Source organism: Myodes glareolus, chromosome 21, assembly GCF_982192425.1.
Source record: "Myodes glareolus chromosome 21, mMyoGla1.1, whole genome shotgun sequence".
In the NCBI taxonomy this organism is placed as follows: Eukaryota; Metazoa; Chordata; class Mammalia; order Rodentia; family Cricetidae; genus Myodes; species Myodes glareolus.
Genome location: NC_142046.1, coordinates 13,935,150 through 14,006,366, shown reverse-complemented (window position 1 = coordinate 14,006,366; position 71,217 = coordinate 13,935,150). Strand labels below are relative to the sequence as shown.

Genomic DNA, 71,217 nt, shown 5'->3' with positions numbered 1-71,217 from the left:
AACCCAAAGGGGACTCAAAGGAATGAAATCTGACAGATGTTATGTGTTCCATTTTGTAGAATTTGGAAAACTAAGATGTGTACACCACACCATTGATACCTATTCAAGTTTTCAATGGGCAACTGCTTTGAGTTTGGACAAGGCTGATTTGGTAATCACACATTTGCTAGAAGTAATGGCCATCACAGTTACACCTATACAAATAAAGACAGACAGTGCTCCAGCGTGTTTCTAAGAAAATAGAACAGTTTTTTTTTTTTACTTATTGTAGCATAGAGCATATTATAGGTATACCACACAATCCTACAGGGCTGGATTTTATAAAAAGATCACATTGAACTCTAAAGGATATGGTAAATAAACAGAAGGGGATGGTAAGTATCCCCAGAAATAGATGGCATAATGCTTTATTAACTTTGAATTTTCTAAATGCTAATGAGAAAGGAACAATGTCTGTGAAGAGATATTGGATAGTAGAAAAAGAAATCTACAGAATTAAATCAATCAATATACTTTAAAGATGCACTGACCTCAGAATGGAAACCAAGACATGTATTACATTGGGGAAGGGGTTTTGCTTTTGTTTTCACAGGAGAAGAAAATCTATGGATACCATAAAAAAATTGATAAGGATCTATTTGAACAAGACACATTTCTTAATTAGAAGAGATGATAATTCATCAAATAGCATGGCCATTTAATCTTAACTAACATACAAAACTAACAGATGTTTTTCATTTGATCAGATATAACTTGCCAAAAGAGAATCTCCCCAAAATTAATGTTGAGGAAGGGTTTTGCTTCTGTCTTTTCAGGAGAATAAAGGTGTCCAGCTAAGGAATCTGAAGACCACTGGACGAGTGAGACATCTGAAGGAAAAGGACACATCATCCAGAAAAAAGTCTCAAGAAAAAGAGTAAATTGGGGCAGTGGTGATGCATGCCTTTAATCCCAGCATCCGGGAGGCAGAAGCAGGTGGATTCGAGGGGTGAGTTCGAGGCCAGCCTGGTCTACAAGAGCTAGTTCCAGGACAGGGGGAAGAAGTTCATCATTCAAGACATTGATGGCACACATGTCTTTGTCATTGCGGAGCTGGTGAATGTCCTCCAGGAACAAGTAGGAGAGCTGATGGACCAGAATGCCTTTTCTCTTCCCCAGAAGTGAAAATGCTAGATGTTGAGAGCTCGGAAATTACAAACCACAGACATGGAAGAGAGGCCTATTCAGTGTCTCATACAACACTTAGACTTTTAATAAGCGTTTGTGGGAAAGGCTGCAGGATCATTTATTCAGACAAAAGCCCCTAACTGAATTTGTTGGACCTTAAAAAAAATCTTAAAGAAGAACTAACAATTGGCTGCAATTTGACTTTTACTATTCTTTATTAAAATAATCATAATCGTGCTGGTTGGTAAAGGCCCTTGCCACCAAGCCTGACAGCCTGAATTTGATCCCAGGGAAGGGAAGACCTCTATGGTTGTCACCTGACCTCCGCATGTGCCTCCTTCCCACACAGACAAGCAAACGTAATCACATATAATCATAAATTATTTCCCTACCTTTTTTAAAAAATTATTTATTTATTTATTTGTTATGTATACAATATTCTGTCTGTGTGTATGCCTGCAGGCCAGAAGAGGGCACCAGACCCCATTACAGATGGTTGTGAGCCACCATGTGGTTGCTGGGAATTGAACTCAGGACCTTTGGAAGAGCAGGCTATGCTCTTAACCTCTGAGCCATCTCTCCAGCCCCCTCCCTACCTTTTTTTTTTAAATACACCAATAAAAAAACAAATTTCTAGTCCTTGAAAATTATTATTACCAACTGCTTAGGATAATAAAGAAATGCGGGTTAGTAGTTAATCACCCATTATAATAAAACTTCTAGTCACATTAAGTATGTTTTCAAGGCTAAACAAAGATATATTTTAGATAGCCAGGTCATCTTCAAACACTTCAGGGATCAAAAGAATATAGTTCTTTCGATATTTAAAATGTTAAATGTTTCGATATTTAAGATGTTTTAATAACATGGGTTCAAGCCGGGCAGTGATGGCACACATCTTTAATCCCAGCACTCGGGAGGCAGAGGCAGGCGGACCTCTGTGAGTTCGAGGCCAGTCTGGTCTACAAGAGCTAGTTCCAGGACAGGCTCCAAAGGTACAGAGAAACCCTGTCTTGAAAAACCAAAAAAAAAAAAAATGAGAGATATAAAAAAATAGTTTTGGATGATAATGCAAGTTGTGACAGAAAGAAAATTAGATACAAAACTTTGGACTCACCAAGAGAGGAGAGATATGGAGTATTTTCTCTGAATCTGTCAAATGCAAACGGACTAGACATTGTTGATGTATTTATTGCCTCTATATATTGTATATAGTTATCATATCTATTGTATATAGTTTTTCTTATATTAGTTATATTAGCCTTCTTTTTTATTTTAGACAAAAAAAGGGGAAATGTAGTGGTATTTCATTTGTATTTTAATAAATAAAGCTTGCCTGAAGACCAGAATGCAAAACAGCCACACTAGTCAGTCACAGAGGCCAGGTGGTGGTGGTGGCGCACCCCTTTAATATCAGCAGCCACACTAGTTAGACACAGAGGCCAGGTGGTGATGGTGCACCCCTTCAATCCCAGCACTAGAGAGGATAAAGCAGGATGGGACAGGAACTCACTCTCTTTCAGTCTGAAGATTTCGTAGAGGGAAGAGCTCTTTAGTGGTTTGGCTGCTTTGCTTGTCTGATCTTCAGGTTGAACCTCAATCTCTCTCTCTCTGGTTTTCTATTATTCATGCTATAATCTTGCCCAACGTCTGCTTCAGTTCCTGCCCTGACATCCCTCGTTGACGGATTGTGACCCAGAAGTGTGCTGTCAGAGTACCAGGAAAGCCAACTAGAATGTCCCCGCAGCACTAGATGGCCAGGGTCCTTCTCCTTAGGAGGTCAGGTAACAGGGTCACATCCTTTTCTCAATTTGATATCTTCAGTACACTCTTGGGCCTGTTTTCTTTATTTTATTTTATTTCAGTTTTATTACTGGGGGAGGGGGATTTCGTGCTTGTACCAAGGCACACAAGTGGAGGTCAGAGGACAGCTTTTGGGAGTCTGTTCTTTTTACCTTTAGAGGCAGTCTCTCCCACATGTTTCTGCCAGCCTGCACACCCTAAGCTAGCTGGCATTGGTAGCGAGTCCCACCAGCCATCTCCCAAATATGACATGGAGACTTTTTATTAATTATGAAAGCTCGACTGATACCTTAGGCTTGTTTCTAACTAGCGCTTATGACTTTAACCCATTTCTGTTAATTTACCTGCTGCCATGTGGTTCATGGCTTGTCACCTCATCTCCTACATGTCAAGTTCCCTCCGTGTCTAGCTGGCAACTCTACCTTCTTTTTCCCAGCATTCTCACTGCTCTGCAAGTCCCGCCTAGCTATTGGCCATTCAGCTTTTTAGTAAACCAATCACAGTAACACATTTTCACACAGTGTAAAGGAATATTCCACAACAGCGCCTGTGTCCACCTCCCATCTCACTGAAGTGCTAGGATTGCAGGACACCACCACATCCAACTTTTAAAATTACCTCTCTCTCTCTCTCTCTCTCTCTCTCTCTCTGTGTGTGTGTGTGTGTGTGTGTGTGTGTGTGTGTGTAGGGGCACACATGTATCTCACCTTGTATAGGGAGATTTGAAGACAACTTGCTGGGTTCTGTTCTTCCTTCCATGGTGTGAGCTCCAGGGCAAGCTCAGGCTGTCAGGCTTGGGGGCAAGTGCCTTTTCCCACTGAATCATCTTGCCAGCTCTCCTGCTCTCATTTTGCTGAACTGGTTGTGGGGTTTCCTACTCATTTTAACCCCAGACCTCAGGAGGCAAAGGCGTGAGGGTCAACACAAGCTCCGGACCAGCCTGGTCTATGCAGCAGGTAGACAAGCCAGGGCTTATAGCAAGTTCCTTTCTCAACAAAACAAAAGCCAACAGGGTTTTTCTGTGTATCCCTGACTGTCCTGGAACTTGTTCTACAGACCAGGCTGGCCTCAAACTGAGAGATCCACCTGCCTCTGCCTTCCAAGTGCTGAGATTAAAGGCGTGTGCCAGCCACTATTTCTGGCTTTAGAAAAAATATTTTGTTTGATACCTGTCAGAGTCAAAAGAAGGAGTGGGGCAGTCCTCTGGACCAAGTGATTGGCAAATACATGCCAAGACAAAACATCCCTTGTGCCTAGCACACATTATACACCTGTAATGGGAACACTTGATAAATTGAGGCAGGAGGCTGAGGAGCTTGAGGTCATCCTTGGCTACATCCGGAGTTCAAGGCAAAGCTAGGCTACATGAGACCTGGACTAGAAAAGAAAAGGTGGGGTTGTGGGGGGGGGCTGGAGAGATAGCTCATTGGCTAAGAGCACCTGCTGCCCTTGCAGAGACCTGCAGCCCCCAGTTCCCAGCACCCACACATGTCCTCTTCTGACCTGCCTGAACACCAGGCATGCACATGGTCCACATACATGCATGCAGACCCTCATGCACATAAAGTAAAAGCAAATCTTTTTGTTTTTAAGAGATTGAGTACTTGCAGCTAACTAACTTCTTGTTGGTCTGCTGGGACTCTTGACATCTGGAGGTTCGTCCTTTCTCTCCTAGTCCTTATTTACTGCCTTTGCAAACAAGCCGTAGTCCCTGGGTCTGAACACCCACAAGCCTCTGGGTCTGAAAGAGGAAGCTGTGCTTCTTTTCCACCTATCCAGCCTGGCTTGGGGAGGAGCCTCGCTAACAGGTCACCTATTTTTCCTTTAGACTTTGGAAGATGGCTCAGGAAACCTTCTGAGCCCAGGCCTTGAGCCCTGAGTCCTTTGTAAAAAGTGATGAACAAGAAAAACCAGAAAGGCTCGTGTTACAACAACCCAGGCATGACAAAGGTCACCTATGATTATATCCTGCAGCCAGGCTATATTTTAGGAGCCACCAGGTCAGCATAAACCTAGACCTCAGGGATCTACTCCTTGGGGCACCTAAGCCACTGATTTGTGCAGAAGATGAATAAATGGCAGTCAGGGGTACCGTGGCACATTATCTACAGTGTTCATACTTTGAGGGTACTGTGACACACATCTACATTGTTCATACTTGGGGGGTACTGTGACACACATCTACATTGTTCATACTTGGGGGGTACTGTGACACACATCTACATTGTTCATACTTGGGGGTTACTGTGACACACATCTACAGTGTTCATACTTGGGGGTTACTGTGACACACATCTACAATGTTCATACTTGGGGGTTACTGTGACACACATCTACAGTGTTCATACTTGGGGGTTACTGTGACACACATCTACAGTGTTCACACTTGGGGGGTACTGTGACACACATCTACAGTGTTCACACTAGGGGGGTACTGTGACACACATCTACAGTGTTCACACTTGGGGGTACTGTGGCACACATCTACAGTGTTCACACTTGGGGGGGTACCGTGACACACATCTACAGTGTTCACACTTGGGGGGTACTGTGACACACATCTACAGTGTTCACACTTGGGGGGTACCGTGACACCATCTACAGTGTTCACACTTGGGGGGTACTGTGACACACATCTACAGTGTTCACACTTGGGGGGTACCGTGGCACACATCTACAATGTTCACACTTGGGGGGTACCGTGGCACACATCTACAGTGTTCACACTTGGGGGGTACCGTGGCACACATCTACAGTGTTCACACTTGGGGGTACTGTGGCACACATCTACAGTGTTCACACTTGGGGGGTACCGTGGCACACATCTACAATGTTCACACTTGGGGGGTACCGTGGCACACATCTACAATGTTCACACTTAGGGGGTACTGTGATACACATCTACAGTGTTCACATTTGGAGGGTACTGTGGCACACATCTACAGTGTTCACACTTGGGGGGTACCGTGGCACACATCTACAGTGTTCACACTTGGGGGGTACCGTGGCACACATCTACAATGTTCACACTTGGGGGGTACCGTGGCACACATCTACAATGTTCACACTTAGGGGGTACTGTGATACACATCTACAGTGTTCACATTTGGAGGGTACTGTGGCACACATCTACAGTGTTCACACTTGGGGGGTACCGTGGCACACATCTACAGTGTTCACACTTGGGGGGCGGGCCTGGGGCCAAAGGTTGAGCTACACGGTGAGTTCCAGGCCAGCAGAGATATGAAGTGACACACGGCTCAAAGCCCAAGAAGGCCTGGTGTAGTGGCACACACGAGTGTGAACACAGGCACACTCGTGTCACAGTGTGTGCGGAGGTCAGAGGACAGTATCTGGCAGTTGGTTCTCTCCTTCCACTGTGGGTGTTAGGGATTGAAGCTGGGGCATCAGCTTCACATGGTAAGTGCTTTTCCTCACTGAGTCATCTCCCCGGCCCACTGTGTGTGCAATACTGTGAGTCTGTCTGTAGTGAGCAAGGCCGGTCACAGGGGTTCTGGGCCTGCCTGGTCAGGGCCTCCTGGGAACACCGTTTTCTGTCCTCTAGCTGACTGTTGTGCTTGGCTTGCTCCCGGCCCTGCTATCAAGGAGAACAATGAATGCTTTACCAGAACAAGGGTGCCATGAAACAGGAAAAGCGCAAAGCTTCCAAAGAAAATCCTAACTCTGCGACCGCAGGAAGGAGGAGGAAAGGACCAGAGCCGCTCCTGGCTGAATTAAGGCCTTGCTCCCCACCCCTCTGTCTTCTTCTGTTTTCTTTCCTTTGGTGGTTTTTCTGGGGGGGGGGTGTTGTTTGTTTTGAGACAGAGTTTCACTGTGTTGCCCTGGGTGTCCTGGAACTCTCTCTGTAGACCAGGTGGGCCCCGAACTCACAGAGACCCACCTGCCTCTCCACCTGCTGAGTGCTGGGATTAAAGGTGTGTGCCACCACTGCCTGGCCCACCTTGTCTTTTGATGTAAGGCTATTTGCTGCATTTGGCATTCTCCCGTCTCCACCTCCTCAGCACTGGGGTGGCAGGCATGCCCTTTCATCATCATGCCTGGCTCTAATGTGTGTGCTGGGTGCCCTCCTGCTACCCACTGAGCATCACATTTTTCTCTCTCAAACAAAACAAAACAAATCATGTTGTGGGATATTTGTTTACACAAAGATGTTTAAAAAAAAAGTCTCAGTATCGTCATTTGGGGACAGGCAGTCCCGAGAAAGTCCAACAAGAAAGTCCAACTACAAAAGAAAAAGAGGAATAAAAACAAGACAAAAAAAAAACCCAAACCATAACAATGACAACCAAAATCATAAAACAAAACAAACAAAAAAAACATTGAATCTACAGGGTGGTGGTGACTCATGCCTTTAATCCCAGCACTCGGGAGGCAGAGGCAGATAGATCTCTGTGAGTTCGAAGTCAGCCTGGTCTACAGAGTGAGTTCCAGGACAACCAGGGCCACACACACACACACACACACACACACACACACACACACACTGAGCCTGTTTTGTGTTGGCCAGTTACTCCTAGGTGTGGAGCCTGCCCTGGGGTGTGGCTGATACACCCACTGACACTCTGGGAGAAAACTGATTTTCACTTTCCTGGCAGTTATTAATTGCAGAACTTCTTCATTAAATGTGGGACTTTGTGTCCGCTTCCCTCTCCCAGTTCTGGGCTTCTGCCTGGTTTAAGCCTTGTGCATGTTCCAACAGTCTCTGTGAGTCACGTGTGCATCGGTCCTGCTGTGTCTAGATGACTCTGTTTCCTTGCAGTCATCCTCCACCTTCAGCTCTTGTCTTTCTGTCCTCTCCCACATAGGTCCCCAAGTCTTGGGGGGAGCGGTTTGACGAAGACTCTCTATTTAGTGCTGAGTGCACATTTTCCAGTCCTTGGTCTCTGTGTTAGTTTCCATCTATTGCAAGAAGCCTCTCTGATGTTTGCTGAGCAAAGTAGTGATGTAGTTTCTGTTCTGGTGGAAGCTCCACCCCAGCCCCTGGCATCCATATACCCAGAGTCTGGAGTGTTCAGATGGAAGCTCCATCCCCAGCCCCCAGCATCCATATACCCAGAGTCTGGAGTGTTCAGGTAGAAGCTCCACCCCAGCCCCTGGCATCCATATACCCAGAGTCTGGAATGTTCTGGTGGAAACTCTACCCTAAGCTCCACTTCCCCATTTCTCTCCAAACCCTGCTGCATGTAAAGCATACCAAATGATGACACCCCCTCCAGAGATGCTCAAGATCACTCCCACAGGGTACTTAAATTGCCCCCCAGAAAACAGATGTGTAGTTTTCTGGTCTTCCTTTCCCATCTCCTCTCTGGGGGACTGGCATATCATCTGGGGGCATTGTATCTATTAAACCTGGACTTTTTCAAATTCAGTTTGATTTGATCTGATTTGGATTGTTGCATCTGCAGAGAGACTTAATGGTGTGCGGGAACTTTTCAGTTCCCAGCTAAGTGTAGCCTCTGTGGGGTCCCATTTAGGGAATGGGTCAGTAAGTCAGTGTGGAGTCAGAAAAGAATGTACATGCACCAGGAGCCCTGCTGGGGGTGAAAAGAAAGAACTAGTGCTTAGGGGCATTTCTTGAGACAGGGTCTTGTTAGGAAAGTCTGAGACCTAAGTTTGGAAAAGCCTTTATGCCCAGTATCCAGGTAAAGACCTGGCAGGCTTGGCGGCCCACTTGTCTCTGTATTCAGAAGGCACACAGGGGGGGTTCTTGGGGAAACCAGTAGCTAGACTAGCAGGAATCGCCGAGTTCTGGGTTCAGTGAGTGACTCTGCCTCAGTTAAGAAAATGGAGAAGGGGTGCTGCTGTTGCTACTGCTGGTGCATGCCTTTAATGCCAGCACCGGAGAGGCAGGCAGATCTCTGTGAGTTCGAGGCCAGCCTGGTCTACAGAGCGAGTTCCAGGACAGCCAGAGCTACACAAAGAAACCCTGTCCCAAAAAAACCCGCTCTCAAAACCATAAAATGACACTTGAAGTCTGCTTAGAATCTCCATATGCCCAGGCATGCATCTGCTCCCACACACCTACAAATGTGTACACACACAAGCACCACACACATACACATATTTACAAAAGGAAATAAATAAATTTGCTGGTCATATCTGCATGTATCTGTAATTCCAGCACTCAGTGGGGTCATGGAGATAGTGAGTTCAGGTCAGTCTGAGCTACATAGTCATACCAGGTCTTGAAAAACCAAGGACTAGCTTGATGGCAGTCTCCTTTTACCTTAAATTTTTTTTTAAAAGACATTATTTTGTATATGGATTGCTTTGCCTGCATCTATGTATGTGTACCATGTGTGTGCTTGATGCCTTTGGAGGTCAGAAGAGGGCGCAAAACACCTCAGAACTACAGTTTTTCAAATTGGTCCTGGGAATCTAACCTGGATCCTCTGCAAGAGCAACAAATGCTTTAACCACTGAGCCATCTCTACAGTCTCAGGAGTCACCTTTAACCCTAGCAATTGAGAGGCAGAAGCAGGCAGAGTTTTAAGTTTTAGGTCAGGCAGGGTTACATAACAAGACTCTGTCTCAAAAACAAACAACAAAACAAAACAAGGACGAGGGATGTAGCTCACTGGTTAGTTGAGTTGTCGCCTGGCATGTGCAAGGTACTGGTTTCAATCCACAACACCACACACACACAACACACACACATACACACACACACACACGCCAGAAAGATGGCTCGGTAGGTAACACAGGCACTTGTCCCCAAGGCTAATGATCTTGGATCCATGTGGTAGAAGGAGAGAAATCCCTTAAGTTTTCCTCTAACCTTCACACACAAGTACATACACACAGAAATAATAAAAAGGAATGGAATTCCAGCCTATACCACACACTGTTGTTATATGAGCAAGCCTTGAAAGCAATATGCTACATGAAGTAAGCTGGGTTCTAGCAACTGTGACCTTGACTTTGTCAAGGGGTGAAATTCAATTCATAAGGTAAGCAGGAGAGTGGTGACTCTGGGTGAAGAGTAGGCAGCTAGTCATTGCTAGGTACAGTGTCTGTTTTCTGAGATGCAGAATTCTAGAGGTAGGTAGAGGTGGTGGCTGACAACACCTTTAATGTTCTTTTTGGGGGTGGGGAGTTTTAAGACAGGATTTCTTCATGTAGCCCTGGATGTCCTGGAACTAGCTCTTATAGACCAGGCTGGCCTGGAACTCACAGAGATCCACCTGCCTCTGCTTCCTGAGTGCTGAGATTAAAGGCGTGTGTCACCACCACCCAGCACCATGAATGTTCTTAATGTCCCTAAACTGTGACTGAAAAAAAATATTTAAAAAGCAATTTATAATTGCATATAATTATATAAGCATTACTATACATAACATAAAACTCAATTTTAAGCATATTTTCATTAAATTAAAAACATTAAATTCTGATAATAACAAGTATCGGAGCTGGGGACATAGCTCAGCCAGTTAAGTTCATGTCTAGCACACACAATGCCCAGATTAGATGCCCAGAACTGTGACTACCACCTGTGATCTTAACCCTGGGGAGGCAAAGGCAGGAGGGCCAGATGTTCATAGTTAACCATGGCTACACAGAGAGTTTAAGGCTAGCCTTGGCTACAGGAGACTCTGTCTGTTTTCCTTTTAGCAGGCTGGAGATGAAAGTTATTAGTGAATCATTATAATAGGTAAAGTACAGACTCAGTACAGGACTGCCGGGCTTGCTATTGTGGAGGAGACCTCAGCCAGAGGTAGATTTGCCTCCATGGCCATCAGGGATGAGCTGCTTCCCAGGCACCATGTTCTCAAGACCATCTGCATTAAATTAGGTGAATCCCCTCTGTTTTCTGGTGACCATGGAATTTGAACCTGGCAATACACAGGGCCTTAATCACGTGTTCCACATTCTGCAGCACGGTCAGATGACCTGACCAATGTGAACCCTGGTCACCGTCCTGGAGCTTCCCAAAAGCACCCTACATACCTGCCGGGAGCCTTGGTTGGGGACACAGTTGAGATCAGAGACATGAGTATCCACTAGAAACTGTCTCCAACATGAGAGGCTCGTCTCTTAAAGACAGAGCTGGGAAGGGGCTGGAGAGTTGGCTCATCTATTAGGAACCCTCACTACTTTTGCAGAGGATCTGGGTTCAGTTCTCAGCAACTACATGGTGGTTCACAATCATCCTCAACTTCAATTCCAGAGAATCTAATACTTGCCTCTGACCTCCCCAGGCATGCACATGGTGCACACACAAACATGTGAGCAAAACATTCATACATACAGAATAAAATAATATAAAAAAACATTAAAAAGAAGTTTTAAAAAAGAGTATAATACCAAATGTCACAAAGATAAAGCGTTAGAAGCCCTATTTTTAAACTGTGTGTCGTATGTATGTAAGAGCAGGGAAAAGCACAGGCCATTGTGTGGATGAGGAGGTCTCAGGGCAACTTTTGGGAGTCAGTTCTCCCTTACTACCATGGCTTTCTGGGACTGGCCTCAGGTCTTCAAGCTTGCTCAGCATGCTTGTTTACCACCCCAGCCCCGCCCAGCAGGCCTGTTTACCACCCCCCAGTCCCGCCCAAACATCTCTTTGGCCTGCAGTGAGAACTCTTGCCCAAAGCTAGTAGGATGTATGTCACACTTGGGAGAAACTATCCAATCTGAAGAGCAATTTGCCTCTGTCAAGCAAAGCCAAGGCAGTACATTAATAACAAGTTTAGCTATCCAGATATTCTGTTTCCCATGGGATCACAAGTGAGCTGCCATGCCTAGCTGGCATTTATGTGGGCATTAGGGTTTTGAACTCTGGTCCTAACGCTTACACAACAGCACTCTGAGCCATCTCCCCAATGCTCTCTCTCTCCTCTCCTCTCTCTCTCTCTCTCTCTCTCTCTCTCTCTCTCCCCCCCCCCCTCTCATGAGTGTGTGGTGTGTGTGTGTGTGTGTGTGTGTGTATGTGTGTGTGCTCACATTTCACATGCATGGGTGTTGGTGCTCACTTTTTCAGTTCCACCATGTGGGTTCCAGGAATTAAACATAGTGAGTGTATGAGCTTCTGGGCTGGATTTATTTACACATTATTATTATTTGTGGGTGAGGGGAACACACACATATCACAGTGCATGCATGGGTAGAGGTCAGAGGGCAGCTTTCAGGGGTCAGTTCTCATTCTACTGTGTGGATACTGAAAATCAGATGCAGGTCATCAAACCTGCAGCAAGAGTCTCTACCCACTGAGCCGTCTTGCAGGATCTCACTCTAGCACTGGCTAGCCTAGAACACACTGTGTAGAGCAGGCTGGCCTGAACTTTCAGATATCTGCCTGCCTCTGCCTTCAGAGTGCAGGGATTAGAGGTGTGCACCATCACACCTAGAAGGACGAATTACTTTAGTGTCATCAGTAAGACAGAGAAAAATAGCTCATTTACTTAAAATATGGATGTACGTGCTGTTTGTCTGATGCATGAAACACATGTGAAACCCAGAGGCTAATATTGGATGTCTTCATTTGCTGTACACCTTTTTTTTTTCTCAAGACAGGGTTTCTCTGTGTAACTGCCGTGGCTGTCCTGGAACTCACTCTGTAGACCAGGCTGGCCTTGAACTCGTGGAGATCTGTCTCTCCTTCCTGAGTGCTGGGATTAAAGGCGTGCACCACCACGCCTTTAATCTTTTTGAGATAGGAAATCTCACTGGAACTGCTGCTCCCCACTTTGTCTAGGAAGATCCTCTTGTCTCCAGGTCTTGGTCACTGTTCTGTTGCTGTGAAGAGACTTCATGACCAAAGCAACTCTTATAAAAGAAAATATTTAATTGGGGGCTTGCTTATAGTTTCAGAAAGTTAGCCCATTATCACCATGGTGCAGAGCATGGTAGCATGCAGGCAGGCATGATGCTGGAACAGTAGCTTAGAGTTCTACATCCAGATCTGCAGGCAGAATGGGCCAGTAATGAGCTTTTGAAACCTCAGAGCTCACCCCAGTGATGCACTTCTTCCAACAAAACCATACCCCTAATCCTTCCTGAACAGTCCACCAACTGGGAACCAAATATTCAAAGATGTGAGCCTATGGGGGCATTCCTCATTCAGACTCCACATTCTAGCCCTCCTTCCTCCCAGCGCTCGAATTACAGGCGTGCACTGTCACACCCAGCTTTTTACTTTAAAAAAACAATTTTTTATTTGTACGTATGTGTATGTGTCACATTTGTGTGGTGCTCATGTAGGACAGAAGAGAGTGTCATATCATTTGGAGCTGGACTTTCAGGAAGTTAAGAGCCACCCAATGTAGGTGATGGGAATCAAACTTGGGTCCTTAGCAAGAGCAAGAGCTCTTAATGGATGAGCCATCTCTCTAGCTCCATGTCCAGAACCATGTAGTTTCTAGAGGCCTGCTTGGGACCGCATATTTGTGCAGCAAACATTTACTTTCCTGGCTGAGTTGACTCTCCAGCCAAAGGAATAGTTAATGACAGTCTTAGAGACAAATTCATCTACAACCACAGTGTGTATGGGTTCTGTTTGTTCTTTTGAGACAGGATCTAGCACAAGCTGGACCTCATTGTATAGCGGAGAGTGACCTGAACTCATCCTCCTGCCTCTGCCTCTAAAGTGCTAGGATTCTACCACAACAGCCTCTCAGCTTCTGCAGTTAATGTCCTCTTTGGACAAAATTCTTTTCATGTGCTCATTGAACAAATAATAAGAGCCAAGCAAGTGCAACGGGGGTTTTATAGTAAGTGTTAGATAGTGAAGTTCAGGATAGTAGAACATTCCACAATGGCCTGACCAGGTTAGAGTCGTTTTCCCCTTCTGTCCCCCGGAGATAATTGACCAGACTAGAGAGTTACTCAACCAGAGTGAACCAGAGGGTGAACCAGAACCTGGTCATCCTAGTTAAGTGTTCTGTGACCTTTGCAATGCAATCCTTCTGGCAGTTAGTCTCTTTACCCCAATTTCTGCTTACACAGAGAGCCAGCAGGAGTGTGGAAGAGTGGACATTCTTTTCTCAAAGGTATAAGCAGTAAACATGAGCCTCACTGATAGGACGTCAAGCAGGACCATGCCTGCCTGTGAGACTGAAACTCTGTGGTTAATTTTCACAACAGAAACGGTGAAAAGCCTCAACCATCCTGAGTGCTGGCTCCTGCTTCCAGGTGGTGAGGACTCTGCAATGCCCACACTGCTCATGCGTGCTTCCCTCCACGTTTTGAAACGATCTGTCTAAAAGTGCTCAATTTCAATTTTGCAATTTGGTTATTCTTTTATTTTGTCATAATTTAGGAATTATTCATCTTCAACATTATTCAATTCAAAATGAGTTTCCTAAAGCACCTCCTATGTGCCAAACTCTAGGAATACAGGTCAACACAAGAGTCTCCAGGGTGGTGAGATGGTTCAGTGAGTATGAGGGCTTGCAGCCAAGCCTAATGGCTTGAGTTTGATTCCTGGGCCCACATGGTAGAAGGAGACATCTAACTCAACAACTTGTCCCCTGACTCCACATGCATGTGGCAACACATCCATACATGCAAACACAGAAATGAAGGAAAGAAGGGAGGGAGGGAAACAGAGTCTCAAGTATCTAGCCCAGGGTGGCCTAAACCTCACTAAGTAACTCATCTAACTCAAGATGACCCTGAACTCCTGATCCTCCGGTGCTAATCCGCCTCCCAAATGTGTTGGCAAGTGAGTTGATTTTTTTTTTTCCAACAGGATTGAAGGCAGAAGAACAGTATTCCAAAGTAAGACTCCTTGCCCTGAGAAATCACTGTTACTTTTTTCCCCCAAGCCTTCAGACATTCCGTGAAGGCCTCTTGCCTCAGCAGGCCCGGAGGCAATGATGGTCCTATGGTAGGTATTTCCTGTTCCCCTAGAGAAAGAATGTGAAAGAGGACACCGAGCTGGCATTACAGCCAAGGTGGCCTCATTGAGTAGTGTCATCAAACCCATTCCTGGCAAACTGATGGCCAGTCCTGGGGCAAAGGCAGAACACTGCCATTCTGGACTACTGAGCTTTCTAGTGCCACGTAAAGGTCCTAGTCAACGCAGCACACCACGGCTACTGGGCGCGAAGGGGGGGTGCTGCCAGTGCACCTCGACAGTTGGGTGAGGTGTTGGAAGAGCCAAGTCTCTCTTCCATCAGGTGCCAAAACCTGACAGCAGGAACTTGGAGGACGCAACTGCGTCCCAGCAGCCGTCACACAGTCACCCAAAGCCGGGTGCCCAGGACCCCTTTGGAGGGCGGGGTCGCGACCCGGCCTTCTTGACGGACAGCCGCCTCGTGCGCTGGGCAGGCCCCCTCGCGCAACGACCACGCCCCCACTTCCGGCCGGACAGCGGTCACGTGCCTTGAGACCCCGCCTCACAGACGCGACTTTTCCCCAATCTATCTCTCACTGAGCGGGCAGTGCCTTCCCTTCGCTTCCCTTCCGCCGGAAGTGGGGCGACTTTCCCTTTCCGGCTACGGGTCCCGGAGCGGAGCGGGAGGCCGGACCGGGGAAGCGGAGCGACGGCGGCGGCGGTGGGGTCGGCCATGGCGGAGCTGGTGCAGGGGCAGAGCGCTCCGGTGGGCATGAAGGCTGAGGGCTTCGTGGATGCCCTGCACCGGGTCCGGCAGGTACGGGCGAGGGAGGCCCGGGCTGGGGGCGGGAGACCGCCTCGCCGACGCCTAGGGTGGGCGCCTGGGACGCGGGAGGCCCGGGCGGTTCCCTCAGGCGCCCCAGGTCCGGAGAAAACCTTAGTCGAGAGCTTCTGGCGCTTGCTCGCCCGGTTGCATCCACAGGTCTGCCAGCCGGGGTTCAAATCCCAGCAGCTCCTGGTGGGCACTCGGCTTTAGACCCTGAGCATTCATCTCACGCCCTAGACGTGGCTCCTGCAGCCGTGGAAAACTTCATCTTTCACTTGCTGCTACATTTCAAGCGGATTGGAGGAAATTCGAGAAAATTTTATGCTTAAGAGGGTTATATTTTTTTTTTTTTGCAGAAAGGAGAGAGGAGGTGTTAAGTGGGTGGTCCCCAAGAGTTCCTTCTGCCGATAGCCCTCCTCTGCTGGGAAAAGTGTGGGATTGACTCGCTCCGACCGTGAAACTTTACCATCTGGCAATATCGGGCGTTTTGTCAGTGAAACTGGTCATTTAGAGGACTTGAGTTTCCCTGGAGAATGAGTGTGGGACCTCTCTAGCTCCTGGCATAGTGCCTAGAACAGAATTGTCCTTGTATCTTGCCTGAAACTTAGTGACAAGTTACCCTGACGCTCAAACTTCCCTCTGTTCAGTGATGTTTATCTTCTCTGACTTTGTAAGCTCTCTGGTTCTTTGAAAGCTGGACTGTAACTAATGACGGGTTGATTCCTAGCAGAATGCCACAGGGCTCGTTCTTAGGAAGTCCTCACCTGTGCACGTAAAAATGGGGCCTTTTTATCACCTCCTAGTAGTCCTGCGAGGGAACTCCACCAGTCTCCCATAGAGTTTGCATTTAGTAGTAATGGTTCAGTAGACATTATCTTGGAGCCTAACACTTCCCAAATGTTGGGCTCACCCAAAATTTTCTCTAGGCCATCCGGTACAATAGCGAGCATCCATCTGTCTTCTTTAGAGTTACTCACCAGTTATAATGGATAAACATTCCACCCAGTTCTCCGGCCACCACTCTGCTCACTGGCACTTTCTAGTGTTTTCTTCTGCCAGACAGAGTCCTGAACCCTATTTTGCACTGGATTTCCGTCTATGCCAGAGTGTTGGTTTTCTGTGACCCCTAACAATTGCAGTCACTGCTTTAGAAAGTTCAGGTCTTTTGCTTTTGCTGTGGCCCTATAGTTGAACATAAAATTTATTTATTTATTTATTTAATTTATTTATTTTGGAGACGGTTTCTCTGTTTAGCACTGGCTGTCCTTGAACTTGCTCTGTAGACAGGCTGGCCTCGGACTCAGATCTGCCTGTCTCTGCCTCCAGAATGATAAAATGAATTTTTAAGCATTGCTAAGACTCTGCATCCCTTAACTTGCTCAAAGGGGTGCCTTCTGGTAAATGCTGCCTTAGTGTGGAGCGCGGATGAGGGAAAACGATCAGCACTGTTGTTACTTCTGAAGCACACCAATGTCTGGAGCAGCAGTCGCGTGAGCTGCCTCTGAGTGACAACAGCTGGAAGGCCATGCAACCTTTGAAGATTTGAAAGGGGTTTTTAAAAAGAGAGCCTGGCATAGTAGTGCACGCCTTTAATGCCAGCACTCAGAGGCAGAGGCAGGTGGATCTCTGTGAGTTTGAGGCCAACTTGGTATACAGAGCTACTTTAGGACTGCCAGAGCTATATGAGACCCTGTCTCCCCGCACACCCCAAAATATAGGGGTTGGTGGTAATTTGGGGGTTATTTTAGTAGATTACATTGGATAAAACTGGAACATTAGAAATCAGTATTGTGGAACTCTACTCTTGGAGAGGACCTGGATTGTATTCCCAGCACCCACACAGTGGCTAACAAAGCTACGAAGCTCCAGTTCCAGGGGATCGGACGCCCTTTCTGGTACTGCACATAGGTTGTGAACAGACATGCATGCATGCAGGCAAAACTACACACATAAAGTAAAATTATCTTTTAAAAAAATCTGCATTGTATGTATATGGTAAAGCTTAGCAAGGGAGATTCTGTTTGAGTATCTGAATGGTCAGGGTTCTGTGTCTCCATTACATGCAGAGAGGGCTGCCAAGATGAGATGCCTCCCTCAGCCCAGGAAGTGGGAATAAGATTTTGTTTTGTCCTGTTTGTACTGGGAATTGAACCAGGGACCTTGTACATGATAAGCAAGCCTTTCAACATACAATGAAAAAGTGTTGAGGTCTCATTAAGATGCCCAGGTTTGCTTTGTACTCAGGCTTTTGCCTCATCCCACATAGGTGGGATCACAGGTGTGCCTCCTAAGCTATATTTCTTCATTTTTTCTTTGTTTTGTTTAGCTTATTTATTTTTATTTTATGTTCATTGGTGTTTTGTCATGGATGTTGGGCTCCCTGTAACTGGAGTTACAGATAGTTGTGAGCTGCCATGTGGGTGCTGGAATTTGAACCCAGGTCCTCTGGGAGAGCAGTCAGTTCTCTTAACTGTTGAGCCATCTCTCCAACCCATATTTCTTCATTTTTAATAAGCATAGAACTTTCTCCCTTTTTGACTGATCTCATAAATACCAGTAACAGGAAGGCCTTTAGTTTTTCAGAGTAATGAGTTGTCTTGTGTTCAGTTAACATAGCAAGCTCTAGTAATACGAAGTGACCCTTCTGGAATTCAGTCTGTTAAGCCTGTTGCATAGCTTTGTCATTTAAGCCACTGAGCTTCTTTCCTGGTGTCTTGAAGTATCTTTATATGGGTGTCTCCATGCTCATAACATCAGTTGATGTTGCTGGTAGTGTGCTTGAATTCAAAGGGATTCTCTAAAGATACATAGGAAATTTACAAATATTTTCAGAGTGGGCGTCCAGTGGATTATTGTGTGTTCTGAAGGGCAGTGGGAAAGGATCTAATTTGAACTACTGGTAAAGTCTAAGACAGCTAGATATTCGTAGAGTGTCATGACTAGTTTTTCAAGTCATTGACTGCTTAGCAAATTCAAACGTTTCTTCAGCTAGTTTAGAGATGCTAAGGGTGTGGACTTGGAGCCAAAGCCCATCTTCCAGAGTCACAGTCTGCCCTGTGCCCTGGCATTGGTTACAAGAGGGACCAGTGGATATGGGTCTGCTTTGCTTTTAAAAGTTTTTCTGGGGATGATTCAAAAATGCTTCCTGACTGAAGATATAGCTTAGTTGGTAGAATGGTTGCCTAGTGGGCGTGTTATATATATATTGGGTTCAGTCCCCAGTGCTATATAAACAAAGCATGGTGGCACACATTGTTATTCCAGCACTTGACAGATGGAGGCAGGATGATTAGGAAGCTCAAGGTTGTCATCAGCTATATAGGGAGTACAGCAAGTTTGAGTCCAGCCTGGACTACATGAGAATCTGTCTAAAAAGAAAAAGTTTTCAGAAGGTCTATTAGCATCAGTCATCCAGTGAAGATGGTAGCCTGTTCACAGGGTCGTATGCCATCACGGTGTGTGAACTACCAACAGCCTCCCACTAGCTTTCCTAAAGATAGGTTCATTTGCCAAAGTCAGTGTGTTTTAGGACTTTTTTAAGTTCCTGTTTGTTGTAGAGGTGATTTTGTTGAGGCAGGATTTTACTGTGGTGTTCAGAATAGCCTCATGCTTAGTTTCCTAAAGAGCTGGAATTATGGACTTAAACACCATCAAGGGCCTATGCATTACCCAGCTCCATAGTTAGTGTATGTATTCAAAGTGCAGTATAAATAGTCTTCAGGAAGATGGGCACCATGCCTTGTACCCAAGTAAAAGTGACCAAACCATTATAAAATTGAGAAGGCTAACAGAATAGCTTAATAGCTTAATGCCACCAAACCTGAGGACTTGAGTTCAATTTCAGGACCCATGTGGCACAAAGAGAGAAGTAACTTCCATAAAACCTATGACCTTCACATGGGCACCATGGCACATGTGCAACCACACAAATAAATGTAATTTTAGGTCAATAGAAGATAACCTTTTAGGAAGTTTGTAGACCTGGAAATCCAATCATTACTGGCATCTTTGTGGAGGAAATAATTGATTAGTGTGTGACCTCAGAAGTTCAGCTTCCTTGTGGTGCTGCATTTCCTACTTTTGAGACTGAGAGTGAACTGCTTGGGCTAAATGTACTTTTCCCTGGGCTAATGTGGCGCTTCAGTAAAACAATATTGGCAGAAGCAGCAGATTTCATTTAAAAGAACAGAATGTGTCTGCTATTAGCAAAAGCTCCATTCCCTGGCTATTGGATGCACCTTGACAGCTCATGCCTTTGCCCGTTTAATATGTGGGTCTGGTTCATTACTCACTTGAGCTGCTGAGTGCTGAACAGAATGAAATTGTGTTTTGTTGAAATCAGTGCCTTGTGTCTGTATACTCCTTTCATCTTTCCCAAATGCTTGGGGGAATCCCTGACCTGCTCCTGAGACTTTGCTCTGGTGGGGCAGTGCTGAACCTTTGCTGAGCCAATAAGAGTTTCAGCTGGTGGCTGCCCTGTGTTAGTGCAGCAGTTCTAATCTATGAATCTTGACCCCTTTGAGAGTTCCTTATCAGGTAGTATCTACACTACAGTTCATAATAGTAGCAAGGTTACAGTTAAGTAGCAACAAAATAATTTTATGATTGAGGGTTGTGTCGCAAACTCATGAGGAAGGTTGAGAACCATTGTGCTTGTAGAAGTTGGAAACTTACTTGGTATTGAAAAGAAGATAGTAAGTTAACTGCGTTCCATGGTACACTTTATAGATTTTTCTCACTTCCAGTGGAATTTACACAAATAACAAGGAGTGTTTGAAATTTGTCATTATCTTTAGGTTTCACAGCCCACTTATGTTACCAAATTTTGCTGTTTTTTGAAGTCCCAGCTATGTAGTAAATACCATGACCACAGCTCTCCAGCTAGTGCCTCGTGGGCTGGAGAAGATCCCTAGAAACCCGCAGCTGTGTCTTGTCTCACCCATGCTGTAACACTTAGAAGCTAGTGCGGTTTTACATACAGATCTAGGCATCTGGCTTGTCCAGGAAAGCTGACTGCTTTCAGTGTCTGGCACAGCAGTCTTGCCGCCTTGCTGCTGTGTTATACTGCCTGTCGAGGTTCCTGACTGACAGTTTTTCTCCCATCCTTTTCCAAACTGGGAACCCATTAAGAAACCCAGGTATCTTATAAGTAGCTGCCAGACCTTGACTGTCATGTTTGAGCTACACACTGTTACTGGGACTTTGATGGAAAAGAACTTGTAGGACAGGTACATTTATTACATGGCACCTCCTTGCTGCAGGACCTCCTCTGCATCTGCAGTAATTCCTACCAACCAGGGTAGAGAGGGTTATGTTACTTTTTGGAAACAAATCAATTCTGTGGATCAAACTCTAGAAAATGTTGCTCTAGGTAAATCTCAGCAGCCCTTTCACATCCATGAACACTCAACTCCATCCAGCTGCAGCTAGAAAAATGGCCATGTTTATTGTGGTCTCTTGATTTTCTACCATATTATAATGTGTTTGTTCGCACTCTTCTGCCCTGTCTTTTTTTTTTTGAGACAGGGTCTCTGTATGTAGCTCTGACTGTCGTGAAATCTGTGTAGACCAGGCTCGCCTTGTAATCAGAGCTCCGCCTGCCTCTACCTCCCAAGTGCTAGGATTAAAGGTGTATACCATACCCCACTGCCTTCTTATTCTGTTTCACCTGTGGATCATCTCAATTGAAAAGAATAATTTTGCTCTTTTTAAATAGAGTCTCATGTGGCCCAGGCCAGTTCACAGTCACTAAATGTAGCCCTCAGACTCTTCATATAGTATAGCCTTTTTGGAGAAAGACTACTTTTTTTGAAACAGGGTTTCTCTGTAGCTTTGGACCTGTCCTAGAACTAGCTCTTGTAGACCAGGCTGGCCTCGAACTCACAGAGATCCACCTGCCTCTGCCTCCCAAGTGCTGGGATTAAAGGCGTGCGCCACCACCGCCCTCCTCAAACTCTTGATCCTTGGCCCACCTCACAAATGATGGAGCTAAGGTGTGCATACTACCACAGTTAGATGCATTTGGAGTTTTACAAGATACTGGGAAGAACAGCCAGTCTGTTCTGCAGGCACAAACTGCAGTGGTACTGGGAGAGTAGGCAGTAGCAAGTCACTTGCCATTATAATGAAGAGCTGAGGAGTTGCCATGTCCAAGGCCTCTTTCCGGGACTGGGCCAGTAGGAAGATGAATCACACACGCTTATGGCTACTTTCATTTTCCTGTGGTGTTAGATACAGGGCAGGCGCTAGAATTCTCATCTCATGTTTGAAAATAAACCAAAGGAGATAGAGCAGTTTTTTCTCAAAGTATTGGGGTCTTGGAAGATAGCCCAGATGGTAACATACCTTGCTACAGATTCATGAGGACCTGAGTTCAGATCCCTAGGTGCATGGTTTGTTACTAATCCCTAATCTACCTGGGGCAGTAGAGGCAGGAGAAACTCATTGGTCTTGTACACATCTTAGCTCCATCACTTGTGAGGTAGACAAAGAATCAAGAATTTGAGGGCAACATTTAGTGATTGTTAACTGGCCTGGGCTGCATGAGACTCTGCTCTAAAAGAGCCAGCCTAGCTGAATTGATGAATTCCAGGTTCAGTGAGAGACCCTGTCTTAAAAAAATGGGGCGGATGACTGAGGGAGACATCCAGTGCCAGTCTCTGGCCTCACACAGGTATACACACACGCACACACAGGCACATGCACACAAGTAGTGAATATGTTATATGGTGTGGCTCTTGGGGCTGGCTCTTGAATTTTAAGCAGGATTTGATTTTTCTGTCTAGTTCCTTGAATCATTTTTCCCCTCAGTGAGGTGACTGCAGCTCTCTGACCTGGAGCAGATGCAGAGGAAGAGCGCCAAGGGGCATGCCATCCTCAGCTCCACCTGTCAGCCCAGTGTCTCAACGTAATCCTCTCAAGTGGACTTCTCCATTCCTGCTTTGCCTTCCACAGGTGTTTATTAAACACGTGCCCAGCACAGTGAAAGTCTCCTTTAACTCTGGCAGAACATGGACCCTTTTGAGACTCCTAACAGCAGAACTCTGCAGAAATATTTTATAGAGCACCCAGTTAACAGATGCTCCAGGGGACCACAGTGGCTGGGACAGGCCTGTTCTTCCAGAGCACCCCTAGAAGGCAGTTTAACCACCTCACTAAGCTTGTGCTGCTGTGAGTTTCTGAAGTGCTGCAGATGTAGGAGAGTTTTAGTCTGCCCTTGTGGATGCAGTGAATGGTTAGGAAGAGCTGGGAACTGACATCTCATGTCAGAATTCCTTTTACTTAATGTTTAGGGGCCAGGCGAGAGTTCTTACATGGCAACTCATTTGCTGGTCAGTGGATGGTAGTGATATGATAAGACTCTGATCTTGCTGTGGAAGTGGACCATCCCACTAAGCAGCTAGGAGACTTTGACAAGGTCTTTTTGTTTCCTCTTGGGTGATATCTCACTGGCCAGCCAGTGTCTCAACTTTCACAGAACAAGCATGTGCTACCATGCTTGGCTTATTTAACTCTTATTTAAGCATCAGGTTTTCATCTGTGAAGTGGAAATTCTTGATGGCATTAATTTTCTTAAAAATAGTTGATACTGGGCTGGAGAGATGGCTCAGAGGTTAAGAGCATTGACTGTACTTCCAGAGGACCTGAGGTAAATTCCCAACAACCACATGGTGGCTCACAACCATCCATAATGAGATCTGGTGCCCTCTTTTGCCCTGCTGGTGTACATGCAGACAGAACACTGTGTACATAATAAATAAATAAATCTTTAAAAAAATTAGTTGATACTGAAGAGATGGGAAATGTTCCTGAATAAGGGTTTCTAGGCATAAAAAACATTGTTTCTTTTAGGTCTGGCTTGAACTCCATCTAGGCTTGGTAAATGCTATGTACAGGCTCTGCTTCCAAGCCACACCCCTAGCCCAGTGTTGATTTAGGATTGTGTGCTGTAGGCTCTGACTTTTCTTTGTTGCTGTTAACACTTCCACAAAAGGTTCAAGTGGCCATTTCTGGTTCTTAGTACTTTGTATTTGTTACATTGTTATCCCCAGGTAACCCCCTCACAGTAAGTTCTTTAGCAGGTCCCTGAAGAGCTTACAAAGGAATGAAGTACTGCAGACATCGTCCCTGTGTAGGGAATCTGAATATGATGTGTCACGTTTCTCTGTGATGTACTTGGGCATGGAGACCCTGTCGTTTGTGACTCTAGATCCTGGCACTGGGTCTGTGGTCCTGGCCACAGTCTCCTGCTGGTAGAGGGAGCAGAATATGCCAGTCCAGGCTCGTATTTCCCCAGGCATGGTTACTAAGACTGTTGAAGACCACACAGATCATGGGAAACACATATTGCTTAGCATTTAGCTGTTCTGCCTGTCTGTAAGGGTGAATTGGTGGACTCTAGCTTCCTGTTTGAGTTTGCAAGATGAACCTTCATGGTGTTGAGCCTGTCATCTCAATCTTGAGTGTACTGTGAATAGCAAGTGCCAGTGTCCTAGTGACAGTAATTTACTATGACTCCTTCATGACTTCTGCAGTGTTTGTGAAGTCTCAGTACATTGCTTACTATTTTTATTTTGTTTTATATTGGGGTTTAGGGTCTCACTGTGTGTTGCTGGAATTCTTTTTTTTTAAGATTTATTTTATTTATTATGTATACAACATTCTGCCTCCATATATGCCTGCACGCCAGAAGAGGGTGACAGATCTCATTACAGATGGTTGTGAGCCACCATGTGGTTGCTGGGAATTGAACTCAGGACCTCCAGAAGAGCAGCCAGTGTTCTCATCCTCTGAGCCATCTCTCCAGCCTCCTGGAATTCTTTCCAGGGAAGCAATGTCTGCCCCTTTTCCTAAGGTCCCAACAACAAACTACATAATTTCACCATGGAACCAATGAATTTATAGGACTTCCAGAGCATAAGTGAGGGTTCTTTCCCTAAGCAGGTCACACCTGGAAAGCAACTATCCAGCAGTAGTGAACCCCCCCCCCAAATTTGTATAGTCTAGCCTTTCCCCAAGACTTCCTGCAGTTCCGGCAGTGTTACATACAGAGGGAGGTGTTGAAAAGTGGATGGATACTAAGGAGAGTCTCATGGCTCTCCAGCCCTCCATAATGAAGTGTAAACAGTCAAGGAGCCCAGGTGGGATAATCCTTTTGCATTGAACAGAACAGTAACTCAAGCTGGCCTCTAATTTGAAGTCCTCCTGCCTCAGTATCCCAGGTGCTGAGATTATAGGTTCATGACAACCACATTAGATTTAAAATATTTTTGTTTGTTTTGAGACAATGTCTCATGCTGCATTCCAGGCTGACCTGGAACTTGTGGCAGTCCTTCTGCTTCAGTGCTAGCATTATAGTCATGAGCTACCTTGTGTGATTCCAGTTTAAAATATTTTCTTTTTCTTCTTTTGCTCATGTGTGTTGTATGCATGCATACATGTATGCATATTCTAATTTTATTTCTTCAGACAGGGTTTCTCTGTAGAGTTCTAACTGTCCTGGAACTCACTCTATAGACCAGGCTGACCTTGAACTCAGAGGTCCACCTGCCTTTGCTTCCCAGGTGCTGAGATTAAAGGTGTGCGCCACTACCACCCAGCAGCATTCATATTCTTGTTGCATGTGTGAATGCACTCTGCAAGTATGCTTTGAGGCCAGAGGTTGACATCTGTGTCTTCCTCTTCCTCAGTTGCTTCCCATTTAATTTACTGAGAAAGTCTCTCACTGAAACCAAGCTCACTGAGCTAGTGTAGGCAGCTGTCCTAGGGACTCTCTTGCCTCTGCCACCTAAGTGGACGAGATTGCAGGCGGGCCACCATGCTTGTCTGGCTTTTTTATGTGGATATGGGGGGATCCAAACTCAACTCAGGCTTCTGTGGCAAGCACTGTACCCATTGAGCGTGGCCTTGAAATAATAAAAGGGAAGACTTTGCTGTGCATATGAGAGAACTAAGAACAGTGTGTGTGTGTTCTTGAAAGCATGGATCCTGCATCTCCCAGAACATCCCAAGAAAAAGAATCTTGCCACCTTACTCACAGTCATGCATACTGGATGGACTCTGAGATTGTGTGTTCTTGCAGAAGCTAGATGGGAGAGGGCTGTTGGGCGTTCTGCTCTGTCACTGCAAATCCTGTCTCTCATTGAACCTTTAGCTAGTAAACCCCAGCAATCCTTTTGTCTCTTCTCCCTACAACATTAGAGTTGCAGGTATTCGTGACTATACCCAACTTTTTACATAACGGCTGGGGATTTAAAGCTGGTCCTCATGCTTGCGAAGCTGAGCACCTTACCTACTGAACCATCTTGAGGCGCAAAACCAGGATTCCTGGTCCCATGCCCCTTTTCTCCATATTTCTGCTAATTTGACAGTGCAGGCTAAACATCTTAAGATGCTGCTTTTTTACTTGTTCATCACTGTTTAAAATATAGTCCTTGTCCCTCCAAAAGAGAAAAATCACTTAATGCAATAGAATTTCACCAGCAGAGTCCCCTTTAGGTCAGGCCGGAGGTAAGGACTAGAGGACTGCGTTTTGTGGAGTATCCTGTCTCCTGTGACTTCAGCCTGCACAGTATGAATAGAGGGCTGCCTGTACCTCACTTCCCTAGAGCAGATTTCTGAGCAGCTGCTGCATAGATAGTCAGCTAGGATGGCATACATACCTTGAATACTGTACTGGAGGTTGCCTAGTAGCTAGGAACCTTGCTGAATAGTTGGGGAAGTTTAAATGTGGTTTTCTGCTACTTCTGAGGTGGGTGGCATTAGACAGATCACTCAGCTTTTCTGTAAGTGTGTAAAAATAACGCCAACCCCTAGAGCAGTGGTTCTCAACCTGTGGGTTGCAACCCCATTGGGGTTGAACAACCGTTTTCCATGGGTCACCTATGACCATCTGAAAGCACAGATACTTACATTCTGATTCACAATAATAGCACAATTACAGTTACGAAGTAACAATGAAAATAATTTTATGGATGGGGTCACCATAATATGAGGAACTATGTTAAAGGGCCATAGCATTAGGAAAATTGAGAATTACTGCCCTAGAGAAGGAATAAATAAAAAATATTCAGACTGTTTCTTGTTTTATTATATACCGAAACCATTTCTTGGAGCAGGGTTGCATTGGTTTTTGGTTTTGTTTTCTTTCTGGTTTTTCAAGACGGCAGGGTTTCTCTGTGTAACTAGCTGTTCTGGAACTTGCTCTGTAAACCAGCCTGGCCTCAGATTTGTAGAGAATCTGCCTTTCCTGCCTCTGCCTCCCAAGTACTGGGATTAAAGATTTGTGTCACCCAGGACCTATAAGGTCACATTTGTATGATAAAGAAAAACATTGTTTCTTTATACTGTAACAATAAAATGTACAGTTTCATATAAATGATATATTGTAACAAATATTTGTATCACGAGGATTCAAATTTAGACTGCTTCAGAACTACAGTGTGTAGCCAGTGGCAGAGATTTCTGTCCTGTCCACCTGATTATATCCAGCAGTGGCTTCCCAAATTACTACTCAGAGGCATATATTAATTATATAAGCTTGGCCCATGGCTCAGATTTATTACTAGCTAGCTCTTACATTTAAATTAACTCATTTCTATTATTTTATGCTTCTCCATGTGACTTGTGGCTTACCGGTTCTTTTATATCTCGCTTCTTGGGTGACTCACAGCGTCTGTGCTGACTGCCCTTCATCTCCATCTTCAGTTTGATTATTTATACAGCCTGACCTTATTCTGTCTTGCCATTGGCCAAACAGCTTTTTTATCAACCAGTGACAGCAACACATATTCACAGTGTACAGAAGGACGTCCTACATTTCCCCCTTTCTGTCTAATCAAAAAGGAATGTTTTAACTTTAACATAGTAAAATTACATATGACAAAACACTTTACAAGTAAGAATTATAGTTGCAATAGCTAGTCTATTTGTATTTGACAAAATCAGAGAGAATACTTGATTATCTTATCTTGGTGAATCTAAAGTTTCATATCTGATTTATCTTTTATCATAACTAAGGAAAACAATAACCATCTAGTCTTCAATTACATCAAAGATCCCAGAAGGATATAATACCTGAATAAACAGAGAGTGCCTTACAAGAACCTTCCAAAATTTTAGAAATGACAAAGATATGACTACCTGGATAGTCACCCAAAGTTCTTCTGTAAAGTTGGGGCATCCATCTTTAGCCTACAGGCCTAGACTATCTCGCAGGCTTTTTAGCAAAGCAGAAAGTTTGAAGAACTGTGCCGCCTATATTGGCAAAGTTCATCAGTCGCTTTCCTCTGTGTTTGGAAGAATGTCTGGTAGTTTCTTCTATGAAGCAGAAACCTGAAGGAGCACCCCATCTTGTTTTGGCAAAGTTTAATGGTCACTTTCTTGTGGGTCCTGCTTGTCAGTTTATACAGCATACTGTCAAGTAGTCCAGACAAAAGCAATTTCTTGCCCAAATGGCTAGCCTTGCCACATTGAAAGCAAACTCCGTAAGGAGCTTCTTTGATGCCCATCGTCCTCTTTGAAGTAATTGGTGCTGCTATAAGCAGACATGTCTCGCTGTTGAGAAAAATATAAGTTCTTAAAACATCTTAAATGCCATATTCTGTAGGTCTTTGAAGTGGTTGGCAATTACCTAATTGAAATATATCTTTGTATACCTAGAAAACTTAATATGCCTGTAAGTTTGCCTATTATAGATGACTATTAATCTGTATTTTTTAAATTATACATTACTTTTTAAATTTTTCTATTTTTATGTGTGTTGGTGTTTTGCCATGGGTGTTGGGTCCCCTGGAACTGGAATTATGGACAGTTGTAAGTTGTCATGTGTGTGCTGGGAATTGAACCCAGGTCCTCTGAAAGAACAGTTAATGCTCTTAGCCACTGGGCCATCTCTTCAGCCCTATACATTACTTTTTAAATGAGATGCATAAACATAATACATTAAACAAGAGTAGAAATATACATACAACATAACAAAATAGACTTTTAATTTGGATCAGTAAACTAAAATCCATACCAATGTAAAATATTTTGAGGTTAACAGGTTTTTTAAAGAAAATTCAATAATCTATCCTTTTTTCAATCAAATCATTATATATATATATATATATATATATATATATATCCCCTTTTCTTCTTTAGAAAAAAGATTGACTAACCTTTAACAATTTATAGCCAACCCCCTTAAATGAGGGCCAACATTCATAAACAATATTTTGGGAATTTGGGCATAGTTTTCTAAACTACTTCCTGCTGATTGGGGTGGTACTGGTAATCTAAAGGGGACCCTGTGAAAATTTAGTATTATAGTCAAATCCTGACTGGGGTATTTTGTTCAGCTGGTCCATCTCAGCCAGCAGCCTTGAAGCTGTTTTGGATGTAGAGCTCAGAGGGAACTGTAACAGGCATTCTGAGACATCGGATAATCCAGTCCGTCTGTCTTTATTGGTGTCTCATCCCCTTGTTCTGAAAATATATAGCTGTATAAATATCAACTGCATTGTATGTAAGCCAGTCAAAGATACTTTGTTGCTTTATGTCTGAGCAGGTAAAATATACATTATGTGTCTTGTTACTTTAGGTTTATTTTCCCATGTCAATAGTTAAGATTTCAAAGGATTTTCCTCAATCAAACCTTATTTTCCTTAACCCAGAATGAATCTATAGCCTCTTATTTCCTGTGGATACAAAAACACAACCTCTTCTCCAAAGTGACATACCTTTTTGTTTAAATTTTGGAATTAAGATATTTTTAAAATATATAGATTGATTTAATTCAGTACCTTTTATAATCAAATGTCTCTCAGCAATTAGTCCTTTAACGGCCAAAAAAAAAAATCTAAAGAAAATACAACAACATACATAACCTAGACTCTGTATTTTCCATCCTTATATAATTCATTTTCTTTATATTACTTTATTCCCCTCTCTAAGTACTTTATTATTTTAAATCTATATTTTTATTCTTAGGTTATATATTTCTCTCTTCTCTTTCTCAAGCCTATGCACATTAACCCATTTAGAGGTTTTCTCCTTCTAAATCTGTCTTTACCCTGCATTTGTAATCCTCTTCTGACCATGTGAGTCTTTAAATTGCTAAGGGGGTGTGGCTAGGACCAAAGCCTGCTTTGGTGACTGGCCCCGCCCCACTAGACTTCCTAAGAGACTGTTTCATGGCAGAGATACCAGCGAGAGTCGTGCTTACTGCCTCAACTCTGGCAAGCTGTTGGGGCCAGGCCACCAGTACAAACCAGGCAGCCTCGTCGTAAAGGAGCTGTGCCTCTGCTTACCACTAGCAAAAAGAACCTTCCCAAGAAATGTTGCTACCAAGAAGCTGTGCTTGCCTCTGTTCTTTTGTGTGTTTAGTATCCTTTTTTGTTGTTGTTGTTTTGTTTTTTGTTTGTTTAGGTTTTTGTTTTTTTTTAAAGCTTTTTCGGGGTTTATATGAGGAAATTCCCACTGAGTATTTGGGTGCCATATGTAATCAATAGCAGAACTTTCTGTCCCATTCGCCCAATTATACATGGCAGTCGCTTCCCAAATTACCACTCAAAAGCTTATATTAATTATAAATGCTTGGCCGATGGTTTAGGCTTATTACTAGCTAGCTCTTACATTTTAAATTAACCCATTTCTATTATTTTATGGCTTACCAGGTCTTTCACATTTTGCTTCTTGGGCAGATCACAGCATCTGTCCAGATTCTTTGCTTCTTCCCTTCTTCATCTCCATCTTCAGTTTGATTGTGTAGCCTACCTTATTCTGTCTCGCTGTTGGCCAGGTAGCTTTATTATCAACCAGTGACAGCAGGACGTATTCACAGCATACCGAATGATATCCTATAGCAACAGTGGGTCTTGTTTTGTAAATTTGTTTGGGGGTGTTTTTGAGGCAAGTTCTCGTTAGAGCTGGGGGTGTAGCTCAGTGGTAGAGCACTTGCCCTGCATTTGCAAAGCTCTGGGCTCAACTGAGTTAATGTCTACCTTATATAGTCCAGGTTGGCCTTAAATTTGCAATATTCCTACTTTGACCTATGGTGGGTTTTTTGTTGTTGTTCATTCTTGCATTTTTGTTGTAAAACAATTTATTTTTATTATGTGTATACATTTGTATCTGTGTGTGGGTTTGTGTACATGCATACAGGTGTCAGATCCCCAGGTAATTGTAAGCCACCCATCATAGGTACTGGGAACCAAACTCAGGTCCTCTGTAAGAGCTCTTAACTGATGTGCCATCTTTCCAACCTGCTTTTGTTTGCTTGCTTGCTTGTTTGTTTTGAGACATTGTCTTACATTGACAGTGTAACTCAGGCTAGCCTGGAACTCCTTCCTAGTGCTGGGATTACAGACACGATTGCCATGCTTGACTCTAGTCTATTTAACTGTTATCCCATACTCTTATATACTATATACATAATATTGTCTTAGTTGCTTTTTTGTTCCTGTGAAGAGACACCCTGACCAAAGCAACTCATAAAGGGAAGCATTTAATTGGTGGCTTGCTTATAATTTCAGCAGTTTACTCCATTATCATCATGGTGAGGAACATGGCAGCATGATGCTGGAGAAATGCTTGAGAGCTATATCTTGATCCATAGGCAGAGAGAGAGAGACATTGGGCATAGCGTGGGCTTTTAAAAACTCAAAGCCAGTTTGTCAGTGGTGGCCCACACCTTTAATCCCAGCACTTGGGAGGCAGGGGCAGACAAAACTGTGAGTTCAAGGCCAGACTGGTCTACAAAGTGAGTTCCAGGACAACCAAGGCTACACAGAGAAATTCTGTCTCGAAAAACAACAACAAAAAAGAAAACCCAAACCCCACCCCAGTGATAACATTTCCTTTAATAATTCCATACCTACTCAAATAAGACCAACAGATAAGGAAGGAAGGTGGGCATCATAGTACACGCCTGCAGTCCCAGCCCTCGGGAGGTAGGAGGATGGTCAAATGTGAGTTTAGCCTGGGCTGTATTGTGAGTTCCAGGCCAGCCTAGATTACATGAGACCCTGACTCAAAAAAGCAATGGCCAGGTGTGGTGGTAAACACCTGCAATCCCAGCACTTGGAGGCCCAGGCAGACAAAAATGTGGAAACCAGAGGCATCTTCCAAAGGGCAATAACCTGCCTAAGGTCCAGGCTTATGGTTGGATCCTGTCTGTATTCAGGGTGCGTACTCTTTGGACCCCTTTACCTCTTTGGGGGTTATTTGTCTGTTTGTTTTATTTATTTATTTTGGTTCTGAGGGTTTCTCTGTGTAACCCTGGCTGTCCTGGATCTCACTATATAGATCAGGCTGGCCTTGAATTCACAGAGAGCTACCTGCCTCTGCCTCTCAAGTGCTGGGATTAAAGGTGTGCACCATTGCCACATGACTAGGAGTCATTTTTAAATTAATGTTTTAAAAGATTTGTTTTTATTATATATCTGTGTGATAGGTGCCTCTTGTGTGTTCACCAAAGCCAGAAGCGGGTCAGATTTCCTGGAGTAGTTAGAGTTACAGATCATTGTAAGCCACCTACCATGAATGGCAACCAGACTTTCTTTCTTTCTTTTTTTCTTTCTTTCTTTCTTTTTCATTTTTATTGAGCTCTACATTTTTCTCTGCTCCCCTCCCCTTCAACCCTCTCCCATGGTCCCCATGCTCCCAATTTACTCAGGAGATCTTGTCTTTTTCTACTTCCCATGTAGATTAGATCTATGTACGTCTCTCTTAGGGTCCTCATTGTTGTCTAAGTTCTCTGAGATTTGTAGGCTGGTGTTCTTTGCTTTATGTTTAAAAACCACTTATGAGTGAGTACATATGATAATTGTCTTTCTGGGTCTGGGTTACCTCATTCAAAATGATGTTTTTTAGCTCCATCCACATTTGCCTGCAAATTTCAAGGCGTCGTTTTTTTCTGCTGTGTAGTACTCCATTATGTAAATGTACCACATTTTCCTTAACAATTCTTTGGTCAAGGGGCACTTAGGTTGTTTCCAGGTTCTGGCTATCATAAATAATGCTGCTATGAACTTAGTTGAGCACATGTCCTTGTGGCATGGTTGAGCATCCTTTGGATATATACCCAAAAGTGGGCAACCAGACTTTGTGCAGGCACAGGAAGCTCTTGACTGAGTTCTTTCTCCGACCCTTAGGGTCATTTTTAAAAGTTATGTAGAGAGATGGCTTGACTGTTAAGAGCATTGGCTGCTCTTCCAGGTGATCCAGGTTCATTCCCAGTACCCACATTGCTCTTCACAACCATCTGTAACTTCAGTTCCAGGGGATCTGACACCCTCTTATGGCATCTGAGGGCACCAGGCACTCATGGTACACAGATACATGTGTAGGCAAAACACCCATAAACATAAAATAAAAATAATTTTGTGTATGTGTGTTCATGTGGAAGTCAGGACAGCTTATGAAATGTTTTCCCTTTCCATTGTCATGTGGCTTCTGGGGTCACATTTACATTGTCAGGCTTGGGTGGCAAGCTCTTTACCTTCTGAGCTATCTTGCTAATCCACTTTGGGTCATTTTTACTATGTGCTAAGAATGTTTGAGGCTGCTTTTAAAATTAAGATGGCCCAGTGCCAGGTGTGACATTCATGCTTACAATAGCATGCCAGGTGACTGAGGCAGAGGACTGCCCTTAGTTTGAGGGTATGGAGTAGGATTTTGTCTAATACAAAAGAACTCTGAAAGATGTGGCATACATATATATTAAGGTGGCTAAAAATTCTGGTTTTCTTAGGGGGTGATGAGATGGCTTAGCAGGTGAAGGCAATGTGAGTTTGAACTGTGAACTTCAAGAGGCAGAACAAGAAAACCAACTGCCATAGGTTGTCCTCCACATACACCTCCTCTCCCCTGAATTAAATTTTTAAAAGACAATGTATGGGGAGTTAATTTCTAAAGTGACAAAACCAAAGAAAATTCAACAGGTAAAATGTTTGGCCTACCAGAGAAAATGTTCCAGGTGGGAGAAATGGGGTCGCATCCCCTGAAAGAAGACACCATCTTCCCTCCCAGAATACAACTAGGACTTGCTACCAAGTATTTACATTTGATTTCTCTCTGTAGATTGCTGCTAAAATTGATTCAATTCCTCACTTGAATAATTCCACACCCCTGGTGGACCCCTCGGTGTACGGATATGGAGTACAGAAGCGGCCCCTGGATGATGGAGGTAAGTTGCTGTAAACGGCTCACCTTTTTGATGGCAGTGAACCTGCCAGTTATTTTGAGTGTGTGTCAGCTGTTTCCGAGCAGTTCTCCAGCATCACATTCTTAGAGGAACAGTGAAGAGCAAGTAGTTAGGGTGATTTTTCTTTGCAATTGGCTGGCATTTGAGTTCCTATTTGCCTTGATAATACAGGAATCTTTTCAGCTGGGCTCCACAGTAAAGACTTGGCCTCAGCGTCCACTTGGAAGTAATTTGACCCATTTGAGAATTGTGTTTGATTTAGTTCTCAGTTCCTCTGTTACTTGCATAGGAATTGAAGTTACTACTTTTGTGAAATACTAAGATTTGGTGCAAGTCCTGGGGAAGCTGTAGTTGAGTTGACCTCTAAGAAAGGGCATACTATTGACCTTTACAGTCTCTGCCAGCTTTTACCATTCCCATTTGTTTCTGGCGTGTGGTTGTTGTTGTTTTTTTTTTTTAATCAGCATGTACTTACTAAGTTCCATGGTGATATTTTTAGATATGCATTTTACATACTTTAACCATATTCCCGTCCATCTTCCGCACCCGTCTCTGAGCCATCATCTTCCCCGATCGTCCCCAGATACCTTCATGTGTGGCGGACTCTTTTTAGAAACATCCATTTTCATTCATTTGTTGGTTTATATTCCAACTCAGAGTGTCTGTCACCAGTGCTCCAACCTTCTGTTGGTCACAGAGTTCACACTTGCTTTGCCCTTTCTTCTGTGGAGCACACTGTGAGGGTGGTGAAGTGCACAGAATTACTCGTGGGTTTGCATATAGCTGATGGGACTGTCTGTTCTGCTTGCCTTTCTGTTGATCTGCGTACATAGCCAATTGTGTATAGATACTTCTGTGATGTGTTGTTAAGAAGGAAAAGCCCACCAAAGTTTAGAATATTGTGTTCTGTAATCTTATCAAAAGAGTGTGTGTTTTTTGTTTGTACATCACTCTGGCTGGCCTGGAACTCACTATGCAGACCAGGCTGGCCTTAAATTCAAAGATATACTTGCCTCTGCATATTGAGTGTTGGTATTAAATGCATAAGCTGCTATGCCTGACTTGAGTGTTCGTTCGTTTGTTTTAAGACAGGATTTCACCGAGCAGTGGTGGTGCATACCTTTAATCTCAGCACTTGGGAGGCAGAAGCAGGTGGATCTCTGTGAGTTTGACGCCAGCCTGTCTTTTGAGGCTGACTCTTCTGACTCCAGACTCTTTTGAGAGTGAAATTTCTTGTCAATTTAAAAACAAAACAAAACAAAAAAAAACAATTCATGGGCTATGGAGATAGGTAGCTCAGCACCTGATGACCTGAGTTCAGTCCATGGAAGGAGAGAATTGATTGTCATAATTTGTCCTCTGAACTCCAACAATGCATCTCTGCATGCATGCGTACAAAATACATTAAAAGAAACAAAAACAAAAGATGGGCAGTGATGGCCCACGCCTTTAATCCCAGTACTTGGGGAGGCAGAGGATGGAGGCTCTCTGGGAGTTCAAGGCCAGCCTGGTCTACAGATTGAGATCCAGGACAGCCAGGGCTACACAGAGAAACCCTGTCTCATAAAACAAACAAAAAAGACAAGCTGTTTGTGATCTCACACAGACGTTCATCTCGGTTGTCAGAATGCAGGTAATCTTTTAAATTGCTGCTGCTAAGTGTGCACTATGTTCTCTTTGTTTTTGTAGAGTGATTTCTTAGATCTGGTGTGGCTGAGTGTGTTAAGGGCAGTTTTGCCCAAGTGAGGAGAGTGACTCGGAGAAACCCTTCCTTTTCCAGGGCTTTGTTCTTTGTTTGCTCCTGTGGGACGTCAATACAAAAATAAAATGGAGTTGTCTGACTCTGAGCACAGATCTTCTTAATGGATGATATCTCTAGCCCAGTGTTCCCAGAAACTGTGATCAATCACTTTACAGTTTGCCCAGTCCTGTCTAGCAATTCAGCCTGTGGAATCGAAGTGTGAAAAGTTGAGTATTTGCTAGTAAAACCCTCTGGCACTTTTAGGATATTTTTCTCCTGTTTGAAAGAAATCAGTAGACATTCTGAATTTATCAATTAAAAAGTACAGCATAACAAGCAGATATGGGTGCTGGAAACAGAATCTCAAGGAAAGACCAGACTCACATAAAATCCCAAGTTCTTACTATAATGCATATATTTTCACTTCTTTTATTTGTTCGATCTGGTTTTTGAGATAGTCTCACTTTGTATCCCTGGCTATCCTGGAACTCACATTGAAAAACAGACTAGCCCAGAACTCTGAGAGATCCACCTGTCTTTGCCTCCTGGGTGCTGAGATCAAAAGGCAAGTGCTACCATGCCCACTTGGCGTTTGTTTGTTAGAGGGTAGCATAGGCTGGCCTTCAAATTGCCATGTGTAAGGTTAAGAAGGACTTCATCTTGGGTTATATAGCGATTGGAGGTGGATGAAGTTCTTCCTAACCCCACTGTCTCTACTTCTCAGGGACTATAGACATGCACTACCATGTCTGCCTTCTTACCTTCTTCTGAAATATACAGTTTCTGTGTCTGCTGTTGGCGAGTAGGTCCTTGAGGACAGACAGCTAACCAGTATAGCTCGCTCCCTTGCCCTTCCTCTTCATGGTTGCTTTCTTAGTTCGGAAGTATCAGGGAGAGTGCAACTGCATCCTGCTAGGTCTCCCGTACCTCTGCACACCTGCCTCCTCACAACCTTGAGGAACAAGATATTACCCTCGGGTGGTCTGCGCTATGCATTACAGTTTGATCAAATAATCCTCTTTGTTAAATGGCTTAGGAACATTGTTTATTTTTCTCCATTGCTCTCTGAGTTTGGAATTTGGGTTTTCTGATGAGCTGAGCAAGAACCCTGAAAATTGGACCTAGTCTTGGCCTCACCCTCATCTTCTCACTTCCCAGTGACTATGAATAAGGTCATTAGGTCAGATCTGGGGAGCTGTGTCCTGTGTAGAAGGAGAGAGAATTAAGCATATACAGGACTATACAGTCAGAAGTATTCTGTATGGAAAGGAACAGGTCAGCACATTCTAGGGAATGGCAGTAGTGAGCACTCCCTCAGATGACTTCTTTGTTTTTTAGTGACTTAAAATTTTATATACATTGGTGTTTTAGTTGCATATTTGTGAGTGTGTGGCAGTGTTAGATCCCCTAGAACTGAGTTACAGACAGTTGTGAGTGGGTGCTGGGATTGAACTCAGGTCTTTTTAAGAGCAGTCAGTGCTCTTAACCTCTGAGCCACCTCCATCCCTTGAGATGGCCAGCCTCTTAAGCCCGCTTAGTCCTGCAGAATAGCAGCTCAGCTCACCAGGCCTGCCTCAGTGTTCTTCCCTGGCCTCTTAGTCTTTTTGAGGCAGAAGTAGGAATTGGGTTCATCATGTAGCTCAGTCAGTCACACACTTATCACTTTCTTTTTTAAAGATTTATTTATTTAATGTATATGAGTGCTCTATCTGCATGTACACCTTTGTGTCAAAATAGGGCATCAGATCCCAGTATAGATGGTTGGGAGCCACCTTGTGGGTGCTGGGAATAGAACTCAGTCCTCTGGAAGAGCAGCGGTCGATGTACTTAACCTCTGAGCCATCTCTCCAGCACCACTCATCACACTTTTACCATATGTGTGGTATACTTGTGTGCACAGAGGTCAGAGGACTCTATTTACATTTACATGTGGGCTCATGGATCAAATTCAGGTCATCAGGCTTTATGATAGGTAAGTCATCTTGATAAACCGTGGTGGTCCCAAACCCTCAAATCCTTCACTCTGAAGGCTGTTACCCACATGTTCTCCGTCTTTGGGATACACCGTTGACAGTCCATCAGTTTGGAAATCCCTGCTCTCAGTTGCAGTGCTTTCCTGTCAGACATTTACACATGCTGAGGTGGGCAGCTCCCAGAACTGTTAGGGTTCTCTCCTAAGCCCAGATCCCCCCTTGCCTGGCTGTCAGCCTCTCCTTCTGCAGCAGCCTGCTCAACGGCTGCTTCTCTGCTCTGCCTTCATCTAGTCCCCCAGCCTCGGTTGGTGCTGTCCTACTTGGTGTTAGATTGCAAGGTTGATGTGACTTCTTCTAGAAACAGTCTTCATCTAGGCTTAGCCCTAGTGTTGAGGAGCTGAATTGGTTGCAGTCAGTGACAGTCCTGTCATGAGACTGTCCATGAGGACTGTAACGACGTTTTTAAGGGTTGAGATTATAGCTCAGTGATAGAGCTAGGCTGAGGCCCTAAGTACAATCTCCAGCACTGCCACAAAAAAGAAAGGAAATGCTCTTACTTTTAAAACTATCACTTGCCAGGTGGTGGTGGCGCACGACTTTAATCCCAGCACTCAGGAAGCAGAGGCAGGAGGATCTCTGTGAGTTCAGGGCCAGCCTGGTCTATAAGAGCAAGTTCCAGGACAGGCTCCAAAGCTATAGAGAAACCCTGTCTTGAAAAACAAAAACAAAAACTATCACTCATGAGTGAGTTAAGTCCTGTTTCCATCAGAACTAGTCATTATACACATTATAATAACACATAACTGAAATAAGAGATGAAATGTAAACCTTCTCTGTGTGATAAGTTGGTTTTTAAGAAAGCTGGGCCCCCTGGGCTGGAGAGATGGCTCAGCGGTTAAGAGCATTGACTGTTCTTCCAAAGGTCCTGAGTTCAAGTCCCCGCAACCACATAGTGGCTCACAACTATCTGTAATGAGGTCTGATGCCCTCTTCTGGCCTGCAGGCATACATACAGACAGAATATTGTATACATAATAAATAAATATAAAAAGAAAAAGAAAAGAAAGCTGGGACCCCATATTAATCATGGGAGGAAGGCTTAGTGCTGTGCCAATAGCTCAGACCACTGTTGTTCACTCACTATTACTCGGTTGCCTCGTGGGTCAGGCTTGGCTTTAAGGGTTTACTGGCGGAGGGGTACAGGTTCTTATCATCTTTGACCCTCCAGTTGAGTTAGTGTACACTGGACTCTTAAGCACCTGAATGTGTTTAATAGTTGTAGGTGAGGAATAACATAATATTACAGGATGAGGTGCCATTCAATGGTTATATACTAGTCTTGTATTCAGGAGAGTCTGGGTTCCATCCTCAGCACCTTCTAAACAATGATATGAAAGTGCCAGGATAAATGGTAGAACTGCATGCAGAGCCCACGTAGATCCAGGCAGTTGCAGTGAGTGTGCAGGTGTCCTGTGCTCTGCCCTGGAAGGCTGCTAATGACAGCATCTCCATGGTAGTGGGGAAAGCAGGTGCAGCAGGGGTAGTGCCTCATGTAGCTGATGCTGGTGGTCTTTTCTACTCATGGACAAACAAGAGTGATACTGAAACAAACTTGAATTTGCAGTTTTTGATGATAGCTTCAAACTCCTGGTTCTTTCTTTACCTCCAAAGTGATGAACTAACAGGCATGTGCCTACCTCATTCTTACTTTGTATTTTAGTTAGCAGGCAGTTGCACGGGGGAGGGGTGTGAGAGGGTGTGGTGTCTTCAGAGAATGAGAAAGCCGAGGATCAGGAGAGTCATGCTTGGGATTTGGTCAGTATCCACAAAAGGGATTGGTGGCTGGGCAGAACCTACACGTGCTGAGTTAGGACTCAGGAAAGAAGGCAGGTTTAACAGTGAGGAACTGTTAAATAGCTGCCTGTTCTTTCTTTGTTGAGGGTGTCACCAAATACACCAGCCTAGCCTAGACCCTCAGTTCTCAAAAGTAAGTGATTGGAGGCTAGGCATGGTGGTTCATAACTTTTGTCTCAGCACTCAGGAGGCAGAGGCAGATGGATCTCTGTGAATTCAAAATCTACAGAGTGAGTTCCAGAACAGCAGAGGGATATATGGATAAACCCCGTCTCAGAAAAACAAGACAAACAAGCAAACAAAAAAATAGTTGGCAAAATCAGTAATAGATTACTTGCCCAAGACCTTTCAGCTGGGCTCAGCAGAGAAGTGCTCTGTGGTTTGGAACAGGAGTTGCTATATAGGACACAGGAAGCCTTTGTGTCCCCCTCAGCCACCTGGGTATCACTGTCCTTAACTGAGACGAGGAAAGGGCCAATTATGGTTAGAAGAAACAAAGGGGCGGGAGGGCCAGAGCATGGAAAGGAATGTTGAGAAACCAAGAGGAGGGCTGGGGAGGTGGCTCAGTGGGTAAAGCACTTGTGTGAGAGCATGACAGCCTGAGGTCTTGTCCCCAGCATCCCTATAAAGCTGGGCTCAGTGTGCAGTGTCTGCAATCCCAGCATTCCCTGGGAGCTCAAAGGCCTGTTAACCTGGAGTGTGCACCAGTGACCTGAACCTCCATGAAGTCTGTGCTACACGGGAAGGTGCTCTTGGACACAAATACAGCACACTAAAAACAAAAATCTGAAGAGGAAATTGGTTTTGTTTTTGCTGAGCATAAAAATTCTGCCATTTTTCTCTCTGGAGCTGCACATTGGTATCTACCCAAGTACCTGGTGTCTGGGGGCAAGAACAGATGATTATTCAAGTTGCTGCTTGTTATAAAGTTGGTTAGTTGGCCGGTGATACTTTCCTAGCATTTCTTTGCAAGGGACAAAAACAAGGTACCTTTTAAGGTTATTGCTGAAATTGGCAATGTTACTCTTCAGAAATAATTTCTTATTGTCAGCTATCTCATAGCTGAGAAGTTTATTCTCTCTCAGCATCCCAGGCAGTTTCCAGTGTTTGGTGTGGGGGTCAGTGAGGACCACCCTGTGTGTAGGTGTGCTGGAACTGAGCTGAGGGGACTTGGGAAGTAAGACGCCTCCTTAGTGTGACCCTCTCCTGAGGAGACCCAAGAGGAGCATGTTAATTGCATGTGCAGTACCCAGTGTCCTTTCTTACTGTTGGTTCCATTTTTAGGCACCCAATAAGATAGATGCATGGAACCACACGTTGTCCTTGCATGGAGAGGGAAGAGAATTTGGGCTTCTCAGTCTGCCTGAGGCCAAATAATGACTTGATGAAATCTGGTCTTGTCCTTTGCTGTGACCCTTGAAGGCTGTGTATTTGGGAGTGATGGTGTGTGCAGGTTTGGTTCCAGTGTTTGGGAGCTCCTCCGAGTGTCAGGGAAACAGAATGATGCTGTGTGCATGGCTAGTGACGTGTACCTTTGCCAACAAAAAGGAATTTCTGTTGCCGTGAGCACAGGCTGTCACTGAATGGTGTTTGAACAGAAGCTCTGGAGTGTTCCGGTGAGTCTCACAGGGTTCTTTGTGGCCAAGTTGCCCTTTGCTGTGTTCCTGTGGCTTCTCTGAGCTGGAGACCCGCAGTCTTCATGCAGCTCTCACTGGGGACGGCATTCACTTGTGGGTGTTTAGCTCTTCCTGTGTTCAGTGGACTCTTCATCCTCTAGTAGAGGAATTCTGATGGAAATCGAGGAAGCTGTCCTTGAAATCTGTGTGTAACTAAGGCTGGCACAGCCTCTTGAGTACTGGAGTTACAGGGGCTAGAGCGGCTGTGCAGCCCCACAAGCCTCTACCCTCGCCCTTCTCTTTGGTATTTTGGTGGGGGACAGTTTTTGGGCAAAGCCGATGATGGGGGTTCCTCTCCTAAGCTGGAGAGTGTCCAGTTTTCATGTGAATGGAAATCGAGCACTGGGTAAGGATAAAGAAAGTTTAGGAGTCAATTAAAAACAACTCTCTTCCCCTGAGATAAGCGACTTACAGTGTGCAGTGTCTGTGCTTTGGTTGCAGACTGTCATCTTGCTATTGATCCAGATGGAATATGGTATTTTTTTTCTGGATCAATAGCTTCAATGAACTCAGTAGTTTACTTTTGCTATATTGTTTCTCTGCTTTCTCTCCTTTTAGGATGTCATGATCTGGTTTGCTTTTGTTTGTCCCTTTATGGGCCTCTAACTGTCCAGAGGATGGCAGGGGAAACTGGACAGGAAACAGCAGTCGGCCTTCTTAAGCCTTCTCACTTTTCCAGACGTTGGTGTGATTGATGCTTCCCGCTTTCCCCAGAGACATATTTTTGAATGCTCTTTTAGCATCTCGAAAGGTCCATTCAGTTCTTGGGTTTATAGTCTCCCTTTGTCTGCTGGCTGTATTTCTTGAACTGCATTTTCCAGAAGAGAAACAGCACAGAACCATTTCTGCTGATGGCTGGTGAAGGAGGGGCGCATCAATAGCTGAGAGACAGAAACTAGACCGGGGAGCTTGGCAGAGCCACTCTGGGAATGTGGTTTGCAGAGTCAGTTCTAACAGTGAGAGCCTGTTGGCACTCAGCTCTGTGAAATTGACTAGAGAAGCTGCAGGAGGGAGGAACCTGGTCCGTTCTGGTGCTGTTCTAGGTGGGGTGGGAGATGTCAGAACAGGAACATATGTGCATGTTCTTAGTGACTGCAGCTGCCATGGGGCAGTCCTCAGCAGTGCTTCCAAGGAGATAAATCTTCTCATTTGCTTTTAAAAGAGCAGGAAGACCTGGTGTATCTATGTTGGGTTTGGATGCCAAGCAGTAGGGAGCGGGCAGGATTTAGACAGACAGGCTTCCTTCCTAGGCCTCTCAGCATGTGGACACGCAGATCAATTTCTTATCCTTCGTTCAGCTGGACACTGGGTTAGAGACTGTTGAACAAGACGTCCCCTCCTGTTTCATATCACATAACGCATTCATTTCAGCCACTGAGCCTAAATTACTGTTTGCTTTCTTTCTGCCTCCCTCCCACCCCCTGAACAGTAAGAATGCGGGTAAGGATGAAGTTAGTTTATCCGTACTAATGCTTTGATTTTTCTTTTCTCTTTCTCTTTGCCACAGTAGGTAACCAGTTAGGGGCCTTGGTACATCAAAGGTAAGCAGTGGGTTATGTTTTATTATTTATTGATCATTTCTAATTGTTTATTGATCCACCATCTGCACTGGAGTGTTAGCAAGTCAGAGGTTGGGAGTGTGGGAAGCCAGGGGCTAGATTTCCTTAAGACCCATGGTTTCTGCCAGCCCTCTCCAAAACAGAGAAGCAGACTGACTGAGGCACTAAGCCAGCCCCTGTTGGGCCTCAAGAGACTTTCACAATGGTGGAGTTGCTCTCTTCCACTGTAGATTAAATTTGAAAGGAGGGAGTGCATTGTCCTGCTGGTTCTGTGAATCTGCCAGTGCCTCAGGATCTCAGCCTCTTCACAGAAGAAGAATGCAGTTCTCTGTGAACAGAGCGTGTGGGTCTTCAGAAGCAGGATGTGCCTGAGATTGGGCTTGTTGGAAAATCTTGGCTTTAGTGCCTAGTTTCTTCTCTCCCTCTCTTCCCCCATAACCTTCCAGTAAGTTGAGGATTTAGATTAAAAGACCTTGGCTATAAAAGGGCCCATCTGTGCGATAAGAGTATCTGGTTGTAGCATCACCTACAGGAAAGGGGAACGTGCCCAGGAAACTGCTGCTTCTGCTCTGCAGACTGTAACTGTCAGTTATGTCCTTAATCTGCACTGCCAGTGACACAGTTCTGTCCTCCGTGTTCTACATGAGTGCTGGGGATTCTAAACATTACCAAGAGTCAGTTAAATGGAAGGTTTAGACTCATTTTTTGTTTGCATTGTTTTGTTTATTAATGAGTTAAAATAACTTATGTGAGGTTGTTAGTATAAAATGCTGATAAGCATTTCCTGTTAAACTGTAATTAGCATGTTACTTTTCCAGAATGCCTATTCTTAGTGCCTTAGACCAGTTTCAGCCTTGCCTTCAGAAGAGAACCTTTGAGCTGGGTGTGGTGTCATATGACTATGCCTGCACTCGTGGGGCATAGATGGGTGTCTTTGATTCCAAGACAAGTCTGGTCTATATAGGAAGTTCCAGGCCAGCCAGAAGTACATAGAGGGCGATTAGAGGGGAGTTAGAGATCGAGACTGATTGCCAGAGTTATTTGCGAGGACTGAGGAATTGCCCAGCTCTGTGGTATTCTCCACTGTGTATGTTGTTTAAGGGATCTTGTTGGGATTGGTTTTGTTCTCAGGGCTGGGGATGTGTGTAAGACTGCCAGCAAGCATGCTAGGCAAGTACCCCATACAGGACTGACCCAGTCCTGACATCACCCAATGTGCTCGTGTAGGTGGCACTCTAGTCGGTTCCTGTGGACAGCTTTTGCTCCATAAACAGGCAGAGTGCTCAGCTATGTACAAGATGCCCTGGCCCTGACAGCTGCACTGGCGCACATCCTGACAGGCCTAGCCTCTTTTGGGGGTCATTAGGTCTTGAGGGCTTTTGGATGCAAGGAATTGGACCCATTAGGATTGGGTGAAGCATGCCTGTGTTGCCCAAGACGGGGAGAGGGATGGGGAAAGACCCGTTTGTACACAGGCTGAGGGTGGCTTCTGTCCCAGCCTTGTGGTAGCAGTGCTGTTTATGCTGTTGGATTTCTTCTAAGTGCTGCACTCCCCTAAAAACGTGCACTGTATCTGATCCTTTCTCTGATAACTAAAAATCTAGCTGTGTGGGAGATACTTAAAAATGTATGCTTTTTAAAAACTACTTGTATTTAGCATCCCCTAAGGTAAATGTTTAGATTTAATTGCTTTCCAGGGTGCTGGGCAATTGGATATTGTCCACAATACACTGCATGCTACATTTCAAAGTTTATTTGAAAGAGCCAGTGGAGTCTTTTTTGTTTTTTTTTTGAAGGCACCTGATGGACAGGATCATATTTAACAAGAGTCTCTCACAGCATGAGGGAAGCGATAATACTGGCCTAGCCAGCACTGATTAGGCTCTGCGGGATGCTGGTTTTCTTGGGCACATACTACCTTAGAAGACGTAGGTATATTGGAAAGAGGCCAGGAAACAAAAAGATCAGGAGATCCAAAAAGTTGGCCCTGTTTTTATCTAAAGAGCACACCCTAATAGGTGTCTGAACCTCTTTCTAAATCCTAGCAGATCTTTAACTGTCCTGGGGTTGATAGCCCATCTGGTAGACCCTGCCATGAGATTACAGCTGTATGTAGAACAGCTAGGGAAAGAGTTGGTTTAAGAATCTGGATGCTTCTCCTCTAACCAGAGGGGGAAGACTTGGGTGTTCTCAAGGCATGCTTGACCAAAGGGACTTGGAAATGATACTCTCCATGTGCCTGAAAGGGCAAAATCAGCATGATTTGTTGTAAGCTTTTACTCTTGGGGATCTAAGGTGGTTGCCGAATTTTGAATTCTGACTTATTCTTTAAAAACGTTGTTTGTTTTTAGGGCAGTAATAACAGAAGAATTCAAAGTACCCGATAAAATGGTTGGATTTAGTAAGTATCTGCATTGTCTTTTCTCTTACTCTTGGTCTGTTACAGTCTCTTAGGAACATGTCACCTGTGGAAGAATGCTGTTGGGAGTGTGGCAGGCATTGGGGGCAATAGAGTCAGAGCATTTGTGCCTGGCCACCCCTAGCTATGCTCACCTCAGCTAAAGTACGGTTACCTGCTGGTGTCACATGTAGCTTCTGTTACTTTGATGCCCAGGAGTTGAGATGGGCTCCATAGGTCAGCTTGTAGTGAACTATGAGCAGAACATAAATGTTTGCTGGGTTAATTAAGCTATCCATGCATGATTAAGTGTGGAAAGGGGGTTACATTCTGACCCTGCTCGTTTTGTTGCAGTTATTGGCAGGGGAGGTGAGCAGATTTCACGAATTCAAGCAGAATCTGGTTGCAAAATTCAGATTGCCTCAGGTAAGGACTGCTTTTTCTCATAGATTTGTTCAGTAGAAATCAATGTTACAGATTTTCCAGATTCAGTGTCTTTACTTTTTTGGTAGAAGCTAGGGTAAGTATGTGTGGTTGCTGTCTGTTTTGTACTTATGCACTGGAGCACCAGAACAGAAGCCAGCCTGGAGATGAGGTTCATGCCTGCCTTCTAGGACAGCAGTCAACTCTGGCCATCATGGCCTCTTCTGACACCTGCCGGCTGGGCTAGCACCTATGTTTTCTGCACCAGAATGTGATGCCAGGCATAGTGAGTGGGGCCTGCACCCAGCTTCCCTGTACAACTACCCTTCCATTTTGTGGAGAGAGGACAGTAGGGATCCTAACTGATTGAGTGTATGTCAGACACCTTTCAGGACCTCTCTCAACATGGTCAGTGTTGATCATGTGATGTTGAAGAACAGTTTTTATCTGTAGTTTTATTATGTCATCTGAGTATGTCTTCTTTCCATTTGAGAGGAAGAGTCTGGGGACATTCTAGTAGAAGATGTTTGTTGTTTATGACAGTAGCCAGTGAGTTATGGCTACTCACTGCCATGTCTGAAGGCTGTAATTGCTGTCAGCTATTTGTCTTGAGAATTTTGTTTGCTCGTTTTTACAGTGACAGTGCTGGGGACTGAAAACAGAGCCTCACTAGGCTAGGAAACGCTGCATCCCCAGTTCTCTCAGCGAGTTCTTAGGGTTAGTCTAAAACCTCATGTGGGTATTGGAAGCAAAGGTTTTCCTCTCGTGTCAAATGGTCCAGGACCCGTGCTTTATTTCTACTGCCAATCTCTTGGGATATGGATACAATAACTGGTATAACCTGATGTGCTTATGAAGTCCTTACGAGTACTCAGAGCAGTCTACAGACCTGTGGCCATGAGACTGCTCTGCAGACAGAGCGAGGAAAGCATGAAGTGACTGAGGTGCTGCGGAGCCAGCCTCTGGGCAGGCCAGAGTGAGTGGAGCTTGGCACTTAGGACCAACTCTCAGAGCTCTGCTGTGTCCTTCTGGCTCCCCCATGGGACTCAGTCTCTATGTTGAGAACTAAAGTTCTGTCCCCCAGCAAAGTAAACTGGTCTTTTTGGGAGACTGTGCTTCTGTGGGGGTGGTGTAGGAACCAGCCCCAGAGAGACAGTCTACACACAGAGGCAAAGGCACACGGCTGCCTGATGCCCACCAACACATCTCATCTTCTTGATTCTTCTTATAGAGAGTTCTGGGATTCCAGAGAGGCCCTGTGTACTTACCGGAACCCCAGAAAGTATTGAGTAAGTTTGTTTTATTTACTTTTTCCTTTTACTCTTCTTCCTCCTTCCCCAAGTGAGGAGAAATGGAAGGGCAAACTGTTGCTGCAGACTGTCGGTCTGTGCTGAATCCGCCACACAGCACACCTCCAGTAGGGGAAAGGCCTGGGAGGTTGCCACGCCAGGAGAGCTCTTCTCTTACCTCAGACACAAACTTAGAGCCTCTCAGCTGTTGTGGCTCCGCCATGAACCAGGGACTCGGCAGTGGACACTCACTGTGGCCAACCATCTCCTTGTTAACACCTCCCATACCGGAACAGACCTGGGTCAAGGGACTGTAAGCAACAGAGAACTGGGCACCAGACCTTTTTCCTGGACTGATTGGTCCGCTTACCCTTCTGATATTTGTGAACCAAGTGAATCCACTCTTTGTGGCCTTTTCTCCACTCACAGAGCCTTGTGAATCAACCAGCAGGTGCCTTGGCTTTGAAGGCCCCTTGGCAAGAGCCCTGATAATTTGCCTTGATTTCCTGTCCTGGTACATGCTTGCTCAGGGCCCTGTACCAAACACAGGCTCATAAACCCAAGCACTTCCTGGGGAGGAGGACTGTGCGGGCTGGAGTGGTTCTCATTCCTCTTTCAGTCTGTACAGTAGTGTTTCACTAGGGGATGGGGGAGCTGAGATTATGTCTGGCTCAATAGGTAGGGTTTTATTGTTTCCATTTCTCAGGGAGCCTAGATGGGTTTAAATTCTCTTGTTCTGCTGTAACATTGCAAGCAGTGAACCAGAATAAATATCACTGGCAGGTGTGCATTATAGGGCAAGCTGGATGGTTTTGCTGGAGTCGCAGCATTTTTTTTCCAGCACAGGTTAATCTAGTACACTAGCAAAATACTAAAAAGCTGCTGCAGCTGAGGGCCCACAAGACGATTCTTCACACAAAGGCTCAAGACTGCAAAAAGACTGCATATCCTTCCTACTCTTCTAAGCGGTCCTACTTTGTATCTACCAGAGGAGTTGAGGCTTGAGAATTATGCTTCAGGAAGAATCTCTTTCTCCAACACAGCCAGCCTGTCTGGTTGCTGAATCTGTCAGAGGAACCAAAAAAATAGATGGTGCGTGATTTAGAGAATAAATTCTGCAAATAACTGCCAGGGAAGATTCTGGTGCAGAAAAGGAAATTGGCCCAGCATACGACATGGGTAGACTGGGTTGTACTGTTGTCACATTGCAGAAATGAAGACAGATAGTGGGGTGAAGCACAAAGTTCCTACTGGGATGGACCAGTCAGGTGTTCCCTGGAATACAGCTGCAGCAGGACACTGCCCCTTGTGTCCTGAAACCACTGGCGAAGTTGTGGGTGTAACTGGAAGTTCTAAAGCAGTGTTGCTGACCACAGGGAGACATTGGAATTGAGGAGCACAAGCGTGGTTACTAACCCTTGCTTTCTTCCGTCTTTCTCATCGCTCCTTCTCTTCCCCCACCCTCGTTAACAAGCGTGCTGAGTGGTTTTCTGTGAGGATTATGCTGGATTAGGGAACAAGAGAGATGGGCAAAGAAATAAAGAGGAGATTGCTGCCACCAAAGCTGCTGATATTCAAAGTAGGAAGCATGACATTGTGACGCAAGCAGGAGCAGAGGGCATACATGTAGGGGATGGGGTCTGTCAGTGGCCTGCTCTTTGAGACTCCACCTGGAAACTGTAGTGATGTGGTGTGGTGTGTGTTGCTTTTGAATTACAGTTCTGTAGCATGGCGAATGGTTCAGACCTCCCAGGTTGTGAGGCAGGAGCTGGAGCTGGATGGAGGGCTGCCTTGACTCCTTCGCATTTTCCCCGGCACCATTTCCCTTCCCAGAAGACCTTAAACATCCATTTAATGCTGGGTCTCTTGTGATTTTTCTCCTTCCCAAAGACAAGCCAAACGGCTCCTGGGGCAGATTGTGGACCGCTGTCGGAATGGACCCGGCTTTCACAATGACATAGATGGCAACAGCACAATCCAAGAGCTTCTCATCCCTGCATCTAAAGTGGGTCTGGTCATCGGCAAAGGAGGAGAAACTATCAAGCAATTGCAGGTGTGTGAGCACCATGTGGTGCTGAGCTGACTGAACTGACCTTGTACATAGTAGAGCCATGGCTCCCTTCCAAAACTCTCCTAACATAGGGCAGGAGAGACACCATAGGAGAGCATGGAGTTGGGGCTTCTAAAATATGCTCCTTGTTAACATTGATTCTGTGCTCTCAAATATGCTCGTTCAGATGGACTAGGGGCACATACCTGGAATTTCAGCACCTGAGGGGCCTAGGGCAGGAAGATCAGGAGTTCAAGACCGGCTTAGGTTACATAATGAGTCTGGCGACTTCCTTGACTCCATGAGACCCTGACTTGGCGGGGGTGGGGGGTGTTTATAACTGTGGTGACACAGGCCTGGAGGCTAGAGTGGGAAGAATGTATGTCAGAAACTGTCTCGGGCTATATATAGTAAAACCCTATTTCAAAACATGGAGCAAACAACTATGGAAGTCCAACCGTGGCAGACGCCTTTCTCCAGCATCCCAGCAGCACTGCAGGACACCGGAGGAGGTAGATCTCTGGGAGTTCCAACTTCTCAGGGCTACATGGAGGGACCTAAAAACAACAATAAAAGCCTCAAAGTGCTCGTTTACTTTCAGGTGCCCAGGGTTCTTGTCTATAGAAAGGAGAGTGACCGCATTAGTGTAGTCAGAGCTGGGAGATATTACCTATTCCTTGACTCCCGTGAGTCGCCACGAAGAGACAGCTCTCAGCAGTCGAGAATGTTTGAAATTGAACATCTCCAGCTAAGGCAGCCACACTGAGCCAAGAATGTTTTAATACTCACTTGAATGCATGTTATACTGAGTTTTAAGCAGACTTCAGAACTCTGGGATGTGACAGCTGGCAGTGATGGCCTGTTTGTCATACCCCAAGCCTCAGATTTGTAGAAGACCTCCTACAACATAGGGTAAATTGTAAAAGCTTAGGATTTGTTATCACAGAACCCATATTTCAGCCAATTAGCCTTGAGTGGTTTGAGAACCCATTTCACCTATGCCTAGGAGGCAGCAGCACTTGATTGCATGGTGGGCACAGGTTGTCATCAGCAAATGATAAGCAGAACACATAGCTTAATGTGTAGCACTCAATGGGAACAGCTCCCCAGAGTTCAGATGCTCCAGACATGAGTAAAGAGGATGGGCACATTGACATTTTGTCTTGTGTGATATTTGTCAACCTTTGGGAGATGAGACATAGACAGGATAAACTGACCCAATTCTGCTTTCTCTCATGACGTTGACGGCTGTGTGGTTGCATGTTTCCGAACAGGAGCGGACAGGTGTGAAAATGGTCATGATCCAGGATGGCCCACTGCCCACAGGGGCAGACAAGCCTCTCCGCATCACTGGAGATCCATTTAAAGTTCAGGTAGGAAGGAACTTGTGAGTTAGATTTGTCTGGCCCAGTGCTTTTCAACCTTCCTGATGCTGTGATCCTTTAATACAGTTCCTCATGTTGTGGTGACCCCCAACCATAAAATTCTCATTGTTACTTTACAACTGTAATTTTGCTGCTGTTATGAATCATAATGTAAATAACTTTTCTGGTGTCTTAGGTTGACCCTTGTGAAAGGGTCATTCAACTCCACCACCATCCAAGTAGTTGTTGACTGCTAGTGGTACCTCTTTGGGGAAATGTGATGGAGATGTAATCTCCAGCTATGCCCAGTGCCAAAGCCACTGGCTAGATGTGTGACCACATAAGAACAGGCCCCTGACTGGGACAGTCCACATACTAGTTTTTTACATTGCAGATGATACTAGACAGCCCATATTAAGTATACTGTTAGTGTTGCTGTGCTGTGGTCAGCTTAAATTCAGACCAGCTGGAGGTGCAGATGAAAACAAGTGTCAGGCATGTTTACCCTCAACACAGCTTCCTGTGCTGAGAAAGCAGAGTTCAGCCTGTGACTGCACACTTCATCTTGCTGGTACAGAAATGTTAAGTGTCAATGGGTGTGTATTGTCAGTGAAATTCTAGTGTTCTGTCATCTGCAGCCTGTCTTCTTACTGCATCTAACCTGTCATGCTTCTTTAAGAGCATTGGTACTGGGTGGTGCGTGCCATTAAAGCACTCAAGAGGCAGAGGCAAGCAGATCTCTGAGCCTCCAGAGCAGCCAGGGCTACGCAAAGAAACTCTGTCTGGGATAGGGGAGCAGGGTATGTGGACTTTGACCCAATGAGGTTGGCCAGTCCCTCAGTTTCACTCCCCTCTTCCCTCTCCCTTCAGCTGTTCTCACTGCACAAGGGTGGTACTGGTGAGAGCTAGGTAGAGGGAAGTCAGTACTATAGCTCTTCCCTCCCTTCAGGCCAACTGCTTCAGTGCCTCTCTCTTCCCCAGAGCTTCCGACCTTCTTTAAAATAGGATTACTGGGTAATCTTAGTTTAGGGAAGTAGAGAGCAGTAGATCCTGGGAACTCTCTAGTCAGCCAGCATAGCCTCCTTGGAGACCTTGGGGCCAGTGAAAGGCCCTATCTTAAAAATCAAGGTGTACAGCTCTAGAGAAGCAATGCCTGAGATGGTCCTCTGGCCGCCTCCTGCCAACACAAACATAGGTGCAAATCAGATTGCTTCTTGTCTTTGCACGAGTCAAGTTTCCAGGTGTGAGCTGCGGGCTCCAGCCACTGTGTCACAGTTTACTCAGTGCTGGGGTTGAGCCTGGACCTTCGTATGTGGTAGAACCACTCCACAAACACGTACACCCCCAGCTTCTTGGAAAGTGTCTTCAGGAAAATGCCCGTATTTTATTGGCTTTTATTCATAAGTTTGCAGGGAAATAATTGTGATTTTAAGGTCTTCACTTCTTTTCCTTTTGTTTGGCTACAGTCCAAGGCATTGAACCTGAAGTTCTAGGCAGGGTAAGCAAACACTAAGTTCATTTCTTGTGAAAAACAGGACAGTGAGATCTGCCTCATGCTTTCAGGTCTGTGAGGCCATCTTAAACAGAGTTTGGTAACTGCTGCAGTTCAGCTGGCCTGGGGTGTGGCTCAGTCATATACTACATGCCTAGGATTGTGCGTGGTCCTAGGTTCCAAACCTAGCACTAACAGGTCTAAGAGTTCTGAGGGCAGAAGCTGTCTCTGTGGCCTGTGCTGCCTGTTCTCTGACTCAAGGGAGCCTCTGCTAAAAACATTTGGGGCAACTGGAAAGCTTTCTACCCACCTGCAAGTAAGTGGGCATCTCCTACAGTTTGAACCTTAGAGTGGATGGACAACGTGCCCTAAGACTCTCATCCTTGGCAGCACTGAATACCTTCACAGTCTTGGATCTCATTGATCCTGATCCTGGCTTTCCACCTGGTGCTGTCCTTTTCCAGGATTTTTCCCCATGGGTGCTTTTTGTTTTTGTTTGTGCAGCAAGCAAGAGAAATGGTCCTAGAGATCATCCGAGAGAAGGACCAGGCTGACTTCCGGGGTGTGCGTGGCGATTTCACCTCCCGAGCAGGAGGAGGTAGTATAGAGGTGAGCTGGACCCACAGGTCAGTGGGCAAACAAGGTTGAGTTTAAAGCCAGCCTGGTTTACATAACAAGCCCAGACCAGCCAGGGCTACATAATGATATGGTCCTGTCTCAAAAAAGAGTGCTGCTAAAATCTCTGGTCACACTTTTCTCAGCTCCTTAGCCTCAAACTGGTTATGTTGGTTTTTTTCATCTTGAAAACTTAAGAGTATACATACACACTGCTCAAGGATATGAAGGGAAACAAGCATGAAAAACCAACCGCCTTACAGAGCAGGTCCCTCCTCTGCTTTTCACAATTTTGCTTTAAAGGTTAACTTGGTGTCCAGATAGGGGCCAAAATCCAAGTTTTCACAGTGATAGATCATGATTATATCAAACTTGGAATCTTGCGAGGCAGTGGTGGCACACGCCTTTAATCCCAGCACTTGGAAGACTGTGAGTTCGAGGCCAGCCTTGTCTGCAAGAACTAGTTCCAGGATAGCTAGGGCTGCGACACAGAGAAACCCTGTCTCAAGAAACCAAAACAAATAAACAAAAACTTGGAATCTTGTTTTATTGATGAGATGAAATAGTGTCAAAATCTGATCTACAATTTGCGTTTATGCTACTACGCGCAAACATGATGCCTGTGCGGTGAGCCAGATTCACAGTGGCCACGCTGGACAAGGTGGAGTCAGGCAGAAAGCACAATAGAAGCAAATGGCGTTGTTAGTGGTACCGAGTTTCTGTGGTGACCCATAGGCACCGGGTCTAGGTGATGCTGCTGGTCACTCCACAGCTTCATAACTGTATCTGAGGCCATTGGGCGCCACACTTCTGAGTGACCAAGTGGCAAATGCTGCAGCCTATGATTTTACTACAGTTTTACAGATGAAGAACAAAAGACTGTAAAAGGCCGCAGGTATAGCCAATGTGATATATTTGTATGCATTTCCATAGAATTTGGGAGATAAAATGTTATTTAAGTCTTTTCTCTGAAGGAGCTTTATTTTATAACTTTTGTGGTCAGATTGTGTATTTTTCCCATATAGTTGTGAATAATATAATCTCACAGAAACTGTTCTAAAAGGAAAAAATGCTTTATTATTTTAAAATTTTTTGCTTTAAAAAGAAAGGCCAGGTGCTGCAGAGGTGGCTCAGCAGTTAAAAGCTCTGGCTGTTCTTTGCAGAGGACATGAATTCAGATCCCAACACCCACACAGCAGCTCAAAGCCACCTGTAACTCTAGCTCTACACTGCCTCTGTAGGCACCTGTACTCATGTGCGCGTGCATGCGCGCGCGTGCACGCACGCACACACACACACACACACACACACACACACACACACACTTTTTTAACTGGGCAGGAGAGATGGGCTAACTGCTCTTCCAGAGGACCCAGTAAAATTTTCAGCACCTACATGACAGCTAATAGCTGTCTCTGACTCCAAGATCTGGCACCTTCACACAGATAAACATTCAGGCAAAGAATCAGCATGCCGGGTGGTGGTGATGCATGCCTTTAATCCCAGCACTTGAGAGGCAGAGGCAGGTGGATCTCTATGAGTTTGAGGCTAGTCTGGTCTACAAGAGCTAGATCCAGGACAGGCTCCAAACAACAGAAACACTGTCTCGAAAACAAACAAGCAAAAAACATAAATGTGCATAGATAAGAATAAACTTTTAAAAATTAAATCTTTACAGAGTCACATGTGAAAACACTCTGATGGGTTTGTCTGTCTGTCTAGGTGTCTGTGCCTAGGTTTGCTGTTGGGATTGTCATAGGAAGAAATGGAGAAATGATCAAAAAGATCCAGAATGATGCTGGCGTGAGGATCCAGTTCAAACCAGGTTTGTTTGGTGTTAGATCTACCAGTGGGCTGTGTTAGCCATGTGTTTGTTTTTGTTTCTTTTTTTTTTTTTTTTTTTTTTTACAATCTCTGTTCCTCCCTAGTCGTTGTGTCTTTTTAGTTGTGTACTGGTTTGATCTTCTTTCTGGCCTGTGGTTTCTAGCCACCCCACCTCCACACACATCAAATATATGAAGACTTCAGCATGGCTTTTCCAGTTCATAATATTGCTAAGTGACGATTTCTTTACAAAATACACTATTTTGATCTTATACAGTCAGGCATAATTTAATACCACAGTGAAGGATAAACACCTTTCGTGGAAGGGACGAAGATCTTACTGTGTTGCTTAGGCTGACTTTGAGCTCGTTATTGTCCTGCCTTAACCTCCCAAGTGCTGGGTCGTCTGTACTTGCACAGTGATTAAGTGTTATTCTGACACACATAAAATGGCACGCTCGTCCACAGTTGTCATCACACTGCTCTGAGGGTTTAGACTGTGAGCCAAGACTTTATTTGTTGTTTGATCTCAGGCTTTTCCTTCCCCTCTCTGATCTGATTCCACAGACGACGGGATTAGTCCAGAAAGAGCAGCACAGGTCATGGGCCCTCCAGACCGGTGTCAGCACGCCGCGCACATCATCAGTGAGCTCATCCTAACAGCGCAGGTGGGTGCAGCACTCTGGGGTCTCAGAGCCGACCCAGAAACACGTAGTTCACCATGGTGCTCTGACCACTCAGGCCCCTAATTGGAGCTCAGAGACATTTTCCACATCTGTCTCTTCCTGCCTATGTGCTTTTCCTTACTTGTTTGTTACCCTCTGCCTTGATTGCCCAGAATCTAGGTTTTTCACTACACATTTATTTGTGTGTGTGTGTGTGTGTGCGCGCGCGCGAGTGCACGTGCATACATGGCATAGCATGCATGTGACAGTCAATTCTCTGGAGACTCCATCATGTATGTCCTAAGTATCAAATTTAGTTGTTAGATTTGGTTGTTAGGGCAAATCGTTTCACTTAACCTAGGTTTTCTTTATACAAGCAGCTATGTCCTGTCCGTGGCCCATAGGTCATATACACCCTAGCTATAATTATACAGAATTGCAAACTTATGTAAAGCTTTTGAGGTTTTTTATTTTTATTTTTTAATTTAACCTTTTGTTTGGGTAATCATATTTACTTCATGTGTATGAGTGTTTGCTTGCGTGTGTGCATACCACATGTGTATAGTACCCATAGAGGCTGGAAGAGGATATCAGATCTTCTGGAACTGGAATTACGGGTAAGCCATCTGACATGGGTGCTGAGAACTGAACCTGGGTCCTCTGCAAGTGCTCTTTACCGTGAGCATTTCTCCGTCCCCAGCTCTGTGGTTCTGAAGTGTGAGCTTTGTAGATACAGATGATGGTGTCACAGCAGAACCTATTCTGTCCCTGATGGCCCATGGCTTCATACACCTGGGTTTTGCTGTTGATGTTTTGGTGGGCATTTTGATGCAGGCCCTGACCCTGTAGTGCAGACGGGCCTCAGTTTTATGGTGATCCTTCTGTGTCAGCCTCTCAAGTATTGGGATTGGAGGTGTGTTCCCCTAGTCCTGCTCTTATACTTGGTTCCAAGCTTGTCTTTAGAATGTAGGTGAGTTTGTGTGTGTGTGTGTTAGTGACTATTAATCTGAGGGCTTGTAATATTTACACATGTCAATAGTGTTAGCACACCCTCCAGGCCTGCAGGAGTGAACACTACCTGTAACTAGAGTCAGAGGTCTGAGCAGCCTGTTGGGAATCATCCTATCTACTTCTTTGTTAGCTCGTGACCTCTGACAAGTTCTGAGGTACCTGCAGGGATTCTGCCTATATTGGCAGCACCAGACCAAGGGTTTTCACCAGGACATGTGCCAGGTGTGGCTCTCGCCAGCAGTCTTAGCGTGAAGGGCTGCTTCTCAGTTGTAAATGTGTATCTCCTGTTCAGTCCCTGATTCACCTGTGTGTTGCTTGGGTTTTAATCAGAGCCCAGGTGGTGTGTTGGGGTTGAACTTAGTTCACACCTTTTCTGTATAATTTTGAAAGCTACAGAGCCACCTTGTTCTTGTATCCACCTTGGAAAAGCTGGCTGCCCGTGCCAGAGTCTCACCGGAAACCGTCAGAGAACTGTTTACTTGTTAGGCTCCCAGCTTCTAGGTGAATGTGCAATTGGTTCTCCATAGTCAGCAGGCACTTCTTCACTATGCCAGCCTGCTTACTTTGACTGCAGGTTCACTCCGCACCCAAGAGTGAGGCTGGCTGCCTTTGAGTGCAGTGGAAGGAGTCCTCCCATTATTGGTGTCACTCTAACGATTCCTGGACACGCCTCTGTCCCTCAATCTTTTTGATTTTTCAAGACAGGGTTTCTTTGTTGCTTTGGAGCCTGTCCTGGGACTTGCTCTGTAGACCAAGCTGGCCTCAAACTCAGAGATCTACCTGCCTCTGCCTCCCGAGAGCTGAGAGTAAAGGTGTGCGCCACCACTGCCCAGCTTTCTGTCCCTCAGTCTTAAAGACAGGCTGGCTTTCCAACACATACTCCTCCTGCCTCAGCCCTCTCCCCCTAATTCTCTGGGGTTTTGGACATCTGCCACCATCCTTCCTAAGAAATCATTCTCTTGAGGATTTTTCTACACATTCTTGGTAATAAGACCATCTTTTTTAAAAAATTATATTTGTGCTCACTCATTATATGTGCATGTTCACATGCCATAACCTATGTGTGGAAGTCGAAAGACAACTGGCAGGGTCTGGGTCTCCCCTTCACCAGGTGTCTCGGGGTCAAGCTCAGGACCACCTCACCATACTGAGAACTTTTTCCTTGAGTCCTTTTGTCCTTTCTGCTGGTCCTTGTGGAGAAGTAGAGTCACACACTGCCCCTCCTGCCACTCTCAAATGCTATATCCATTATCTGCTGACAGACCCAGCGTGAGTTAGCCTCAACTTCAAGTAAAGCCTAATCTTGAGGGCCTTGTAATGAAAAGTAGACAGTCCCAGGCTTCTGCCCAGAGTTTCTGGCTTCTGGTTTTAAGCAGGTATTTGGATGTTGTGTGCGTCCACAGGTATCTTTTTATAACAAAATGTTGATTAATTCTGTTCTGAATTCGAGCTTCCAAGTCTACAATGTCGAGGGTCCAGTGTGTGGTGTTGGTGTATTCTGTCATTAACCGTCTCACCAGAAAGCACTGCTAATGCAGTGGCAGATATTCTCACTGTTACCTTTCTTCCTTACCAGGAAAGAGATGGCCTTGGAGGCCTGGCAGTAGCTAGAGGAAGAGGTCGTGGCCGTGGGGACTGGAGTGTGGGCACTCCTGGCAGTGTCCAGGAAATTACATACACAGTGCCAGCTGATAAGTGTGGCCTTGTAATAGGCAAAGGTAAGAGGCAACTGTTGGGGTTTCTGTCCCCTACAGTTGCTCAAGGGAGGGGAAGCCAACTCTGAGGCCTATATTTATGGCATCCTCTGGGGTCCCTGACTTGGCTTGTTATGATAGAGGCAACACACCTGTTTGGGTATGGGCAAGCAGGAAATTAAACCTACCATCTAGATATGTTCTGCTGTTCGAGACTGGGAGGTGTGGGCCTCAGGCTCTTGTCTGTAGACTAGAACGAACTTAGCCATGTGAGGTCATCACTCGTGCCTTCTGCAGAGTGCTTTCTGACATGAACGTTAAACTTTCCCTCACTGGATTTGCCCACTTGGTCTTCGTGGACAGCATAGGAGCCTTTCAGTAATGCCGATACCCTGTGAGGAGAGTAGAAATTGACTTGCTAGTTTCTCCTAGACATTTGGGGGCAATTTGTAACATTGGGTGGAACACCTCATTCCTGCCTGCACAGTACCCTTCTTCCTGACAGCTAGGAGGGAGCAGGCAGCATAGGCCATGGGCCACTGAGACTTGGCTGGCATTCCTGGGATTGCTGAGCTGAACTTTGCTACCAACAGGGCTTCTGTTTGACATTGGCTTTTGTTTTCCTTCACTGTTCATTTGACAACATAGGGAGAAAATGACTTCTCTATAGAGTCCCTAAGATTTCTTGTTATAGGGAATGAATGTGTCTTGGGCTTGTAGATCTTAGCACGTAGATCTTAGCCCCATCCGTGTGACCTTTGGAGCTAAAGTGGGTATTACCACCACGGAGCCCTGTAGTTACCGCTCCTCGGGGAAGTGTTTGTGCTTGTTCAAGGTATTACTCTCCTCTAGCCACGTCTTTCAGATTATTGGGTGGTAGGAATGGTGAACAAGGGTTTTGGTTTGAGGCCAGGCTGCTTCTATATTGTGACCCTCTGTCCCAGCCTCTAGGTCAGTGCTTCTCAGTCTTCCTAGCACTGTGACCCTTTAATTTCCTCATGTTATGGTGACCTCAACCATAAAATTATTTCATTGCTATGCCATAGCTCCTGTTATGAGTCATAGTGTGAATATCTGGTATGGAGAATATTTACTGTCACCCCTGTGGGGGTCGTGACCAACAAGGAACTCTGCTCTAGATGCTGGAATTGAAGCATAGTGACTAATGGAGCAGTTTGTTTTTGTTTTCTGGTACATGCTGCCAAGTGTGTCATTGATCCTGCTAGCTACTTAGAATGGTAGACATTCCCACAGCCCATCGAACCTGTTGGCAATACTAAGAGATTCAATTCACCGATACTTACAGATAAGGGATCAGTTATGTGTGTCTGGGCCTTTTGAAACCATCTTGTGAGTGATAACTCTCATTTGAGTGTCTGAGCAAACCCTGGCAGAAGCACCCCATCTGTGTGCATGTATGTGGTATCGTTTTCCGTCCTCCACAGAGCCACCCAAGTAGTTCCTAGAGGACAGTGACAACAGAGTGACGTGGTGGCTGACACCCTGCTCCTGTGTTCACTCACAGTCTGGGACCCATAAACTAGGGTGACCGTGGCGAGGATCTCTCATGTGAGCAGTTTCCTTTTCTTGGGAAAAGCATGTGGCTAAAAGAGAGAGAGCTCTCCCAGCTTCTGCCCTTGGACAGCCTCCCGGGCCCCTGCTGGATTTCCATGATAAACACAGCAACATTGACAGATAGTCTGGCCAGCCCTGCTCTTGTCAGCCAGGCCTTTTAGCAGCTTTGATTAATTGCTTTACGATTTCACATCCAGCCGGGCGCTGGTGGGTCACTTCTGCCCCCCATCAGGTGGAAGAATGGAGCAGGCTGCTGAATGAGTCCAAGACAGCCACCATGTGCCAAACTAGTGACCTCATTTTGAAGGAAGATGAACTTAAATTAACTCCTTCTGGCCCCATGCAGTTTTGCAGTGCCTCCGTATCCAATTAGCATGCTCCTGAGGTCCCGGAAGAGCATCTTGGGCTGCTGGCCCAGCTAAGGTGGGCTGCTGGGAGCTCTGCTGCCTGCGGCCTGCCAGTCCTCAGTCTCAGGCACACTTGTTCTTGCCTGCTGGCCGGGGGCCACCTGAGATTGGACTGATGCAGGTGCCTGTGGTCAAGGTCTCTGTTTCTTCTTTGTTCCTCATTGAATCTACAAAACTTGATTGGGAGCAAGCTGCTCACTCTTCATGGGGCAGAGATGATGAAGGCTGTGGCCTCTGAGAAAAGGGTCCTGGAGCTGCACTGGGCATGTAGCAAACACTCACCTATCATCCTGTGCTCAGTGAGCCTGACTGCTCTGCTTCAGGAAGGCTCACTATTTTTGTTTCGTGACCCTTCCACATGGAATAAGACAAACTTGTCCCCGCTGTTCTCCATCTGCCTCACCTTGGTGGTGTGTGTAGAGGAACCTGCATGTGCTGAGGAAAGGTTAGCGTGTGTGCAGCAGCCTTTGGGATATGCTGCAGTGTGTTCCACATGTCATTTCACGCTGAGTCTGATTGAAAATGGGTAGGGGCACCCAGCACTGGCACATGGCCTCCCTGCTCTTCTTACACCAGACCTTCAACATTTTATCTTCTTCAATTTTATAAGACTTACTCTCCAGGTTTTCCGTGTATTCTGTCTATACTCGACTCCCACAAAGTTGGTGGAGTAGATCTGTAAGTTCTGTGAAATTTCAGAAGAATTGGGTCATTGTTCACCGGCTGGTGGAGTTTTTGTTATGCACATCTCATTAAAAGACTGAGTCTTGCTGATTTTCAGAGAGAACAACTATATTTCCATTACCCTGCTCCATCCAGGCTGTGCCCCGCCTCCTCTCTCTGTGTACTGCTTCTGTCTGGACCTTCCCCCCCCCACCACCAAGGCAGAGGAACCTGAGAGGGAACAGCGTGTGATATTAAAGGCCAGAGTGGGCTCCAGGCATTGTTGGGGCCTGTAGCCGCCTATTTGACCTGTAGAGGGAGGGCAGCCCCTACCCAGGCTGAAGGCTCCATTGTTCATGGTAGGGCCATCAGGTCTCAGATCTCACAGTGAAAAGGATCAGCCTCCTCTGGGTGGACTTCAAGGCAGGAATGAGTTCAGTGACCAGCAGATCCAAGGGCCTTGGGCCCAGACCGTCCTATGCCCGCAGGCCTCAGTCCAGTTCCAAATGGTCATCTTCACTCCAGATAGCTAGTGTTGCAAACAAGAAGCCCTAGATTTTGTCAGGGCCCTTGTGTGCAGGAAGCAGAAGAAAGTGGCTGTCTGTGGGCAAGAGATAGATAACATGTACCTTCCAGCCTCCCCTAAACATAGGCCACATAGACTCAGGGCCACCTCTGGTCCAATCAACTGTATCTCCTGCCTGCAGGGGGCGAGAACATCAAAAGCATCAACCAGCAGTCAGGTGCGCACGTGGAGCTTCAGCGGAACCCCCCTCCTAACACCGACCCCAACCTGCGGATATTTACCATCAGGGGTGCTCCTCAACAGATCGAGGTGGCCAGGCATCTCATAGATGAGAAAGTTGGCGTACGTACACGGGCCTTTCCCCACCTGGCTTATACTAGCTGGATTTGCTTTTGGATGTCCAAGGTACCTGTTTTCCCCCAGAGCCTTGTGCTTCCTGCGCCTTTCCATCCTCGCATCACATGGGGGCAGCCTCTCCTCCTCTGCCATAGGGAAAGTCCAAGGCTCAGGGAATGCCAGGCCCAGATGCAGTGAAAGAAGCATGTGGCATGACTGGCCACAGCTCCAGCAGTCACACCTCCGAGCATGTCCCCGCAGGCATAGATGAGCAGCCGGACAGCAGCCTTCCCCCAGCACTGCCCCCAGGTCCCTCAGGCGTCACCCTGGCCACCAGCCCTGCAGGCAGATTTCATTGACTCTGGCTTTAGTTTCAGGCACCTCAAAGCAGATAAAGAAAGGGAGTGTTGATGGAGGACAGATGGGCCACTGCTCACCTCAATGGGGACGTAGAATGGCAGAAAGAGCCCTGGGCCAGCCTAAATTGACGGGAGAGTCAAGCAGGTTGGTCCTCCCACAGGGTGACATGCCAGGGTAATCGTGGTGGCGACTGGCTGTGTGGTGGTCTTGGTCACTTGAGGGGCAGAGCCACCACTGCAGACACTGTCTGCTGGGGGAAGGAAGCTAGTATGAGCGCAGAACTGTCTCCTTCACTTGACTTGCCTCCCATAGTGGGCTTCCCTTGGGCGGGCCTGGGCGGAGGGTACGGAAACACGGTGACAGGGGTGAGAGCTCCTCTGTGCCCACACAGGGTGCCGGCCTCGGAGCCCCTGCAGCCTTTGGACAGAGCCCCTTCAGCCAGCCACCAGCTGCGCCACATCAAAAGTGAGTCTTCTGCCTCCGTCTTGGTGGAAGGTTTATTACCTGTCCAACCTCCCCTGTCCTGCTTCTCAGAAGTGTTTGTCTAAGTCCTGGGCAGGGACGGCAGCACTGTTTTCCTCTCCTTTCAGTGGGTAACTGAGCAGTCAGGGTAGAGCCTCAGAGCTTGGGGTGTGTGGACGGAGGGGAGGGGTTTGAAAGGGCGGCCCTTCCTGCACATCAACTGTTGTCCTCCTTCCCTACAGCGCCTTTCCTCCCAGGGGCTTCCCCAACATGGCAGCCAAAGTTAACGGGAACCCCCACAGCACCCCTGTGAGGTAGGTGATTGATTACCTGTCCCTCTGCCAGTAGGAGGGGGAGGGCATCAAACAAAGAGAAGGATGATTGGAAAGCAGGGGGAGGGCATGTGACCCGTGCTGTCGCCAAGGACTCTTCTGTCATCCACAGTGGCCCTCCAGCTTTTCTGACCCAGGGCTGGGGCAGCACTTACCAGGCTTGGCAGCAGCCCACACAAGTCCCAAGTAAGTGACTGGAGGGTGAGGGTGTGCGCCAGGCGGCCTGCTTGAGGCTCACAGATTGAGGGAACTGAGGGCAGGAGGTGTTCTGCTTCATCTTGGTTTAGCTCCTCCCCAGAGATGGGGCCCAGGAGGCCCAGCATGTGGGAATGCCCAGGAAGCTGAGACTACTTTCCCTGGCTCAGGGGACCCCCTCAGAGCATGGGGTGGGGCTGGAAATGACTGGGTGTGGTTAGGTGTGATAAGAGTCTCCTTTTCCTTCTGAGGGCTGAGCTGCAACTGGAACTTCCCTGGGCTCTGCTCTCTACAGCCCCCTCCCCTGCTGAGCACCCCTCTCATGCAGTCTTTTTGTATCATGGTGACCTCATTTCTCATCAGTGACTTAGAGAAGGGCCTTTCTGTCCCTTGGACTTCTGGGGAGACTAACAGAATTGTCTCTGCTAAGGCTACCTGGCCAGGACACTACTGAAAAGAGAGGGGCTGTGCAGTCTTCAGCCCCCTCCATCTCCACATCCAGCTCTGCTCTGACTTTCCCAAACATGGTGGCACAAGTGTCAAACTGTGACAGGTGCTTCCCTGTCAGCAAGGGCCCCTGATGGCGTCCCCCGTCTGTCACACTGGCCAGACTTCCCCTGCTGAGCTGGTAGCACTGGGTTCCTAGTTGTCACCTTCTCCAGCACTCTGCTATCTGCTCGCCTCGTGGAGCTGGTTCTCGCAGTGCTGGCCTGTCAGATATCGTTCTGCTCTGTGCATTCCCTCGAGCCAAGAGGATGGCAGAATTGTGGTCCCATTTGCCCAGTTGTTCCCAGAGGAAGCCCTGAGAGGAAAGCTGCTTTTCCCTGTGCCCCCAAAAGGAACACTAGGGTGAGGGTTCAGCAGAACATGAAGCCCAGTTGATTGGCCTTGGTGTAGGTGACGAACAGGAGGAAGACAGAAAGGCTAGCAGCTTCCACCTGTCTGGCTGAACTCGGCCTGTGGAAACAGGTTGGAAGCAGTCCTGTGCACACCCTTATGTTTCAGGAAAGAAGACAGAAGCTGTTCCCCTGCAGCTCAGCAACTGTCGTGTTCCCCCCCCCCCCCCCCCCCCCGCCACTGCTCTTCAGTTAATTGGCTTGGCAAAAAGTAACAGACACTGCTGAGCTGTGTGAGCGGCACATTCCTCACGTTCCTTAGACTTCCCTTCATCACCAAAGGTGCTGTTCCTGGCCTCGCTCCCTTGTCCCTCTGCTTACCTGCCCGAAGGCCTAATGCTGCCTTGCCTTGACACTGGGCGTCTCCTCATTCCTGCCTCCCCTGCCAACAGTGGAGGTGGTGGTGCCTAGGGCTCTGTGTTGTTTCCATGCAGAAAGGTTAGACAAGATCCCAGCTGGTTGCTGTTATTTCTGCCACTAGCACATGCGCCGTGTGTTTCTGGCTTCAAACCCCAGACCTGTGCCTTCATGTCACAGGGGATTCCCGCCCCCCTCACCTTTCTTGTCCAGAGGGATGGTGGTGGTACATGAGGGGCTTGATGAGGTTTCAGCACCATTTGGACACTATCCATTAGGAACGAGGTCCAGAAAAGTCTAAGAAGACTGTGACTTCCAGCCCTGCCTCCTAATGACCTTGGTTGCAGCCTTGTTCAGTGATTACCGTGCCTTCACAGCTGGGGCCCAAGTAAGTCAGGATGGGAGTCCATGAGCACAGCCTGACTGTTCCCTTCTCTGCACAGGCCAGCAGAGCCAGCCACAGAGCAGCCAGCCCGACTACAGCAAGGCCTGGGAGGACTATTACAAAAAGAGTGAGTCCTGCACACCCACCTTGTCTCTCCCCCACACCCTGTCAGAGGAAGCGAGATATGGCCAGGGGCTGCTGGTTGCATTGTCCTCACAGTTTGCGGGTGTGTGGCATGTCAGGGCAAGCAAGAGGACACAGGGAAGGGAGCTGCCACTTAACTGGATGCTGGTGGCTTGTCTTTCCTGTGAAAGTCCATTCTCTTGAGGGATGCCAGCACCAAAATGTCTCCTGAGTAATTGTCAGTAGCAAAGAGTCTGGGCTTATTCTACTCTAAACCAGTTCTGGGTCTGCCAAAGGGCTCCATGACAGCATCTTGCACCTAGAACAGTCTCTCACCAGTGGGAAGGTCCGGGTAAGGCTGTCAGAAGCTGCTCGGCCTTGAGGGCAGTCCTCTCTGGGCCACTAGCTCCTCTGGTGACTTGACAGACTGGTGTCAGGTGGTCTCCTCACTGGGGGCCTGGAGGAGTTCGGGTGCCTCTGCAACTTATTAACCCGCAATTCCGATTACCCAGGGCCTGTTTAACACCAACCCCACCCCACCCCATCTGAGAACCACCCTGCACTGTCTCTCCCCACTGTGGCACCCAGAGTTGCTGGGCAGGCAGTTGGTGTGTGGGAGTCCTGTAGACGTGTAGCTTCTAGGGGAGCTATGGCAGAGCCTAGCAGCAGAAGGCCAAAACACTTCATATATGGCAAGCACTTCTGCAGCACCAAATGGCAGCAGCAGTCAGGGGAAACAGATGCCTCCCAGCCTGAGAAGGACCTCCCATTTCCTCCCCTTTCTGTAACTCTGTCTCTTCTTTGTCATCCAGGTCATACCACCAGTGCTGCCCCTCAGGCCAGCTCCCCACCAGACTACACGATGGCCTGGGCGGAGTACTACAGGCAGCAGGCCGCCTTCTACGGACAGACTTTAGGGCAGGCTCAGGCCCACAGCCAGGTCTGTAGCCAGTCCCCAGCACCATGATGCCACCCAGCCTTTGTGCTTGCCTAGTCCTAGGGTGAGCACACAGGCCTGTGGGGATCTCCTCTGTCTCCCTCTGTCCCAGCCTTGAGCTTACTCAAGTGCTGCCCCTTCTCTAGCCCAACTAAACAAGTGCCAGACTTTCCCTGGGTCTGCAGTGAACTCCAGGGCCTCTGTTTGCACAGCAGTGGTAATAGGTCCACCCCCCCTTCCAGGGGGCCAAGTGGGTATAGGACCAACTTGATTTTTTCATGTGCACAAGCTTGGAGGACTCTCCAGTCCTCCGCCACCTAGTGCTCCCTCAAGGCTCCTTTCTGGGGACCTGTGCCAGTCAGACCTTGTAGGAAGTTGGTGATGGGGCTGGTAACTCAGAAGAAGCCCTCCCCAATGTCCTGATTCTAGACCCTGGGGTGCTCAGACTCCAGCATTAGGTGGCTGGGTGCTGGGCGTGGGGCTGACCCTCTCCCTCCCCCCACAGGAGCAGTAGATGGGCGTCTGCAGCGGCTCTTCCCCGAAATCAGTGTGAGAGAAACCTGTTTGTTACAGAGATTTTTAGATTTGCAGACCTTTCAATGAAGAACCCTTGTTTGTTCTGTGAAACACTATATTTAGATTAACAGAGATTTTCTAAAAATCGGGAAAATTAGTTACTAAACATTGCTGGTAATTTCTGTGTCATGATTTCTTTGTTACTCCAATGTGTGAGCTCTGGGGTTCTGGAGCAAAACCTGCAAGCTCAGGTGCCCGGATCTCCTGAGTCCTGACGTTTCATCAGATAATGGGTTTGTTTTGTTGTTGTGTCTTTTTATTTACAGGTTTTTTTGTTTGTTTGTTTCTGTTTTCTGTTGCAACAGAAAAATGGCTTGGAAGTCTTAGGTGGTAATGTAACAAATTCTTTAAAAAAATCTTAAGCAGTATTTAAATATTCGTAAGTGTAAATTCATTAAGTGTTTCACCTCCAATTTCTTGTATCTTGGCTGTCCAGTTTTATTGCGTTTTTTTTTAAACTGAACTATTATGTATTGTAATTAATGATGTGAATTCTGAACTGAGACGGGTCCTTGTTGCGGGAGGAGCGTATGTGGATTGTGTCATTTCTAGCGTTCTGAGGATAATGCAAAGACACAGTCCAGCTTCGTGTAAGCTGCCCATCTCTATTACCCGGTGCAGTTGTGTGTCTAAGACCTCCAAGCTGGTTTTAAAAACAAAAAGCCTTTCTCTATTCTCAGAAATATAAATACTGTTATTTTTAATATTAAAAAGAAATTCAATATAACTTTTAACAAACACTGTGGACATTAAACCATATAAAAATGTAGTAACTATTTTTTAATTCCAAGGTGTTTTTTGCTTTTTTCTTTTAAATATTTTCTTAATATTTGTCAAATTAACTAGATAAATAAATAAATCTAGTATTAACCACAGTATGAGTTAAATAATTTTGATTTAATAAAAGGGATAATATGATTTCCAATGTTTACTGTAGTGTATCTTGTACAGATAACATGTATTTTTAAAGAAAAAAAACTGAATTGAAGCTATTTTTTTCTTGCATTTTGAATTGACCCCGAGAAACATTCCGTTTGCAATGTGCTCAAGTTACAGTTTCCGGTTCTCTCGTTTTCCTTACAATGCTTGAAATGTCTAACTATTAAAAAAAGGCAGTTGGAAATATTATGCATGTTTATTTTTTAAGATGTTCATTTTATTTGACTGACAATTCATTTTACACTCTATATAATAAAATTTCCACAAGATATCTTGTGGGCAAAGTGTTCTCAGTCTGTTTTGTTTGCTGGCCCCTGGCTCTTGCACTTCCTAGCTGAGGTCACCTTGCCCTGCATCAGCCTGACCTGATAGTGTACAGCCCCTGGTGGCTTCTGGTTTTAGGTGTAACTTTACATGAGGCCTTTTGACTTAAGGACCACAGTGAGGACAAGTCTTCCCTGTCAGAGCAGACTGAGTGAACAGTCCTGCCTGGGCCTGGGAAGGTGTAGTGTCAAGAAACGCCAGTGGGTCTGTACCCGATCTTAAGCCTGAGACCCTGGTCATGCACTCACCTAAATATACACAGACCCTGCTCGTGTGCACGTGTGTTTGTGTGACCCACTCAGCTGTGCTCTGCTGGGTGGTGGTTACTCTCAGGCTCAGGTGGGACTCTGGTTTATTAGGACCTGGGACAGCAGCAGATGTAGCCATTTGTTCAAGAAAATCTAAGGGGACTAAACCCCCACGCACACCAGTGCCCTGCAGGACCTGACCACAGGACCTGATGCAGCAAAGGCCGCTTTGCTGGCTGTTTTCTGTCACCTTTTGGAGGCAACTGGCTTGAAATTCAGTTTCTTGCCAGAGAATCTGCATGCTTCAACCTTCACCTTGTACCTCTGTGCTGTGGGATTGACTCAGTATAAATAGGCCCATTAGTCCTTGCTCAGAACCCTCTTGGTGTGTATGTGGGGGGTGCATGCGCACACGCGTGCACACCACACAGGAGTGAAAGCCACATCTGTGGATCCTTTAGCCCAAAAGGGGGTGGGGAGAGTGTCCCATCTGGGCCACACTGAGGCCTGTTGAGAGCCGGAAGACAAAAAGGAGATGTGGCATCTTTAACTACACCTCTAGAGAATCGAGTTTGACGTTGAGAAATTGAATAGTGAAAGCCACTCGGGGAGGGGGAGGGCCGGCCAAGAGGGCATCAGCGCTGATGACGGTAATGGGAGTTGGAGAGGGCATTACAGGGAAGACTTCCTTCTAATTCATCTTCCAAGCTCAGTGCCAAAACAGCATTTGGCATGGTTCACAGGGAGCAATTGTGTGATAATGAACCCTAAGGTGTCCCTTAATTGAAGACTGAGCATTGCGGTTTGTGCCAAGAGTCGTAAATGGCGCAGGCTTGCGGGAGGATGCATTTTCTTAAATGTATCGGTAAGTACAGATTAGCGTTTGTCCCCAGTGAAATGCCGTACTATAAATTATGGAAATCTCTCTTTCCCTCTGATGCAGTCTTCTGTTGGGGGGTGGGGTGTGCGGAGCAGCAGGCCGCAGGGGGGAAAGTTTGCAAGCATATGAAATTTGGCCTCTCATTAACATGGCGCCCGCCCTCTGAAGATGGGTTCCATCAGCAGTCTGCTGTCCTGGAAGGCTAAAGTGCTTGAAATGTACCAAGTTCAGCGGTTGTGTTCCATTAAGAAAGCTGCATGGTCATCACGGAGGACAGAGCCTGTTCTGTCTTCAGAGAACTCACCCCACACCCACACGGGCTCTGCCCACAGACTTGATTCAGCTGGACCCCTGCTGAACTGACCTAGCCCCACCCAAATTGGTACTGGAGTAAGGAGTTCTCCATCCTCCATGGGATGCACCTCCTTCCCTGCCCCTGGCCTCTCGAATAGGAGGCAGTCTTATCCATTAGTGGGCCCTCTCATGTGGGGGCCATGCATGTATCCTACAGCCCCACAGGAGCACAGATGGTATACTACAGTGCCCAGACCAAGGGGTACTGCACACCCTGGAGCCCCAGCTCCAGCTGGCTCCAGCACTGCCGTTTCCCTGGCCCTCCGGGGCCCAGCTGGGGTTTAGGATGGGCTAATGTAACTGCTCCTGAAGGGCCCAGATTAATGGCCCGAAAGTGGCCTGACAATTCCGCAGAGGCCTGCCTGTCCAGGGTGCCTGCAAGAGGAAGCAAAGACATCCCAGATGGCTTCAAGCAGTGGTTATCTTGGGCTTTTTTATCTTGAACCTTTCTCTAACTTCTCAAAGGGGGTGCTCACCCTCTCTACACTGGGCCCAGGCCTGCAAGGTAGAGGAGCAGGTGCTGTGTCGTCTGCTGTCAGCCAGGTCTTCTGCAGTAGGGCCAAGACTGCACCTCATAGAGCTGGTAGTCTCTGGACAGTTGCCCAGTGAGGTAGCTGAGGAGGAGAGGATGTCTTAAGAGTAGGAGCTGAGCAGCAGCCATGGGCAGGTCCAAAGGCACATCAATCCCTTGCCATGTACATCACTAAGATGCATTTGAAACCCCAAACCAATACCTTTGCAGTCATTTGTGGACCAAATTCAGTGGTACTGTTCTGCACCATCCTCGCTGAATTCAGCCAAACAGTATTATGTGGCCTTCTTAAATTCCTATTTGGGAGGGAGCTGGTATTGAGACTGCTTATGTAACTCTGGTTGTCCTGGAACTGGCCTCTACCTGCCTCTGCCTCGCATGTGCTGGGACTAAAGGTATATGCCACCATGCCTGACTTGTGTGGTAGTTGAACAAGTGTGTGAGCCCAACTTGGCCACATTCTTTATGTGTGTGTGTGTTCTTTTTGCTGGTGATTTTGCTGTTGAACCCCAAGCAGGATAACCCTGAGCACAGGAAGCTGAGGTGGGCTGTTAGACAGTAGGTGTGGACACCAGGCTGTGCACAGGCCTGAGTTAGTGCTGTGGATCAAAACCAATACACACATGCACCTCTAACATAGACTCATCTATAAGCACATATACGGAAACAACCTGATAGGCACACATAACTATAGAAATAGATACACATGCGTTAAAGTGTAGAAATATGCTTGAAGCATGCTGTGCACTGACTGCCCTACACTGGCTCCTTAGAAGCCAAGCTGTATCCCACTGCTGTAGCGTGCACATGGTTTAACCCTACTAAAACCCAAGTGGTGGTGTGACCACCATCAGCAGCCTGAGAGGAATGAATGCTCCTCTGCAAGGAGAGGACATGCTCTTCTCCACAGTGGAGCGTGCGGCCTCCTGTCATCTCTTCCAGGGGACCTGTTTGCCAAACTCTTGCACTTCCCAGGTGCTCTAACCTAGATACAGGGTTTTTATGCAAAACCAGTAATCCTATCTCATTCAGCAGAAAGTGTGACCCCATGCTCAGAGCAAGAGTTCCATATTTACCAGTAGGAGACTCCAGTGCATGATTCCCTTTGAGGGAAGGGCTGCACTCACACCCTTGAGGGGAGATCTTGTCGTGGTATGCAAGGGGCAGAATCAGGGCTCAGCCATCAGAGCATTGCCCTGTCCATTTGGTGCAGTCAGAAAAGAGGGAAGCCCAAGGTGGTTCTGGAGGGGCCTAACAGGTCAGTCCACCTGAAGCAGCAGGATGCAGGGTGTGAACAAGTGGACTTACTTGGCTCAGAACCCTGCCTCACTCCTTGTGAGGGTTATCTTCATTGTCATCATGACTGAGTTTGGAAACACACCTCTGGGCAAGTGTGGGAGAGGGCGTTTCCAGAGAGGTTTACTTGCAGTGGGATGACCCATTCTGAATGTGGGCAGCACCGTGTTATGGACTGTGGGCCCAGGCTGAAAGAAAAGGAGACAGTGAGCTGCTTATCAGCACGAACTACAGACGTAGTGTGACCAGCTGCCTCATGCTCCGGCGTCCACATCCTCCCCACCGTGATGGACTGTCCATCAGACTGAGCCACAATAAGTCTTTCCTTCCCTAAGTCACTTCGTCGGGTGTCAAGTGCTGTGTCAAGGCCACAGCAAGGGCCTCAGTGTGACCACCCTGTTCCCCCTCCTTCCACCTTGGCCCCTCTCACAGCAGGTGGCAATAACCACCGCTCCCCACCCAGCTCATGGAGTGATGTAAACCATGGGAAGTGGCAGCTGTCAGTAAGGAATGAGTAATGACTTCTGACCACCATGGTGGGCTTCCTGTTAGAACAGAAGGAGGAAATCTGAACACAGCACCCAGCTATCCCCAGCCCAGTCCCAGCAGCAGCCTCCCACCCCAGCAACCAGCCCCTCCCTGTCCCAGCAGCCAGACCCCAACCCAGCAGCCAGACCCCAACCCAGCAGCAAGACCCCATCCCAGCAACCAGCCCCTGGGAGAGACCAGCCAGGACAAGAGGGAACTCTGCAAACAGCCACATCCACCCCCATAATAAAGTGGGTGACAACTGGAAGGGATGTGGCTGTGTGCTCAGGACAGCTGGGTCATTTGTCTAAATGGTTTTTTGTGGGACTGGTTTTGGTTTTTTGGTTTGGGTTCGGGGTTTTTTTGTTTGACTTTTGTAGCTGTTTGATTTGTGATTTCGGTTTGTTTTTGAGACAGTGTCTCAGGTAGCTCAGACTGGCCTCAATCCCATTCTACAGTCGAGGATGACCTTGAACTCTAGGTCTTGCCTCCACCTCCCAAATGTTAGGACCACTGGCATGTACCACCACATTCAGGTTTTAGATACATATTTTATAAAGGTTCCTCCCTAGCCTGCCTCC

General features: G+C 46.2%; 1 protein-coding gene across 8 annotated transcripts; it reads left to right on the top strand.

Annotated features, from left to right (window-relative positions):
• Positions 1 to 15,420: 15,420 nt before the first annotated feature.
• Fubp3 (far upstream element binding protein 3) lies at positions 15,421 to 66,761 on the top strand. Of its 8 annotated transcripts, none has more exons than XM_048432032.3 (19): positions 15,423 to 15,581; positions 33,654 to 33,759; positions 42,529 to 42,562; positions 44,932 to 44,981; positions 45,333 to 45,404; positions 46,633 to 46,690; positions 48,581 to 48,743; positions 50,015 to 50,113; positions 52,101 to 52,205; positions 53,934 to 54,036; positions 54,603 to 54,703; positions 57,288 to 57,429; positions 60,758 to 60,918; positions 61,664 to 61,737; positions 61,977 to 62,048; positions 62,179 to 62,252; positions 63,958 to 64,026; positions 64,835 to 64,962; positions 65,465 to 66,761. In XM_048432032.3, the coding sequence occupies exons 1-19, from the start codon at positions 15,498 to 15,500 to the stop codon at positions 65,471 to 65,473; spliced, it is 1,704 nt and encodes a 567-aa protein (XP_048287989.2). In that variant the 5' UTR covers positions 15,423 to 15,497; the 3' UTR covers positions 65,474 to 66,761. The 8 variants fall into 8 exon arrangements, 7 of the variants coding, with proteins under 7 accessions (XP_085537506.1, XP_048287987.2, XP_048287989.2 ...); XM_048432029.3 differs by having other exon boundaries at positions 64,835 to 65,023; XR_007231553.3 differs by lacking the exon at positions 62,179 to 62,252 and having other exon boundaries at positions 15,422 to 15,581; positions 64,835 to 65,023.
• The last annotated feature ends 4,456 nt before the right edge of the window (positions 66,762 to 71,217 follow it).

Excerpts from the sequence above, each read along its gene's own strand:
- Fubp3 (XM_048432029.3), top strand. The coding sequence starts at position 15,498 with ATGGCGGAGCTGGTGCAGGGGCAGAGCGCTCCGGTGGGCATGAAGGCT. Across the intron at positions 57,430-60,757 it reads TGGCCTTGTAATAGGCAAAG|GGGGCGAGAACATCAAAAGC; the intron begins GTAAGAGGCAAC and ends TCCTGCCTGCAG. Across the intron at positions 62,049-62,178 it reads CCCCACAGCACCCCTGTGAG|TGGCCCTCCAGCTTTTCTGA; the intron begins GTAGGTGATTGA and ends TGTCATCCACAG.